Below are 72089 nucleotides of genomic sequence, written 5' to 3'. Positions count from 1 at the left end.
CCAGGATGAGCTGGGAAGTGTGGGGGTGACTGTAGATGATGAGGAATTGGTTAGCTTGGATCTCCTTGGTCTCTCGAAGAGTTGGCATTCCTATTAGGACTCTGCCAATGGTCGGGAGAAATTTCTAAGATGGGAGAGACTTTGGTCTGATCTTGTGCAAGAGGAGATCAGGCAGAATACCAGGGACGGATCTTCATCAAAGGCATCTGATGAAGAAAATTGTGCTTTAGCTGCCAAAGCAAAGAAGCGGAAGAACAAGAAAGCTTCTCATTCTGGTGAAAAAGGCATGAAGCAGGACATGTCCAAGGTGAAGTGCTTTCATTGTCACTAGCACGGACATTATGCCACAAATTGTCTGCAGAAGAAGAAAAATAAGCAAGCTACTGGATCTGCAGCGAGAGAGGCCTTAGCCTCGCAGTTTGAGCTAGATTTTTCGCTGATCGCATGCTTGGTATCAAGTGTGATGGGATTGGTATGGTTCTTGGATAGTGGTGCATCTTTTCACATGACAGGAGATCGAGATTTGCTTTCTGATATGGATGAGAAAGATCTTGGAGTGCACATCGAGATGGGAAATGATGGTAGATACAATGCGACTGGTATTGGTACCATTTCCTTTGAGAGGGAGTCTGGTAAACCCTTCGTATTGAAGGAAGTGATGCATGTTCTAGGATTGAAGAAGAATCTTATCTCTGTGGCGATGTTAGAAGACAAGGGATATGATGTTGTCTTCAGTGAGGGAAAGGCTTTCCTGCGCAGTAAGACAACTGGAGAAACCCGGAAGATAGGGGTTCGAGTCAAGAACCTTTATCAATTGCATGTAGATGGCTATGCAGCAATGGCATGCAAGGCAGAAGGATTGGTGAGCCGGGATGATGGCGAGCTGTGGCACCAGAGATTAGGCCACCTTCACCATGGAGCCTTGAAGATACTACAACAAATTTCTACTGGGCTTCCTAAAGGCACTCTTGCGCAGTCAGATCAGTGCAAGGGGTGTACTTTGGGAAAATTTGTGAAAGCCACCTTTCACGAGAAGGATAGTTGCGCCACGACGATCCTTGAGAGAATTCACACAGATGTGTGTGGACCTTTCTCAGTAGCTTCGACAGCAAAACACAATTAGTATGTGATCTTTGTTGATGATTTCTCTCAAAAGTGTTGGATCTTCTTCATGCAGAAGAAGAGCGAGACATAAAGTTCTGTGAGTTCAAAGCACTGGTCGAGAAGGAATCGGGTGAGTTCAAGGACTTCTGCAGCACAGAAGGGATTTGAAGAGAGCTCATAGCTCCCCATAACCCACAACAAAACGGGGTTGCTGAGCAGAAGAACAGAACGATCATGGGTGTTGCACGGGTGATATTGCATGATCAGGGCCTATCCCTTCACTTGTGGGCGGAGGCATGCAATACTGTAGTATATGTGCAGAATCGTTGTCCTCACAAGATACTTGGCATGAGTACACCCGAGGAGGCTTGTTCTAGTAAGAGGCCTGATATTTACCATTTGAGGATTTTTGGTTCTCCTGTTTACATGCATGTGACGAAGGATGCCAGGAAGGAGCTGGAGCCGACTGCAGAGGTTGGGATATTTTTGGGGTACACTGATACGACCCACAACTATCGTGTGTATTTTCCAGACAGTCACAAGACTGTTGTGCAACGGGATATCAAATTTCAGGAGGAGAAAGCCATGAAGTGTTCGCTTGAGAGGGAGCCACACTTGCATGCAGATGAGGAGCTATTAGTTCCTAAGAATGAGCTTCAGGACGTGGATCAGCCACAAGATGAAGTTCATGGAGTGGAAGAGACCACTCATGCAGCACCAACCATCAAAGGGCGAAAGCGCACTATAGAAGCTGAGCGACTGGCTCAAGATGCAGAGAAGGTTGTAGGACCACCTACAGCACAGTGTAGACAGAGATAATTACCTGATTGGTACACTGGATACATGGCTCTTGTGAGCAAATGTGTTGTGACTGAGCCATCCTCTTTCGAGGAAGTTGTGGAGGATCCCACATGGGTAGATGCCATGGTGGAAGAGTATGATTCGATTATCAGAAACAGTGCATGGGAGATTGTCCCAAGACCGGAGGGGAAATCAGTGGTGGGTTCGACATGGATCTACAAAGTGAAGCAGGTAGTTGACGGGAGTGTGGAGAAGTACAAGGCAAGATTTTTTGCCCGAGGCTTCTCACAGATAGAGGGGATTGATTATGAGGATACCTTTTCGCCTGTTGCAAGGTATTCTTCCATACAGACGATTCTTGCTCTCTCAGCGCAGATGGGGTGGCACATACATCAGATGGATGTGAAGATTGTGTTCCTCAATGGAGTCATTGAGGAGGAGGTGTACATAGAGAAGCCCGAAGGTTTCGAGATCTTCAGCAGCGAGTCGCATGTGTGCAGGCTCAAGAGAGCGCTGTATGGGTTGAAACAAGCACCTCGTGCTTGGTATACATGGATAAACAGTTATTTCATTGGACTTGGAATCTCTAAGAGTGAGGCGAATCCTAACCTATACCAGATTGTGGTGGAGGGTAAGTTGTTGATCATTGTACTTTATGTAGATGATTTGATTTTGACGGGAGATGAGCTGTTGATACTTTCATGCATGGAGGATCTTGCTAGAGAGTTTGAGATGAAGGACTTGGGCCTCCTTCATTATTTCCTGGGATTGGAAATTTGGCAGCGCAGTGATGGACTATTTGTTTCTCAGGGTAAGTATGCGCGGGAGATACTGGAGAAGTTCAACATGCATGGTTGCAATCATGTATTGCCTTATCTTAGAGGCACATCGGGATATGGATTGTGGTACAGACAGGAGGATGAGGTGAAGCTATGTGGCTTCATGGATGCAGATTGGGCAGGGATCCCAATGGAAGGAAAGAGAACATCTGGAGGGATCTTCAGTATCAGGTTTACAACAGTTTCTTGGTACAGCAGGAACCAGAGATCCGTGGCACTCAGTTCAACAGAGGTCGAGTATATGGAAGCAAGTTTGGCTACATGCGAGGCTATATGGATGAGGAAGATCCTGGTCGGGTTGTTTGGGTCACACTTGGAGCCTACTGTGATTTATTGTGATAACCAGAGTTGCATTAAACTCTCAGCTAATCCAGTATTTCATGATAGATCCAAGCACATCGACATCAGGTACCATCATATTAGAGATTGTGTGCAGCGGAGAATCATGTTACTTTCATACATTCCCACGGAGGATCAGGATGTTGATATCTTGATGAAGGCGCTCACCAGGAGCAAATTCGAATACCATAGAGGTAGGATAGGGGTTGCAGATAATCCATATCTTGTTGAGATGGAGTGTTGAAAATGCAACAAGATGATGGAGCTTAGTGAAAAGAAGTCGCCTTCACTAAGTGGGCCGCAGGCTATTTTTGGCGCAAAGTCTATTTTTAGACTATGTCTATTTTTAGACGTATGGATCATGGTATATGAGTTGTAGGATGTTATTTATGGATGATTGGTCATGTTGGTAAAAATAGATGGACCTATATTTTTATACATATTGGCGGAGTCTATTTTTAGACTGCCAGTCTAAAAATAGAACAGTCGAATATTATTAGCTCTTAATAATATTTGGACTATAAACATTATCTTATCCTCTTGCAGCACTTCAGTTCGAGCTACGGATATGGAACATGCAACTACCAAAAGGAAATACGCTTTTCTTATGGGTTAGTTGAGCTATTGCATGATGGACTTCAGTTAGAACTCAAGTGATTGAGTTTGGTGGAGTTGATTGAGGAGTTGATGGAGTTGTGTTCAATTTGACTTAGTTGAACTAGTTGTATTTAGTCTAACTACCAAATACACTAGTGATGAGTGATGTGAATTAATTATTAATTAATTCACTAATTATTAACTCATAAATCAACTAAAGAATACATCAGTTAACTCAGTGCATGGACAGTTCAGTGGAGACAAGTGTTAGAGGTGGGTGAAAGGGTGAGACTACTATCAGTTGTGACTATAGCTATGCATGAGATTTTCACAATCATTACAAGCCAAGGGAAAATGAGCTTGGATCAGATCTATTCTCAACTTGGATTGCACAGTAGAGGCAAGCAAACAGTGGAGAAGATTTGAACCTGTGACTTGATTCAGATCTGAGCTAGTTTGTGTGTAGCAGGTGGAGATAATACTGAGTACTTGTGAGGAGTATTGTACTATGTATTGTTACATGTTATCTATCATTATAATATACATATAGTTGGGTGTTTTCAGCTGTATGCTTTCCCAGTACATACTGTGTTGATATGTGTGATTGATGTTTCAATGTGCGCATGTGATTGTGTTTTAATTCCACAAAACTGATGATCAACATAGAGGAGGTTATGTATTATGCATGCATTCTGCAAATAGTGTATAATCAAGATAAACTCTATGAATAAGTGTTATATTATTCAAAATTTCTACAAAAACTAGAAAACCGCACACTTTGTTTAGTATCTAATTTTTTACTTTATTATCTCTCACCATAAATATGAAAATGATATTAATAAATATATCAAACTTAAAGAATAAAAATATTTTGCTCACTCATTTCAAACATAGTCATTGTCATTCCATGAGCTTTCCGTGGAAGTCTCCATCCATCAACAAGGAAGGTTCCAGTAAATATTCCCTCGATATTGAAACTGAAAATCGCAACATTGGAATGTTTTCATGAGAAAGTATGAAAACCTGCAAACAACCCAACGAAGCCATCAACCATTTTAATTAATTCATTAGCAACTTCAATCAATTCACCAAACATAAATAGATGCAATTGTTGCATCTTTATCATGACCAAGCAACAAAGATGAAGGGTACATGTTTGTACCCATTCAAAGCCTTCGCTATGTTTCTTTGGCAATGGACTAAAATGTTTCTTTGGCCATGGACTGAAAAAGATGAAGAACACATGTATGTTTCTTTGGCAATGGACTGAAATGTTTCTTTGGAAATGGACTAAAAAAGACAAAGGGCACATGTATGTACCCATACTAAGCCTTCACCTTATTTCTTTGAAAATGGACTCAAGAATCCCTTTCGTGGTTGTTTCTTGTTGTGTCCAGGTCGTAGGGTGAATTAGTTATTAGGTCCTCAGTTAAGCCATCTTTCTTCATGTTTCTACGATGAGATGTTACATAAATATTAATCTCCATTCACAATGGCGAGAGTCGAGAATGGGTTGTTTGAGCATGCGCTGTGGCCAGAGTCGACAATGGATTGTTTGAGCATGCCATAGATTAGAAGCCCTTAAAGTGGATTAAGTCATGCTAGCCTGGTGGCTGAGCAAACAATGGAACTTGGCACGCCTATTGTGGATCACTATCTCCAATAATTTCTCATTTTGGCACGCAGATTGTGAATCATTGTTTTGTTATTAAACCAAGTAGGCATGTATGGTACCAAGACTTGTTTTATATTAATGCTAAATCTTGTTTAATATTAATGCTAAATCCAGTCAATATATTAGGGCAATTTCCAGCTGGAGGGGGCATGTGGTTGTATGCATGATGCACTAAATTCCCTTTTCACGCACAACCAATCTCGAGCATCCTTCACCATATGTAAAATATATTTACCACTCAATAAATTTCAAAAGTATAATAAATAGATATCCCTGCTTCTGTTCTTGCACCTTGCGTATTATCCCTTCACAAATTACCATTCAACATTCCAATTTCCATGAATTACCTAGAGACATGGTGTAACATACCCCGGTAACCTCACATGTAAAAGCAAGGAGCATACCCCGGTAAACTCACATGTAAAAGTAGAGAGTTAGAATTTTTTTACACAAATTACCCACAAGTAATTATCCAAAATCACTACTCCACATTCCTCATTAACCGTTAGATATAATGTTCATAGTACATAAAATAAATTACAATAGAGGACAGTAAGTTGCATAACCATTGATAACCACTGTTGTAATATATTAACATAAATTGTCTCATGAACCTTGCATCCATTCCGTGATTCCCTTAACCATATTAATTAATCACATACTTTACATTATGATTATCACATCAAATAAGGAATCAACATCATCAAGGATTCAACACCATCAAACTGACACAATAAGTAATCACATCATTGAACACCGATATACCCTGGAAACCCTGTAGGGTGAAAACCAACAAACGTTTAATTTTATTATTAAATTCTCGTGAGGGTTTTCACCCCTCACTCAATGGCTTATAAGGGATTCCATCCCTTATCCATTGTTATAAAATATTACAATGAAATGTCATTAAAATGTCACATAACTAGCTAAAAGCTATTACATTTTCCATGAAACCCTTTACCTACATATCACCACTCTCTACATCCTTATGGCATGATTGTTCTATCAATGTACCCCTGGTTGAAGGGAAAGTACCCCTAGGGTCCTTTGGGCTAAGACTCTACTAGACTGAAAATTGCTTATTCAAAGAAACACACACACAACCATTATCTTTACTTTAAGCAAATTCTAATGTTAAGGGTACGTACCTAAGGTCCTACGTTCGAGAAGGCCTTTAGGGTCCAAACCCTTCTTGGAGTTCCCTTCTTCTTCCTTTGACCTGTAAAACAAACAAATCAAAGAACACAACAGTACATGGACCAATACTTATATATAAACCATCTTCATGCTATAAAGTTAGTTATAAAAATCTTTAAGTAACTACTTGCATAAGAATTCAAGACAAGAATCTCATAAGCATAAAGAAAGATTGTTTCGGGAACCAAGACGTGTTTCTTTTATATAAAGGCAAATAAAGTACATATAACGGAAAGATATCACCTGAAACACCTTCAACAGGCTCCAAGCAAAGCTTCCTCCCGGATTCGTTCCAGCCTCAAGCCTCCAACAAGAGCTCCTTCCAAGTCTTACTCAATGATGACATAAAGGATGAATGATCACCAATACACATGGAAACAAGGGTTTCCTATGCAAAATGGGGGAAGTGCAGAAAGCACCAAGGACTTCAGACCTGGTCTATGGGGAAAATCTCAGCATAATAATCTTGCTCTTCTTTTCTCTCTCCCTTAGGCCTTCCCTTTGATGTCTTTTTATACCACCTCCAAAGTAGTTTTTTAGTTAGGAGTTGGTTGGGAACAGTTGGGCCATGGGCACTAACAGGTGATCAGCAGGTAAAAGCCGCGATCTCCGCCCGAAAATGAGGAATTATTTATTTTCTTAAGTGTTTTAATACATACACGCAGGTTGGGTAGACACAGACCCGCGTGTACACGCGTTTAACTCAGGGCAATGTCGCGTATAGGGAATAAAACACTGTTTTTTAAATTTTAGGACCAGGTCTGGAAGGAGGGGTTGCCCTAGGCCATGAGTGCAGCATCACAAACCATAAGAGTGAGATTTGGAGCTATAACACGTACTCATGAACATGGACTGTTAGTTCTTTATCGACCACAATGTTAAACATCATTTTTCTTTGGCACAAACCGCCATCGTTTCCTATCATTGTTGTCGTCAAAAAGCTTTGGCAACAAGATTAGATACAATATTAATCAATCAATAATCAGTCTCTAAAAGTGATCTTTTAGCATCTACTCATGTGCATGAGTTGTAAATATAATATCAAAACATTCTTCTTCTAACGACGGTGTGCACAAATAATTATCAAGCATGTCATAATAATTAATTAGTACATTTATTCAAGTAAATACTTGTTTTACTTTCCACAATACTTATTCACACTAATACATATTTCTATTTAAAATATCTAACCCAATAGTTCTACAAATCCATGTTTCTCTTTAAAATATATAATACAACAGTTATATCTTCATACATGTAATAAACTATTGTTTCTATGCTTTTGCATATGTGTTCTTTTCACATAGTTATTTTTCAAGAACCCAACATAGTTTCTCTATCATTTATGTACAAAGTTATTATGCATTTGTTTCCATGAAAGTATCATAAAAAAGTTCTCGTGCATTTGTTTTCAAGAAAGTATCATATTCAACCTTTCTTTTGGGCATAAGAACTAAGATAACAATAATGGTAACCCTTTATGCATTAAACCATGCAATTAAATCAAACTATCCAATATGCAACACACAAATCCTTTACCTTTTTACTCACCAAAACATGTAACTTTTGCAAACTCTTGCAAAGGAATTAACACCATTAACTTATCTTTCATACATAAAAAGATATATTCTTTCCAAAGAAGGTTCCTATGACTTATATCTATGCATAGGTTATTATATTTTCTCATAACTAAGTATTGTTTTTCAAGAGAACTCTCTACCCATGAGAATATTTCACAAATTACCCTCTTTAATCTATATTCACTTCTAGGAAAATGACTACGAAATCCCTTTTTAAGAAAAGAGAATTCATCCTATCTTTTCTTACATAAAGACATATGCATGTTATATAAAGACAATAAATGTTACTTATTTTTAATGTTGCAAATATATATAATAACCATTTTTTCCTATATATAGTAATAACAATCTTTAGCTACATCTAGTAATATATTTTCTCTACCAAGAAAAATATATAATAACAATCTTTATCTACATGTTGTAATATATTTTCTTTATCAAGAAATATATATATAGTAATCAATATTTATCTACATGCAGTGATATATTTTCTTTACCAAGAGGAATATATAACCTTAATCTACATGTAGTAATATATTAAATTACCCATACTAAGGTTATTTAAGTAAAAACCCTCTTTAGGTTATTCAAGTAAAAACCCTATTTTCTTTACCAATAGGAATATATAATCTTTATCTACATGTAGTGATATATTAAATTACCCATACTAAGGTTATTTAAGTAAAAACCCTCCTTAGGTTATTCATGTAAAAATCCTATTTTCTTTACCAAGAGGAATATATAATCTTTATCTACATGTAGTGATATATTAAATTACCCATACTAAGGTTATTTAAGTAAAAACCCTCTTTAGGTTATTCAAGTAAAAATGCTTCTCTTCTCTGCATTCTACTCATCCATTAGAAGAGAAAACTAGAATTGGAAAGGGTAAAATACTCATTATTTAGTTTGCAACAGTTTAAACTAGTAAAAACTAAAAACATAAAAACTTACCTCCGTAGCATAAATTGTCATAACTTTACACCTAAAATTACAAGGCACCATTAAATCCAAGGCAAATCGCCATTGTTGTTGGCTTGTATGGGCCTGACCCAGGTTTGGAAGAGTTATTTAGCTAAACAAATCTCGCAGCTACCATCCCTTTCAGCAACAGTGCGTGGAGCATGGACTGAGGTCTCACCCGAGGTAGCAGGGGAGGGTGCTAGAACCAGGTTTCTGCACCTTAGAGGTGTCTTGGTGTGGTCTAGAGGTTTCGTGTACTGGTTTATAGCTCCACGCTGCTCAGTATTCGCACAGATCCAGATTGATTATAGCTTCCTTATTCGTGTGTTATTCTATTGGAGGATGTGGTTACAAATTAACAGGGTCTTTAAGCAAACATTTAACCAACACAACTGATTCGCACATTAAAATGAACCCAGATTTACATTCATTCATACAATAAGCAGATTAAATTAAACAGATATTATGAAAGTCAGATTCGCGACAACTTAGAAGGAACACAGAATTTCAGAAGAAACTTATCTTTATTTCCACTTATCCTCAATACATTCAGATCCATCCTGTGCACTCAGCTGCAGGGTCCGCGCACACAGCTGCGGACTTTCCAGGCCTCTGCGCACACAGCTATAGAGCCTCTACTTACTACCCCAACCCTCGACTCAGACTTACAGATGTTGTTCAGACTATCTTCTTTAAAAACCCATTACATTTCATCTTTTTCAAAAGAACTGCCTTTCCCTCATAGAGCCACGCTCTATTTATACCCTTCCTTGGCCCACGATCCCTGCGAGGGCCGACTCTATATATATATTTTTTACATTATTTTCAGGCAGACTACCATTTGACTCAACCTATTATAATTCGTGCTCTGCATACTTTGAAGTTTTTACAATAATTTAATCCCACTTTTTGGGCTTTCTGCCCTACAACCATTACGCGAGACCTTCGCTACCCAACAGTCCCCCAACATAATCATCGTGACTCATCCCGAGTCACTCGCCGGTGCGGCTAGACGCTCTGCCTTGGCTTCGCGGTTCACCTCCCTTTGAGTGACACTCATCATCCTACTGCTCCTTCATTGGCTCCTGCAACGCTTCACCCAGCTCCTGCTTCAGTGTTTCTACCATGTCTCGCAACCGATGATGCTCATTCTGCTCTGCTCGATTAACACAGAACACCCCCTCATAGGATTTTAACGTGAGCGGGGGAGCCACATACGAGATTTCCTGGTACCACCACAGCCACTTCCGACCTTTGTATCTTCTCTTCGCACCGTCTGCTGCAGTTTGTGTACCTTGGCTATTGTCTGCAAGATCCCAATTGTCGAGGGATATCAGAGACGACTTATTAACTGCATATCTACCTGTGGTCGCCATCTATCCATCCTTTTTTTGTTCTATCATAGTGCATCGGCCTTCCCCTGGGCGAGGTAACGACATCCAGACAAATTCTTCTTCATGTTCCCTCTTTTCTGGTACATCCACTACTAGTGATGTTGTAGCCTGCGGGACGCCTGTAGTGTTCAACACCATACTCCTTAGGGATTCTTGCTTCTCCATCGGCCAGATCACTACCTTCAGGCGCATGCCTTGTGCAGAGATAATGAACAACTTCATATGTGTTTCCGAAGTGCAGGCCGCCCAGTGGATTCCCCTCGGTGATTTATAAGCCATGCGAATTTCAAATTCACTGCTTACCGCCTATTCCAGCTCGTGTAAATTGCTCGTGTCGAATCTGTGGTAGCTCGTTTCGTATGTGGCTCATACTGTTTCTCTTAATTTCCTGTCGCCCACTCCCTCTTGTCATAATGCAGACATCTTGTCATGAATAGTGATAGCAACGGTCAGCATTTCTTTTATCAGAGCATCTGTGTGATCCTTTTCACGCAATCATAATCCTTGTGTTTGGTCAAATGTACGTGCACAAGGGTACTCACATATCTATCCCCCAGACTGCTTTATCATCCCATGCTCTCTTTCAACTAGGTGGAGTGGTGAGACTGTCTTCTTTTTAGCGAGTCAGGTGGTCAGCCCGCCTGTGTAGAGCTTTAGGTGACTGCCATTCACTCTTCCTAGAAAGGGATCTCCATTGAGTTTAGCCAATTGAACCACGGCCCCATTGGTAAGTTCTTTGACGACATAGGGTCCCAACCAGTGCATGCGGAGTTTACCTGGGAATTTTTCGAACTTACTGTCATAAAGCAATACTAGATAATTTCCTTGAAGGTGCGCACCTTGATATGGCGATCATGCCACACTTTACCTGCTGATGGAATCCATCCAGAAAGCATTCCTCCTCCAATTCTTCTAGCAGTGCGAGCCTTTCTTCCAATGCCCTGTGGTGTGCCATACCTGTGATCTGAGCGTAGCTTTTTATAAACTTCTGGTAGTAGCCCGTGTGTCCTAATGTAGCGCGTAGCTGCTTTACACTTCGCAGTGCTTGCAGATTTAATATGAAAACGATCTTTGTCAGATCCACCATCAGTCCTTGCTTACAAACCGCATGGCCCAGCAAGTTCCTGAAAGGGACAAGGAAAGTACACTTCTTTAGGTTGAGTGCAATCTGGTGTTGGCGGCAGGTATCCAGAATTAATCGTAAGCTCGTGACATGTTTCTTAACCAAGCCAAATACAGTCCAATCATCTAGGTAGACTTTTAAGAACTTGTGGATAAATTCCTTGAACGCGGCTACCACAATACGGGAAAATATCGCTGGTGCATTCTTCAGCCCAAAGGGAATTATCGTATACTGAAAACAACCCCATTTAGCAGCAAAAATTGTCTTGCTCTGATCCTCTAGCGTGATCTTGATCTGATGGTACCCAGAGAATCTATCTGTGAAGGAGTATGCTTCCTGCCTGCCCACATTTTCTAGTACCTCATCTGTAAAGGGTGTTGGAAATGGATTGTTAACACAAGCATCATTGAGCTTCTGCAAATCTACGTAGATGCAGATCTCACCCTTCTATTTCTTCTCCTGCATGACCATAAGACTTACCCAATCAGAGTCCTCGGCTGGTTCAATAATTCCTATTGCCAACATTTCGTCTAATTCTTTGTAGACCTTTGCTTTGTACTTTGGATTCAATCGGTAGGGTCGTTGTTTCACTGGCTTTGCATCTGGCTTCAAATTTATTTTGATCATTCCTAGGTCTCCTAGAATCCCTTTCAGCTCTATAATTTTTATAGGGAATAAATCTCGGTATTCTCGGAGCAACTCAATGACCTTTTCCACCATGGCATCATCCCAATAGTTCCCAAGCATAGCATACTTCAGCTCTTCCTCTGTTCTGATATTTACTTGCTTTGTTTTCAATGGAACCATGATGTTTGGATCTTCTATCTCAAGGCTACACACCTCATGACTCCCTTCGGATTCTGGTATATTGATGTTACACGGGTCATCCTCATCATCTTCTACTTGTACATTATAACATGCTAAGGCCTGGCTCAACTGTCGCGACCAGTCTGACAACACGACTTCTTCTAGTTCCGGCGGTGTTCTAAATATGGTGGTTTTTACTAGCTGTAATGTGTCGTCCACGATATCCATCCATTGGTCTTCAAAAAGAAATGTTGACAGAAACCCTTCATGCAGGATATCCCACTCTCCGGTGCCATGTCGGAGCTCTATTTCCGTATACCAGTTCCGTGGAATGACATCCAGGGTATGATAAAATAAGTGCACCCATTCTAGTTGAGGCTCCGCACCATAAGCTTTGGTCCATTTGGTCAGGTGCAGGCGCGGATCATCTTGTCCATCGTATTTCTTTGTTATTTGTAGCTCTGGCTTCCCAAATCGTATCTGCATCATGCGCTTGCAACTTCACCAATTTTCGAAGGTTCCTTCATGGGTGTCCCACCATCGTGTTGGTGTCACATTCAATGCCCATTTTAGCGCATCAAACCATTGGTACTCTGGTACCGTGCTTTCAAACTTAACCAGGAATTGATCCACTACTGTCAGCCCATCATACATTAGTAGCTCGCGGTTATGAGCTTTAACGCAATTCAAAATTTTCATCATCATATTACAGCATAATGTGGTTACCCCGTTCACCCTATTTCGCCATCGCTCATCCTCTTCATTTAATCGCTGGTGCAGGAGCCAGCGTAGCCCTGCAAGAGTCTCCGCTCCTCCTTCAGCCTATTTGCAGCAATTTTGTAGATACAATCCAATGCATCGTCCTTTTCTTCGTTGCGCACAGGTTCTGTGTAGCGTGGTCCGTCTGTTGGATCTAGCGAAATGACTACACGGAGCGACTTCTTCTCAAATATCATCTTCCTCTGTTTGAGGTCAATAACCCCATTCATGTCAGTGGCCCAGTCTATCCCTAGCAACGTAGGGTACAGGCTACTTTCGTCCATGATTTCAATAACTTCGAAATCCGTCTGGGTACTTGCGCCATCAATATCTACTGTAATTCCTTGCAGCCTTCCCATGGGCAAGATCTTCTATTGATTGGCCATCCGTAATTGGATAGGAGACCATTGTAGTGTAGGCTTACCCATGCACTCCCAAGTCTGTTTAGGCAATACGTTTGCATCCGAACCTAGGTCCAGAATGACCTGATCCATCTCGTAGTCGCCAATCTACACTGTTAACTGCATCTCCCGACCCGTCCGCGATGCATGTCTTCCTAACTTCCGGACTACGCGAGGTTCACCCCATCTTGTGCATCTATTAATCACTTCCTGTAACTCTTTAACAACCCTGTTGTCGCGAAGCAGTTTTATGCATGTCTCTAAGAAGGTAGTCAACATCGAGGGATCCCTAGCTAGGTCAGGTTGATCCCTACTACCTTGGGTAGAGACACCCGTGAAGATTTCCCTAGCTTCCATATTGTTCTCCATATTGGTCGTTCCTGTGGTGGTGCCGCTCTGCACTACCATGTTTACCGTGGGTTTGTCGTCGCATGGTTCAGATCTCATCATTTGCACATTTTGCGTTGTTGTAGGAGGCGCTGCCTTCTTGTCGCAAATCTATGCTATCAGCATGGGGAAATCTAGCAGCTCATGATCGAATTGCTCACAATAAGGACATGATATTTGGGTTGGATTGGTACAATCCCACGCGTAATGTCCTGGTCCTCCACAGTTGTAACAAATTAGCTGCCTGTGACCCCTTCCTAATCCCATTCCACCCTATCCTTCACCCCATCCCGGGAACCCACTGCGCGTCACTGCCACAGCTGGATCATAACCTCGTACCTCAGTCTGCATTATGTAGGCAAGTGCTTTGTCCATCAACATTCGATAGCTACGACAATCTCTTTCTTCGTGACCCACCGATCTACAAACTTGCAAAAGAGCTGCTGGGGGGTCTGGTTGTAGTTTGGAAATAGATGACATTTATCAATGTTGTGCTTTCCTCCTACCTAGTAGATTGCACACCAGAGCAAGGTGATCGCGCTCGGGCCTGCCTGTGTCTCTGGTTGAAAAGGTGTCAGTCCCCCCGTGACCACAAAATTCATTGAGACTAGACAGTGATCTTTATCGTGTCCCTGGCTCCTCCACTTTATACACCATAATTCCTCCCAGACTTCCGAACGCGGTGTTTGTTCTTGTTTTAACTTTTGTATTTCCAAACACAAAGTTTGGACCTGTGCTTAGATTTGCTGAACTCCCAACCCTGGGTCTTGTACCGGGGTTTTGTGTAGCCACATTACTACCTCCAGTACTTCCGCTTGGGTTGAGATCTTTTTTTGTGACAGAGCCGACTTCAGATATGGTGTTAATGATGCGACGAACCAAGCGCAGTGTTGTGCATCCGTCAGGGTCATATTGGCCTCGCGAATGGTGATTTTCAACCTCTGGTCCAAATCCCATGCGGTCTCACCAGGCATCATCGTGATCTCTTTGAATCCTACAATCGATTGCGCTTCTGACTTTGCCCAGCTAAACTCCTTTTTTAATTCAGTATGGATGTCCACTATCCCTGTCGTTGGGTTGATGCTTGAATACTTCATGTACCATGTTAGCGCTCAATCCTACAGTGCGCTGACTAAGATGACTTTCTTGATGTTATCATCCACGACTTGTTACGTGTTCCATACTAATGTTAGCACAAACCAAAATTGTTCCGGGTCTTCGCCTCCTGCTCCTTTGAACACTGGTAACTGAATTGTGTTTGTCATAGTTACCCTTACTCTACTACCATCCCTGATCCTTTTGATTTTTCAACGTTCCTTTCTATAGAGTCCCTGTGTTCCACACCAGACACTCCTTGTGCAGATCCCAGACCTGGAAACGGAACCATTTGTTGGCTTATATGGGCCTGACCCAAGTTCAGAAGAGTTATTTAACCAAACAAATCCTGCAGCTACTGGCCCTTTTGGCAACAACCCGTGGAGCGTAGACTGAGGTCTCACCCGAGGTAGTAGGGGAGGGTGCTAGAACTAGGTTTCCACACCCTAGGGGTGTCTTGGTGTGGTCTGGAGGTTTCGCGTACTGGTTTACAGCTCTGCGTTGCGCAGAATTTGCACAGATCCAGATTGATTATAGCTTCCTTATTAGTGCACTATTCTATTGGAGGATGCGGTTACAAATTAACAAGGTCTTTAAGCAAACATTTAACCAATACAACTGATTTGCACATTAAAATGAACCCAAATTTACATTCATTCATACAATAAGCAGATTAAATTAAACAGATATTATGAAATTCAGATTCGCGACAACTCAGAAGGAACACAGAATTTCAGAAGAAACTTATCTTTATTTCCACTTATCCTCAATACATTCAGATCCATCCAGCGCACTCAGCTACAGGGTCCGCGCACACAGCGGTGGACTTTCCAGGCCTCTACGCACATAGCTACAAAGCCTCTACCTACTACCCCAACCCTCGACTCGGACTTGCAGATGCTTTTCAGACTATCTTCTTTAAAAACCAATTACATTTCATCTTTTTCAAAAGAACTACCTTTCCCTCATAGAGCCGCGTTCTATTTATACCCTTCCATGGCCCACGATCCCTGCGTGGGCCGACTCGATATATATATATATATATATTTTACATTATTTTCAGGTGGACTACCCTTTGACTCAACCTATTATAATTCGTTCTCCGCATACTTCAGATTTTTTACAATAATTTAATCCTACTTTTTTGGCTTTCTTCCCTACAACTGTTACGCAGGACCTCCGCTACCCAACAATTATGAACAACCATTTCTCTGCACTGTTTGTTATCAGTCCCATGGTGTTTGTTTACAGTCCCCCACGCAAACAGTCCCATGGACACACCTGCCTGGTGTTTGTTTACTGTCCCCCACTCAAACAGTCCACACAATGCCTGGTGTTTGGTTTACTTTACTGTCCCCCACGCAAACAGTGCACACAAGTTTATTGTCCCCCTCACAAATAGTCCACACAACCCCTGGTGTTTGGTTCATTGTTCCACGCAAAACCTCTTCTCCTTTGATGTCGAGCGAATGATAGATATAAGCATCATTCTCCCACGTTTTTCCTCTTTTTTTCCCCCTCCCATAAGAGATCTCCTTGTGAAATAAAGAAAGTTAAGGGCAGTTATCAAGAAATGAAACCTAACTAAAATGGTTAAAGATAAAATTTATTAATAATATTCTATTCATATTGAAATTGCAAAATAAGAATATTTTATTTTACTTAAGTTTTTACATGAGTATTTACGATAGGGATATTACATACTCCCCCCCTTAACAAGAACACCATCTCTCGTTGGAACTTTAAATTTTACTCATGATATAACCATCTAAACCACACAAAAAGTGACCATTCCTCTTTAAAATCAAAGATTTCATTCCAAGAAATAACAATAAACAAAAATTGTAATGTTATAACATAAGAAAAAATCAATAGTCATAAGCATTTATAACTGCAAAAATATGCAAGTTCTAATTTCCATCACTTGGCCCTTATTCAAATTCATAATATACAAAAACAAATCTCTGTATCAACTTACCATTACTTACCAACTACTCTTGAAAATCATGAGCACTTTCACGTACGCATTTTAATAATGATTGGACAACCCATCAACCCTCCATGGTAAGTAACCTGTAATGTATGATTAACAAATTCAATCACATTAGTCACAATATTTTGAGTCAAATGAAATACTTTTAACTATCAATAAATTGTGCAATGTTAGATGATATTTAAATCACAAAGTTTTTACAAGTACTTAAAGAGCACTAACACTAATCATCAAAATGATAAATCACTGCACCACATGCACACTGTATTAACTCTCACTAAAGACATCCACAAAGTACTTCTAAAAGTACCAAAAGAACACCTAACTTTGTAATCATCAAAATAGTCAATCACTGCATCAAGTGAAAATTGTCTTAGCCCCTACTAAGACATTCACAAGATTGGTAATACAATAAAGGAACTAAAATTCCAATAACTCCTTACTAAGCACTAAAATCCTTTTGTGTTAAAATGTGCATGACATTTTTTTTTTACAATTATATATAAAATTCATTTTTTTGACACAACACATAACTAATTAATTAATTTGTTCTCCTACAAAAACCATAGTGGCAAAATAATTCTCCTTCCAACCCATGGGAACTGGTTTCCACAACCAGATCGAGTCATTTTCACATCCAGACAGTTATTTGACAAAGACAATACCAAGTCTAGTATGGAATTCCACTGGCCAACCAGCTCAAGAATTCTAATGACCACATAGGGTCCAATATAAGATTCCTCTTGGCAACATCCTGCCTATTCCTCTGACAGTGTCTCGTCTATGAGGAATTTTGGGCCTCCTCCAACAGGCTCCAAATCAATAAAGTTGCCTCAAGATTTTTACCCTCTTCACCATCTTGGAAAACTCTTTTCCCTTACTGAGATCATTTATCTCTAAGGAGAGGAAATCCGGGCAGGCAAGTACCATCAACCCCTCCGGGAAGGTAACTGCCATCAACCCAAGGCATTCTAGTCTTTCACATCTATCCACAACTGTCTGACATGTTAAATTTCTCTTTTATCACTCTTACCCACAATAATTTACATAGTGAAACATATGCACATTACTATTAACAAAAGAAACATTCATGTACACCATGATCAACATGGGTCCATAATATCTTGATTAATAGGAAACACAACTGACATACATGTTGTATGCATTTTAATTTTCCAAATAACACAATCATGCATATCATATAACATTACAATTTCTCATTTATGATTGCAATTCACATTGCAACATTTTATGTGACGAGTTTTCTTGTTGCCATTAAGCTACCACTACTTAATCCCATCAGCAATGTTAGTTATAAATATGCATCATTTAACAAGTATTCACTTTCCAAATCATTTTAGTTTCATGCATACAATATTGTCATGCATAAAAGTATATGCAAATATTCATTAATGTGTAAATGTCAATAATAGTTGAGTTAACAATCTAAACATTTCCAATTTCCCATAGTGTATTGTCATCAACAGACCGATACATGAAGTAACTACCATAATCACTTTTTTACAAATTGTAATAATCTTAAATCAAATTCAATTAATGCATATAAGTTCTATTAGTTAGTCATACAACACTAACCAATCACAACTACCAACCATCTTAATGCATCCATGACAAGACTTAATCAAAAATTAGTTATTACAGTCAAGTCTCATTACTTGACTCATTGTTTATTTTCAATATCTAAATGGGTTCTTACAATGTCTTTTTAAAACACTATATCGTCATATTCAAGGACATTCCCCATATTTTACATTCATGCATTGACTCATTAAAATTAGTTCATTGTAACTTCAATCATGTCCATTAAATGTATCATTACTATTGCCATATTTGCAAAGAAAAAGTTGGTCGCTGATTGTCACTTTCCTTAATGAGTGTTCTATATTGTTCATAAGTGTAATGAGTGTTCAATATTGTTCATAAATGTGACAAAATTTTTATTGTCTTTTATCCTCGTCAAGAATCCAATGTCATGAACATATTTTTGCAACAAACTTTATTACTTACTATTCAAAACAGTTATAAACATGAATCACACATATCATGTCAAAGTAATATACTACATAAATCAATATGTAGATTGTTAAACTCATACTTGAGTTAATGCCCACTAGTGGCATACCTCAATTTCTTTTCTGCTTACCAATTCCCAAAGGTGCCAGTGCTACAACCTTTAGCTCTGATACCACTTGTAACATACCCCGGTAACCTCACATGTAAAAGCAGGGAGCATACCCCGGTAACCTCACATGTAAAGGTAGGGAGTTAGAATTTTTTTACACAAATTACCCGCAAGTAATTATCCAAAATCACTACTCCACATTCTTCATTAACCATTAGATATAATGTTCATAGTACATAAAGTAAATTGCAATAGAGGACAGTAAATTGCATAACCATTGATAACCACTGTTGTAGTATATTAACATAAATTGTCTCATGAACCTTGCATTCATTTCATGATTCCTTTAACCATATTAATCAATCACATACTTGACATTATGATTATCACATCAAATAAGGAACCAACATCATCAAGGATTCAACACCATCAAACTGACACAATAAGAAATCACATCATTGAACATTGATATACCCTGGAAACCCCATAGGGTGAAAACCAGCAAATGTTTAATTTTATTATTAAACGCTCGTGAGGGCTTTCACCCCTCACTCAATGGCTTATAAGGTATTCCATTCCTTATCCATTGTTATAAAATATTACAATGAAATATCATTAAAATGTCACATAACTAGCTAAAAGCTATTTACATTTTCCATGAAACCCTTTACCTACATATCACCACTCTCTACATCCTTGTGGCATGATTGTTCTATCAATGTATGATCCTGCAACTTGTACTCATGAGCATGGACCATTAGTTTTTTACCTATCACAATGTTAAACATCATTTTTCTTTGGCACAAACCGTCATCATTTCCTGTCATTGTTGTCATCAACAAGCCTTGGCAACAAGATTAAATACAATATTAATCAATCAATAATCAGTCTCTAAAAGTGATCTTTTAACATCTACTCGTGCATGAGTTGTAAAAATAATATCACAACATGCTTCTTCTAACAACGTTGTGCACAAATAATTATCAAGCATGTCATAATAATTAACTAGTACATTTATTCAAGTAAATACTTGTTTTACTTTCCACAATACTTATTCACACTAATGCATATTTCTCTTTAAAAGATCTAACCCAATAGTTCTACAAATCCATGTTTCTCTTTAAAATATATAACACAATAGTTATATCTTCATACATGTAATAAACTATTGTTTCTATGCTTTTGCATGTGTTCTTTTCACATAGTTATTTTTCAAGAACCCAACATAGTTTCTCTATCATTTATGTACAAAGTTATTATGCATTTGTTTCCATGAAAGTATCATAAAAAAGTTCTCGTGCATTTGTTTTCAAGAAAGTATCATATTCAACCTTTCTTTTGGGCATAAGAACTAAGATAACAATAATGGTAACCCTTTATGCATTAAACCATGCAATTAGATCAAACTATCCAATATGCAACATAGAAATCCTTTACCTTTTTTACTCACCGAAACATGTAACTTTTGCAAACACTTGCAAAAGAATTAACACCATTAACTTATCTTTCATGTATAAAAAGATATATTCTTTCCAAAGAAGGTTCATATGACTTATCTCTGTGCATTTTATCTATGCATAGGTTATTATATTTTCTCATAACTAAGTATTGTTTTTCAAGAGAACTCTCTACCCATGAGAATATTTCACAAATTACCCTCTTTAATCTATATTCACTTCAAGGAAAATGATTATGAAATCCCATTTTAAGAAAAGAGAATTCATCTTATCTTTTCTTACATAAAGACATATGCATGTTATATAAAGATAATAAATGTTACTTATCTTTTAATGTTGCAAATATATATAATAGCCATCTTAGCTACATGTAGTAATATATTTTCTCTATCAAGAAAAATATATAATAACAATCTTTATCTACATGCATGCAGTAATATATTTTCTTTATCAAGAAATATATATATATAATAATCAATATTTATCTACATGTAGTAATATATTTTCTTTACCAAGAGGAATGTATAACTTTAGTCTACATGTAGTAATATATTAAATTACCCATACTAAGGTTATTTAAGTAAAAACCCTCTTTAAGTTATTCAAGTAAAAAGCCTATTTTCATTACCAAGAGGAATATATAATCTTTATCTAGTGATATATTAAATTACCCATACTAAGGTTATTCAAGTAAAAACTCTCCTTAGGTTATTCATGTAAAAACCCTATTTTTTTTACCAAGAGGAATATATAATCTTTATCTACATGTAGTGATATATTAAATTACCCATAGTTTAAGTAAAAACCCTCTTTAGGTTATTCAAGTAAAAACTCTTCTTTTCTCTGCATTCTACTCATCCATTAGAAGAGAAAACTAGAATTGGAAAGGGTAAAATACTCATTATTTAGTTTTCAATCTTTTAAACCATTAAAAACTAAAAACATAAAAACTTACCTCTGCAACATAAATTGTCATAACTCTGCACCTCAAATTACAAGGTACCATTGAATCCAAGACAAATCGACATTGTAAACAACCATTTCTCTGCGGTGTTTGTTATCAATCCCATGGTATTTGTTTATAGTCCCCCACGCAAACAGTCCCATGGACATACCTACTTGGTGTTTGTTTACTATCCCCACTCAAACAGTCCACACAACGCTTAGTGTTTGGTTTACTTTACTGTCCCCCACGCAAACAGTGCACACAGGTTTAATGTCCCCCTCGCAAAAAGTCCACACAATGCCTCGTGTTCATCGTTCCACGCAAAACCTCTTCTCCTCTGATGTCAAGCGAATGACAGACATAAGTATCATTCTCCCACAATTTTTCCTCTTTTGTTTTTCCCCCTCTCCCGTAAGAGATTTCCGGTGAAATAAAAAAAGTCAAAAGTGGTTATCCAAAATGAAACCTAACTAAAACGATTAAAAATAAACTTTATTAATAATATTCCTTTCATATTGAAATTACAAAATAAGAATATTTTATTTTACTTGAGTTTTTACCTCTACATTTTACATGAACATTTAAGATAGGAATATTACACATGGTGTTTCCTCCCATAGAACCGTTACACATGTGTTGGGTTCCATTCACAAATCATTCACGCCTTTCTATAATAACAATATATCCCAATTGTTATAAATAAATAAAAGACTTTTCTCTTCTTGGAAAATCTCAATTTGAGTTTTTTTCTATCTTCAACGCAAATCACGGGAACATTAAACTTCATGACATTCTAGTTTACTTTATACCACAACAATAAGAAAAGCATTATTTCTCCATGTTACCGCATGCTGACAAGATACTACAACAATCACCAACATTCAATAATTTTCCACAACTCATAGATTGACCATGCCTTGATAAATGATTCGTAGATTCGTACCTTGGGCGAATCATCTTTTAAATACAAGAACATCCACTAACAATTTATAATCGCTTCAATATATCCTACCAGATTTCTTTTATTTCTTTTGATCAATCGCTATTAATCCTCCGGTAGCTATCGAATTTCGGCCTTCATATATTCATTCCAAAACAAAGTGTAATTTCCAGATTCACAAATATTAACACCATCAGTTCATTCAATGCATCATATACAAAGAAAATCCATAATATAATAATCAATGGGAGTGATTTATATTATTTATTTGTTGAATCATGAAACAAGTAGTTCAAAAACCATGATGTATTAGGTTAAACGAACTAAAGTAATGTGTTTTTTACTATGACAATGACATGGTTCAAGTATTCCTTAATTAAATTGTTCTTACATATTCCTTTGATAATGCTGTCATTTTAGAGTTTACTCACATACATATTAAAATAAATACAAATAAATTTGTATGGTTTTCAGTAGTTTCTGCAATTACTGACTCTTTGCATCTCATGTCTTAGTCCTCTCCCAAATCCAATTCCTAGAAAAGTAAAAGTAATAAGTTGATAACCATTGTTGGAATCGCTGGAAGATATTTTTATTTCTTTGAAGAAAATGTTTTTGTTCATTTTGTACCATAGGGGAATGCTCAAATGTCTATGAATTATATATCAGTTGAAATATTTTCTGCACAACTGAAAGTGAATCTCTGAATTTTTATGAATTATATATCACTTGAAATATTTTTCTTCACAGTTAAAGATAAATATTTGAATGTCTATTAGCTATATATCACTTGAAATATTTTCTGACAAAAGCAATTGGCAGGGACTTGTTGCCTTTGCAGCCACTCTGATTTCTTCTTAATTTCTATTTCCATTAAAATAAGCTTGAGAAAAAGATACAACTTTCTTATTTTATTTTATAAAGATAATGGTGCTTGTATTTATATAAGGGCAGGTGCATTTTTAGACTAACCTTTTGTTCTCTCTTCATTTTAAGATGCATAGACTTGCTCTATTTTTATTTTGAAAGGTCAGGTTTGATTTACAATCACTTTAGATGTATTTTATTGTTAAAAAAAAGATTGATCTCCATATAGCATTTTTCAATGATGGAGGGAGATTTTTCTTTTCCTTTATAAATTTTATTTATTCTTTTTGTTATATCAAGGAAGAGTCAACATAGTCAAGGAAGAGTCAACATAGTCTTAGTACGAAGGCGGTTCTTCCTAATGGAGCATCATGTCAGAATGGGACTTGAACATTGGGAGGTTATCATTAAATCCTCCCAAACATCTCAAATACACTTAATTGGCTAATTAAAAAAAGATTTTTTTTAAGTATCCTTAAGGAATCTAGTAGCTAGCATGACAAAGGCCTACTAATATAGATCACAACTAGCAAATTTCAACCTTAGATCTCTCTTTGATCACATGAATCACATTACTAACAACTAGAAAATTTCAACCTTAAATCTCTAAGTTATCACATGAGTCACATTACTAAAATCATTAATACTTAAAAAAAGATTACAAGAACAATTTATATCCATTTCCTAAACTCTTAAACATTTTTTTAATAAAAAAATTAAATCATTTTTTTCTATTTAACCATAAATATTAAAATTATATTAAATACCATTTTTTTTCTAAATTATTTAAATAAATGCATAATCATATACACTTCATTTGTTAAATGAGAAAACGATTTAAATTTGAAAACTGTGTGACTGTCATAATTAACTCTTCTCTTCAGTTCCTCTATGTAACATTTGAACATAAAAACTGAGTGCATATAAATCAATCTAAATTACATTTCAAAAATTATAAACAAACAAACAAAGGTGCAGTTAATTTAAAACACATCACATTCTCACATTGGAAAACTTTGTGGGCAAAGGCTAACCAGCCTGCTATAAGACATTAAATGCCCAAATATATGCATGCTCTATAACAAAATAACATACAGCCTTTACTTTTAATTTATGTAGCCACCAAAAACTGTGTGTTATTTTATTATAGAACATACATATATCTAATCATTTAATACCATATGACAAACTGGTTAACCCTTGCCAACTTTGTGCTCTGTCCGTCTCCATTTTCAATGAAAGGACGTGATAATGATGCGAATAGACATGTGAAACCCGAATTCAAAGATTCTCATCATAAGTCTACCTCCTTCGCAGAAGCCGACAAAATCTCCAATTGGAAGCCTACGAACGTGGTAGAATTCCGAGTAGGGTTTTTGCATTTAGTCGTGTGTGCACTCCATAATATTTATGAAATCCAGATGTCAATCTTTTTCACTGAATAGTTGAGTGTGCCCATGACATTTGGTCGGCTAGTCCTATGTAGCTCAATCTTATCTCCAACTTAGTTTAAGTTTGTTAGGTTTTGTTTTTTAAATGTAGCTCAAACTTATCTCCAACTTAGTTTAAATTTGTTAGGTTTTGTTTTTTTATTGGTGTTTTTTATTTATTTATTTCTTACCTCCAAATTAGTTTAAATTTATTTGGTTTTTTATATTTATTTATTGTTTATATAATTTAAATATTATATAAATTTTTGAAAATACTAAATTTATTTATATGTTTAAAAATATATTTTTAAAATAAAAAATTATAATTTTATTTCCAAAAATACACATCCAAAATTTACACATTGCTTTTATCCATTCTACTATGCTGCCATGGGATTCTTAGGATTCAAACCAAACTTGAATCCAACAATATTTATATCACCCATAACATTAAATTGTGCATAGAGTGGATATTAGCCATGGATTTTGTGAACTTCCAAAGGGTGATAGACTATTATGTGCATTTAAGTGTATCGATGCCACATATCATATACAATTGACCAAATTTATATTTTTTAATTAATTTTGAATAAAAATTAGGTATAAATTCATAAAATTATAGTTTTAAATGGTTTAAATATCTAGATGGAATATTTTATTTTTTAAAATATTAAATTTCTTTTTCGTTTGAGGATTCGCTAAAATAAATGTTTTATTTTATGTTTAATGAGTAAATCAAACTTCAAAGCTTTCATGAAAGATTTGTCTGTGATGGTTCCCTTTATGTTGGAGAATTTGGATTTAGCTCTAGTTATTGAATATAACTTCTGTTGATAATCGTTTAACTGAACTAATTTATCTCCAATTCCCTTTAAACCTGGAAGCCCCTTCTAGTGCAGTATATTGAAAACTTTATGGAATTTTTGAATGATAGACTCCAAGTTATGACATTTATTTTCTAACTATAGCATTAGATTCCTTTTTTAAGAATTATTTTTAATTACATTTATGAGTTAATGGGTGAAAGCATAGAGCTAGGTTACATTTTTTGGAAAAAGAAGGCACATTTGGGTGGCTGCATCAACCCTTTTTAAGCGCTTAATCGAGTTTTTTTGGCATTAAAAGGTTAGCTTGATCGAAGGTTAAAAACTAACCCTTGATCAAGTTATAACACTCGATCGAGCCTATATATATATATATATATATATATATATATATATATATATATATATATATATATATATATATATATATATATATATCAGTCTGCGCGTGCCATTTGCATAAACCGCGGGTAAATTAGGAGCTCCACTGAGAGTCTGATAGTAGCTCGACTGAGAGTATTGGACAATGAAGCGTTCAAATCAATCTCGCCAATCACCGTGCCAACGTCCCAAAGGGCCAAACGAAGGTAGGTATTCTATCCTTTATCTCTCTTATTTGAGAGTAGCAAACGAAGGTAGGTATTCTATCCTTTATCTCTCTTATTCGAGAGTAGCATTCAAATCAAGCTCGCCAATCACCGTGTCAACGTCCCAAAGGGTCAAATGAATGTAGGTATTCTATCCTTTGTCTCTCTTATTTATTTATTTTTTGCAAAATTAAGCGAATTAATTAAAAAAACAACCATATACAAAAACTATGAAAATCAATTAATTAAAATAATAATAAAAACAACCATACAAAAACCACAAAAAAAATAATTAAAAAAACTTAGAAAAACACAAAAGCAACCACGAAAACCATAAGACAAAAACCTTCAAAAAAAATTAGAAAACCACAAAACCATCCTAGAAAATTATTCAAAAAAACCTAAAAAACACTTTTAAAGCACAAAAAAAACTATAATTTAAGTTTTAAGTTTGTTTCTTACTTACAATGTTTTGTTTATTAAATGCATATTTTCTGATTTTGTATGCTAAAAACATTTTTTTTAATTATTTTAGTTTTTAAAGTTTTTCTTTAATAATTTTGTGAAATTAATTTTCATTTTTTAATTATTTGAAACATATTTTAAATTTCTAGAAAATTTGACTAAAACTATACCCAAAAAAACTCCAAAACAGAAAATAACGGAATTATAATCAATAAATATTTAAATTAGAAGCTTGAGATTAACATAATGAATATAGTTTTTTTTTTGCTAAAGCAAAAGTCGGACCTTCTATTGACTTGTGAAAGATAATAAGTTACATAATTTACAATAGGCGATAAGATGACGTTGTGCCTCCAACAGAGGGAAGAATTAAATCAACCCTTAGTGCCCTTACAGAAAAAATGCCACGAACATACAAAAGGCGGACTCAAAGAAGGGAATAGAGAATAAAATCGATCAAAAACAAGTCTGAAGAGGTTAACTCGAATCCATTGACAAGCCCTATGAACCTGGTCTATGGATCTACCACTTCCTGAACCAACGATAGAAGACTGTATCTCTACCCGAAACAAAACTAGCCAAAAGAGAAATAAAACCAAAATCCAAAAGAACTTGGAACCTCTGACTTTCCTTTGCACCCACAAAACTGCTCAACTTTCAGAAGCCGTTGATCTTCTCCCCCTGATTGGACGGTCAAAATTCATATCGCGTGGAGTAGTAGCCCGAGGAATACCCGCCCAATGAGGGTGGTATTCTCTCTCCTCCCCTTGTCACGTGTATACAATCGAGTGGCATCGTGAGCGCCTGATAAGGGTGGTAAACCAGAAGCATATTTGACTCCCAGACCCACTATCCTGCTTGACAATCTGTAGTCGTCGATCTGCTCCTACCTGATCAAACGGTCAATATGCATATCGCGCAAAGCAAAAGCCCGAGGAATATCCGCGCAATGAGGTTGGTATTCTCTCTCCTCCCCAGCCTCATGTAGACAGCTGAGTGGCATCGCGATCATTCCATAAAAACCACTTTTTGGTTTGAGGGTGCCCGAAAAGGGTGGTTTAGCGAAAGCTGTTTTGACTCTCGCTGCCTGTTTCCCGGACCCACTAACTCGCTCGACTGCCTACAGCCATCGATCTGCTTCCTTATGATCGAACGACCCATGGCCATATCGCGCGGATTTGTGGGCACCCGATAAAGGTGGTAAACCAGGAGTTGTTTTGCCTCCCAATGTCTTCCTTCCGAATTCACAATCTAGCTCAATAGCCTATCGCCGCCGATCTTTTTCTTCATAAGCAAACTGCCAATGGCATGAGGACTTTCTCTAGCTAGGCTTCCAGTAGCTCCAGTGCCAATACAAACTATGTTGATCTCCTGCGAGACCCTTAAGTTCCCATACTTTGTGTATCCTTCTAATATACTCCTAATCTTCATTGACAAACGTTGATATTTTGTGGCCCTGTCTATTTTGGTATTGCTCCCTGTCTATGAGGGCCCGAGAAGAATAGCCTTCTCACATTTGGCTGTCTGCTACCTCCTCCCACCTACAACACATGTTAGTTCATGTGCATCTAACCCCTTCATTGGCTAGCCAGTCCGCAACTCTGTTGGCTTCCCTACGTACATGCACAAACCTGAGAGTTCTTAGAATTCTTAGGTGTGATTGAATTCTGTTATAGACCTGTAGAAGCCTCCAGTGGCTTGAGATTTTCTCTGGTGCTGATCCTGAGCCTATCCACTTAACCGAATTGATGACTAATTCTGAGTCAGCCTCGATGATAACATTATGCATGTCGTGCTCTATCAGTATTTCCAAGCATTGCTCCATAGCCATGAGTTCAGCCATATTGTTGGTAGCTTTTCCCAGATGACTGTGAAAGATTACTTTTATGTTGCCCTCCTCATCTCTCATGACTCCACCATAACCAACGTCTCCAGGATTACCTTTAGAGGCTCCATCTATGTTGAATTTTAAAAAGCCCTGTGAAGGGGGTTGCCAGAAATCCTTTCCCTCAAAAGTATGCTTTATGGTAAGATGTGGACTCTGAGGGATATGTGTCTGTAACTCCAATGTTTCTAGAATGCACGCCTCTCTATATCATGTATGCTTTCATGTGGAAAATCCCCCAAGGGTGTTGACAGTCTCCTTTAGTTATTTAAGGATTATCGCTATGATGCTATTCACTAGTCCATTTTTGTCTCTGAAAATCCTGTTGTTGTGCTCTTTCCATACATTCCAGATCAAGAAACCTGGAGTCAAAGTCGAAGCTATGTTTATTGTCTCATTTTCTGAGAAATCTCTTCTCCAATTTTTCAGTGTAAGAATGATATTATTTTCATTCCTGTTTGTTTGCTTGAAGACATTTTCAACCCATTTCCATAGTGTTGAGGTAAATGCGCAGAGATTAAGAAGATGATTTATGGTTTCTTCCTGCTCGCCGCATAGCTGACATCTTGAGGAGCCAGAAAAGCCTCTCTTTCTGAGATTCTCCCCTGTTAGAATCTTCTCTTGTTGAACCAACCACCTGAACAATTTAATCTTCATCCAATGTGGGTTATTCGAAAGGTCTTTCCATGACTTGTCCGTGTTTGGAAAGTTAATACCCGAAACTATTCTTTTTGTTTCTTTGAGGTTGAAGTCACCCTCGTTATTTCTTCCCCATCTTAATTGTTCATCTGAGGTTGAGGTCAAGATTTTCCTTTCTTCCAGAATAGCTTCCAGGACTTTAGCTTGAGCTTGCAACATTGTCAGCTCATTGTAATTTGGAAATTTCCAAATTCTCCATTTGCCATTATTCCTTGTTTGATCCCAATAGTCACTTACCCTCTTTAACCCTTTGTTAATGTTATCAATTTGGATGTTTTCTAAATTCTCGCTGTTGAGGTTACTTTCCTGATGCCAATTGTCCTCCCAGAACGAGGCCAGATTTCCACTTCTGATCTCCCAGAAACTATGATTTTGAACTAAGGCTCTATTCTCCTAGGCCCTGTTCCAAATTTCATAACCTTTTACCTATTTTGTCATTCTTATGAGGTTTGTTTCTTGCCATTTCATTACATACTTTTGTTTCCAAAGTTTCTTCCAGGGGTTTCGCATTTCCTTTAGCCATCTCCACCACACTTTTGCTCCCAAAACTTTGTTTAGAATGCCTCAGTCATGTAGACCCAAACCACCATGGGATTTGGGTTTGCATAACCTATCCCAAGCCACCAGAGCCCATTTATTTTTCTCTTCCCCTTTCCCCTAGAGAAAGTCTCTTTGAATGTTTCTGATTTGTTGAATGACTCTTGTTGGTGCCAAAAGGGCTGATAGCATGTAGATTGCGATGGTTTGAAGGACCGCCTTAGTGAGGACCAGCCTCCCAGCTAGGTTCATGGCTTTGTTTGTCCACTTGTTGATCTTTTCTTTCAATTTGTTTATTACAGACTCCCAGATGTCCTTGTTCAGCGGTTTGTCTATGAGGGGAACTTCGAGATACTTCGAGGGCAATGAATCTCTTTGAAAGCCTAAAATTCTAGAGAGGTTTCTCTGGATAGAAATATCAGTATTGAAAAAGAAGATCTTTGATTTTGACAGGCTTGCCTCAGTACCAGCTTCCATTGCAAACTCATACAGAATTTGCTTGAAAGCTTTGGCTTCCTTGACTGTGGGTATGCTCTACATCATAGTATCATCCACAAATTGCTGGTGTGTCACAGTGTCTCCATCTTGAGTGAGTTTCAGTCCTTGTATTCTTCCTTCCTCCCTGGTAGCCATGATCGCTCTGCCTAAACCTTCCATCATGAGGATGAAGAGGAATGGGGAAAGAAGATCACCTTGTCTGAGACCTCTTGTGGGCTTGAAGGTTCTGGAAGGAGAGCCATTGAGAAGAATTGAACAACTCGCAGTGGTGACGACAGCCATGACCCACTTGATTCAATTATGGTCAAAGCCATATGCTTTTAGAACATCTCTTATGTAAGCCCAGCTTGGTTTATCATAAGATTTTGTTATGTCCAGCTGAATTGTCATCCTTTCTTGCTTGTTGATTTTGAGGGAATATACCACTTCATGAGCTTGAATTATATTATTGAGAATTTGTCTCCCTTCCACATAACCAGTTTGCTCCTCTGACACTAGAGTTGGAAGGAGGGGCTTAAGTCTGTTGGCAATGACTTTGGAAATTATTTTGTACACCACATTACATAAAGTTATGGGTCTGAACCTGTTAGGATAGGTGGCTTTTTCCTATTTGGGGATTAAGGAAATGAAGGATTCATTGAATGCCCTCACAACTGATTTAGAGCTTCTCGAGTCCTCCACTACCTCCAGAATATCTTGTTTGACTATCTTCCAGCATATTTTGAAGAAGTCCACATTGAAACCATCTGGGCTTGGAGCTTTCCCATTATGCATCTCTTTGATAAATTCCTCGATCTCTTCCTCCGTTACTGGTCTGTTGAGATTATAATTGTCTTCCTTAGAAACCAGTTTAGGAATATACTAAGTAAATCTTCTCAAGAATTGGGATGTTTCTGCTATGGTTTCCTCAGAAATGCTCCGAAAATGTTGGACTAGTACATCCTCCATTTCCTCATGAGTATTTTTTTCTATTCCTTGAGGATTTGTGAGTTTCAAAATCCTATTGTTATTTCTGTGTGCTGTGGTGGATTTGTGAAATAATTTGGTGTTTCTCTCCCCTTCCTTAATCCATTGTACTCTAGTTTTATGTCTCCAGAAGATTTCCTCTTGTAGACATCTATTGTCCCATTCATGCTGAAGCGAGTTTGCTAGCTTTTTTCTTTCCTCTATAAAGCCTTCTGTGATGAGAATTTGGTTTATTTCCTGTAATTTCTTTCCCACTTCTCCTTTAGCTTTGAAGATGTTTCCAAACTCATTTTTATTCCATTCTTTGAGTCTTCCTTTGATGTGCTTGAGCCTGAGATGTAGAAGGAACATCTTCGTGCCTTGAAAGTGAAGCTCTTATTTCCACCATTTCTCAATGTTTGTGAGGAAATCAGAGTGAGTGAGCCAGACATTCTCAAACCTGAAGGGTCTATTTCTTGGTTTTCCAGTTAAGGAAGCTTCCCGTTGGATGGGCCAGTGGTCTAAACCTCCAAAAGGTAGGATGAACGTTGTCAGGCTGCGTCCAGTGAGCATAAGTTCTTCTGAGATTATGAATCTATCTAATCTTGAGGCTACTTGGGTAGAACCCCCTCTTTTATTATTCCAAGTGAAAATGCCATTTTTTCTGTCCATATCCACTAGTTTCATATTGGTGAGGAAGTTCTGGAAGGCAACTGAATCGCTACCAACTATTTTGGTTCCCCCTTTTTTTTCCGTTAGGGATTTGATCATATTAAAATCTCCCCCCAAAATCCAGGGTAATGCTGGATGTCTTTTTTTCATTTCCTCTAAAGAGGTGAGGAGCCTGAATTTATCTTCTAGCGATTGAGGGCCATAGACATTGGTGATCATATAACACTCCCTGTCACCCACAGGTTTCATAATCAAAGAAAGGTGGTGCCTGTATGCCTCTGCATTAAGAATACCAAATTTCTAAGGATTCCAGAGAGTGAGAATACCTCTAGCTGATTTAGTTGCTTTGACCTCAAGATACTCATATTTATCTAACCATTTGCTATGCTTTTCTCTGATCTTCTCTACAGAGCATTTTGTTTCCTGTATGAACACTATGTCTGGTTTTTCCTCTTTGATTCTATTACTTAGATTTATTTGTTTCCTTTTGCTCCCTAGTCCTCTAATGTTCTAGGTTGTGAGCTTCATTGAGGGGGGTTTGTGAAGGAGTAACAGGAGAGATCTTTCATCCTACCTGAGTCAATCATGAGTTTTCCACATTCTAGTAGCAATTCTTTCTGTCTCTTTCTTCCTCTTTTCTTGCCTGGGTTTTTAGCCGATTTTCCTATTGTTAATCCCATTGAGGTAACCCCTATGTTTTCCTGATTGTCTTGTCCTCTTTTGACTCCTAGGGCTTTATGATGTGACCTGTTAAGGAATAGTTGTTGCACTCTTTCAACTTCCTCCTATGGTAGAGAGTTAATTCCTTTGTTGCCTCCTTGTTCTAGAAACTTTTCTAGTTCAAGGTTCTCCCTCTCAAGGATCTCCTGTAAGTCTTGGTCCTCTGTACCACTTTCACTTTGGGTCATATCATGGTCCCTTTCTATTTCCATGGTGCTCAATGGGTCTATTGTGTGTTCATTCTATTCCTGAATGATCTCTATGCTAGTCTCTTTTCCTTTCCCCCTTTTTTCCTGGTCCTCTGGTTTCATTTGAGTTCCCTCCTCTTCTTCTGCTTCTTCTAAGATCTCAAAACTATTGTGACTTCTTGCCTTGCTTGCACTAGGGTTCTTTTGGGTCTTCTTTCCCCCTCCTTTCCCTTTTCCTCCTGCTTTAATAAAACCTATGAGGTATTTCCCTTTGTTGGTTTTCTGGTGTTCCTCCCTTTTATTAAGAGGGCAGTCTTTGAATAGGTGTCCATGTTCATGACATTTTCGACATCTGAATGGTATGTGTTCATAGTCAACTGCCTGAACCCATTCATCATCATAGACTTCTAGGATGACTTCATCTGGGAGTGCTCCTTATAAGTCCATCTCAACACATATGTGGGCAAAGGAGGAATAACTTCCTCGGAGAGTTGCCTTTGAAATCTTTAAAAGATGACCTAATTTGTTACCTATAGCTTTTAAAGATTCTAGCATCCAATAATCCAAAGGTAAGGAGTATAGTCTAATCCATACCAGGACTGATGTGAATGTTTCTTGCTCCGGAACAAAGTTCATCGTCCAAGGTCACATATAGATACCAACAGCCGCATAGAAGTATGGTCCTCCTTCAAAAATTTTGTCCCTGTCTTCCAAGTTCATGAATACCACAGTAAAAAAGCCTTTAGATCCAAGATGTATATTTAACTCTCCTTTTGGTTTCCAGGTGTATTTTATCCAAGTGTACAAAGCTTTTTCCGCTGGCGAGATTCCCATAAACTTGCATATTATCGCATAGTTTGTCATATGATCCGTGTGCTCTTGCAGAGCTGGATCATTTAGAATTACCCACGGTTTAATGTTGGACTTTGGTTTACAAGGCCCCATCTTAGCTCTATTCTTGGATCCCTGACCTCTATCTTCTCCTTTCTCCTCCCATCGGACTTTCTCGTGGGTCCCTTCCTCTTCATGGGGTTTGTTGCCTTCCGCCTTCTGAGTGTCAAAAAATTTTGTCTTGTTCTCCGAGGAGTTTTGAGGCTTGCTTCTATTCACTGCTTTGCCTTTGTTTGAAACCACATTACTGTAGGAGGGAGTGGAGCTCCCTCCTCCTTGCTCTTCCATGGTTACCCGCTTATTTCCTTCGCTTTTTGTGTTGAACCCTAGTTTTCATTCAAGATGATCATCACCTCCACAACGCAGATCCAACAGAATAAATCTAGTTGCTCATAGTAAACCTCTATTTATAAAATAAGAAATTTTATTTCATTTTATTATTTTAAATTTAAATGAGATTTTATTTTAAATATTTTTTTTAATAATAAATATAATATTACTCTATTTTTAAAAATAAATATTAATCTTTAAAGTTGAAAATATAAAAGAGAAAATTATGTATATATATATATATAGATATATAAACTATGAAACATCATTTCACTATATATAACAAAAAAAATTAACTTAATAATATATAATATCTAACTATATATAATTATAACATTTCACACACACACTCACATATAGATATCATGTTACAACATAACCATAACTATAATTCATAATACAACTATATAATTATATATATTTAACTAAATTATATATATATATATAACTCTAAGATAATTGTATACTATTTATCATAACATAAAGTTTTTTGACATAATATATATAGAGAGAGAAACATGGCATAGTTTATAGCATAACATAGTGTAACATGTATTGTGTATAACTATAACATTTGACACAACATAATTATTTAAAACATAACACACACACACACACACACGCATGTATATATAAGTTCATGTTTCAACAATCCATCATTGATAGATACATTAAATCCACCATGAAAAATGCATTTGTTCTAGTGAATAAAAGCATTTAGACTATTTTCTAATTTGTAACATATTGTTTCATTATGTAGTGTGTTGTACAAGAAACATTGTCTTCATGTGTTTGCACCTAGTACATGTCATGTGTCAAAGTCAAACATTAAGAACTTAAAGTATATTGTAGTATTTGGTTAGCATGAAATTTTATTACTTTTGTAAATAGCTTTATTTAAATTTGTTACATATATATTTACATATTTATGCACTATAAATAAAATGAATTATTTAGAAACGATAAAAAAATTGAAGGTAGATTTGATCACTTCTTTCAATTGTGTTTACATGGAACTCAATACTTTGGTTGATAAATTATCAAAAAATAGACTCTAAAGTTTATGACTTTAGGTTAGATTATTCTACTTGAGTTTAGAAATGGTTTTTTTTGTCAATACTTTCTTCTTGGATTAGTTTATATGTATTATATGTAATATGTTGTGGCATCCCATATACATGCCCCAATTGTAGGTCATCATAGTGCGAGTGATTTTGTTACATGGTCAGGTTCATGATATATCACGTATCCCACCAAGAGTTCATGCTCCCCTCATAGATCCTACCTCCGACACTAGTCAAATTGTTAGAGGCAATGTTTATGTCTCCATTGATGATCATGCTACATCCAATGGACATTCTTCACCTATTTCAGGTACACCTCCTGCATGTTTAAATCCTCTTTAAACTTTGTGTTTATGTCTTGAAATTGTCTTCAACTAATGTGTTTGAATTTAATGTATATGTTATTATACTTCCAGTTTGTTAATTATATATATGTGTGTGTGTGTGTGTGTGTGTGTGTGTGTGTGTGTGTGTGTGTGTGTTAAATTATGTTCCCCTCATAGATCCTACCTCCGACACCAGTCAAATTGTTAGAGGCAATGTTTCTGTCTCCATTGATGATCATGCTACATCCAGTGGATATTCTTCACCTATTTCAGGTACTCCTCCTGCATGTTTAAATCCTCTTTAAACTTTGTGTTTATGTCTTGAAATTTTCTTTAATTTTTAAATTGTCTTCAACTAATGTGTTTGAATTTAATGTATATGTTATTATGCTTCTAGTTTGTTAATTATGTGTGTGTGTGTGTGTGTGTTAAATTATGTTTATGATTTACAAGCCCTCAGCAAGCTGAAGTTGTGGATCTGAGTGCAACGTCAATCCTTTTGCGGGATGATGTTATAACTCATATCACATTTGAGAATGTTATGACCCATCATACATGGATCACAACAGAGATAGAGAAAATTCCTGCTAATTCATGACTTATCTTGCATTGTCTTTGATGCTGGATAACATCAATAGGTTGATCGAGACATACCAAAGGTCAGACCCACATAGCCACATTTTATAGTCCATGTAGAGGATCAAGAGGCATGAGCTTAGAGGCCCATATGCTTGGGAGGTGGTGAAAGAGGCCACTAAGTACATTGATGTTTTTGGGGTGTTGTTCAACATCCCTATGGATCTCCCTGCTAGACATAAAGGTCTGATTCCACTAAAATATTTTAGTAATGTTCATGCAACCCCTTTTGTCTATGATAGATTCATTGGAGTTTAGGGCCAGTTCCCCCACCATGACAAGGTCGTTATTTATTTTTAGGAAGCATTTATATGCAGAGTTTGTGTTACATATGAGGCTGGACTACACTGATACTATATCTCGTTATTATGGACTGAACTTTGGATGCACCTATGAGTGCAAGGGAACTCGTAGGGACCTTGGGCCTGTACCACCACCTCTGAGATTCTTGCCACTACCATCTCAGAGCTTGGTAATACCGAAAAAGCTAGATTTATCTCAACTTAGTGGTGAGATCGGGGAGACTATTAGGACAACATGCAAACATCATTGGCTAGTGCGTGTGTTGCATTGGATAGAGAGATTAGGAGACCAACACCATTGCCTCGTGACTCACCAGTGCTCTTATATGATTATGAATTTCTCGTGAGTTTACCCTTTGATCAACTTTTGACATATACATGTATGTATCGTGATGTCATTCATGAGACTTGGAGGGTGCATGACCTACATGACACATACCAGGTACATATATACAAAACTTTTGACTCTTGTTGTCAAATTATTCATAATTATTTATATTAGAAAATTTAGTTCGTATTAGATTTCATTTATATTAATAAGTTCATGATAACATGTTGACACATCCCAACTACATGGATGATATTATGAGGTCATCTGAGGGGGTATTTGATCATCTAGACCATCCTCAAACAAAACATGGTTGCATGGATTCTCCTCCACCTTCTATGTTCACTAATGTGGAGGAGAGTCACTATGTACAACCACATGGAGCAACAATTGAGGTAAAAATAATTATTCCTAAATTTCAACATTTTCTTTTTTTAAGTTACACATATATACTAATTAATTTGTAGACTTATTATAATTTTTCCTTGCCAATTTTTTATTCCTAAGATTCAACATTTTCTTCTTTTAAGTTACACATATATGCTAATTAATTTGTAGACTAATTATAATTTATACTTGCCATTGTGCACACAAGGCAATATGCAAAGTGTCGTTGATGCCATTGTTATGTGGAGACATGAGTGGGATGTCAGGTTTAGAGGCACTATTGATGCATTTCTATTGATGCAGGCACCAATCATCAAGCCACATGCAAGGGAGCACCAAAAACAGATTCATGATCAGAACCCCCATCTTATCTAACTTGCATTTGGACTCGACTAAGGTTAGTAGATTCATGTATATGTAATTAAAAATGTGGTTCAATCTCATTTATTTCCATATTGTTTATTTTGTACAAATAATGATCTAATTATTTTGAATTTGAATGTGTTATATTGTAGTACCAGCTTATGGACACTTATTTTGTGTGGAAAAAATCACATAGGAGTTATGGTAGTACTTAGAGCGTCATAGTTTGTATATTTTCAGGCTCATTTCATAGGGCACATTCACATGTGTGATACAAACTTTGTATATTTTCATACACGGAAAATTTATGGATGTACATCATGGAAATTATTTTATTTTATGGATTCTTATTATTTCAATTTATGGATGTACATCATGGACATTATTTTAATTTATGGATGCTTATTATTTCAATTTATGGATGTTCACGTGATATTTGTAATTTGTATATATTTTCATATGGATAGTTTATTGATACATGTATTCATGATTTCAGCGGGTGGATTTGTATCAATTTTAATTATGGATGCTCATTAATTTTTGAAGTTTATGGATCTGTTAAAATTATTTCGATAATTTAATCATTTTTCTATGTATTATAATGTTTATTAGTAATTTAATATATGTTCAATTTCTATTTCTAGTTTCATAGACTAAGAAAATAAGTACAATATTAAGTTATGATGCAAGTCACTTTGATACTTAAAATGAACTAAAATATATCATGTATCAATTTAATATTGAAAATGGAAATAATTCCAATCATGCTTCATATTGGCTTGTAGATGTCTTTTACTACAATCAACATGCATGTTATTACAATTCAATTTTAAAAATAAATTTTTTATATATATATATATACACCGTTGCATGGACAATGTTTTTAAGTATTTCAATCAATTTCTTATCTCAAAGTTCAATTAAAAAACACAAATAGGATTGAAATGAGTTTTATTCAATTTTAATATTAAAAGATGTCATGTAAACAACAAATAGGTTTTATTTAATATTATTTATTTTGAGATTTTCTATAAGAGCTTAGTCATAACATGATATAAGTCAATTGTATTGAAATTTAATATATAGGTCATAAAACAATATATGACAACATTTCTATAATTTTATATAATGTTATCAACTTTCCTAAATTTACTTGTTATCCAAGTATTTCAATCAATACCTTATGATGGAAATAAGTTTTATTCAATTTTTAAAAACTCAAATAATATTGAAATTAGTTATATATTCAATTTTAAAAGATGTGGAGATGTAAAAGTTACAAATACAAGTTTTATTCAATTATATTTTGTTCGAGGTTACCTACAAAAGCTTAGTCATAATGCACGCCATCAATAGTTTTTTTGTGCTTACACTAAAATCAATGCACAATGTTAAACTAGTTACCTTGAAATTAATGTACACCATATATCTAGTTACATCATTTACTAGAAATCAACATCTTCACTGAAATTAATGCATCTAATGCAAGCAAGCAAATATGATGAGAAATCAACATCTACACTAAAATCAATGTTTCTAATGCAAATAATCAAATAGTATTAGAAATCAACATCTACACTGAAATCAATGAAACCAAGTAGGAGTAGAAATAAATATCTACACTAAAATAAATCCATATAGTGCTAGCAATGAAATAGGATTAGGAATCAACATCTACACTAAAATCAATGCATCTAATGTAAGCTCAATCAAACAAGATTATAAATTAACATATTTAATGAAATGAATACATCTAATGCAAGCAATGAAATAGAATTAGAAATCAACATCTACACATAAATCAATGCATCTAATTTGCAAGAAATCAAATAGGATTAGAAATTAGAATTTGTACACTAAAATCAATCCATCTAATGCAATAAATTTACTTCCCTCTCTCCCCCCTCCATCTATATCGATACCTCCCTCCATCTCTCCTTCTTTTTCTCTGTATCTCACCCCCCCATAAACACATTCTCTCTCTCTCCATATCTATCAATCTCTCCCTCCCTCCCTCTATCTCTCTCTTCTTCCGTCTCTTCCACTTCCATCTATATCTCTATCTCCCTCTATCTCTCCTTCTTCATCTCTCTATATCACCTTGCAAACATACACATTATTTCTCCATGTATATGTATATCTTCCTCCATCTCCCTCTCCCTCTGCATATCTCTCTCTCCCTCTCTCTCCATCTCCCTTGTCACTCCCTCTCTCTCTCTCTCTCTCCCCCTTCTCTCCTTTTGTCTCCCCTATTATCTATCTTCCCACCTACTCTCATCTCTCCCTCTCTCTCTCTCTCTCTCCACCTTTCTCTCTCTATATGTCTTTATTATTACCTCCCTCTCTCTCCCCCCCCCTCTCAAGTCCTCTCACTCTTCCTTTCTCTCCCATTTGTTAGGAAAAATACCGGGGGCGTGAATTAGTACTTTTAATTCACTTTAAATTTCAATTTCTTATTCAGAATTATGTATGTTATTGTTCTTCATGCAACCAATGTATGCACATGACTTTAGTGAATGAAATCAGCGTATATCCAGATAACTTAATTTGTGAAAATTTCCTTCAATGAGTTAACTTAACCATTGCATTATTAATTCATTAACCATTCAGTATGCAGTAAAGAAAAAATAAATGGCATCACATAATCAACACACATAGAACACCAGGATTTTAGGTGTAAACCTAATGTGGGAGAAAACCACTGCTATTTTTGTATATGTATTCTTTCTTATTCTATAAAGAAAATATTCATTACATTTTTTACTAGTGCATATTCTTACTAGCGCCACACAGACACCCACATGTAGGAGGATACAACCTCCACTCATTCTCAAGCACCCACTAGAAGGGAGCTACAACCCCCTGAACTCGTTTACTGGCTCGTACTGGAAGGGAACTCCTACCCCATTTTTGAAGGTTGTAACCCTCAGATCCTTATGGACCACTTTTCAGAATGTTTCTATTATGTAACTAGATAACAAAAGAGATAAGAAAACAACTTCAAAATTAGCCTCTTCGAGGAGGGACCTCCTTTACATAAAAAAGATGAACAGTTCTTGAATGATACAAATGACAAGAACTCCTTTCTATATATAGGAGTTTAATAGGTCACAATATAATCAGATCCTACATAACAATAATAATATAAGGGCATAACAATAACAACAGTGGCTTCTATGGGGTACAACAATAACAATATGGGGGGTACATTAAAAATAACAATAAGGGGACTACACTATTATTATAGGTACTTAACATGGCCCGCTCCTTCAAAAAAGGTATTTCCTAAACTCTTGAGTAGTTTTGGATGCTTTTGTATAAAATTCTCATCCTCCCATGTGGAATCTATAGCGGGTAAGTTCTTCCACTTAATGAGATACTTTGAAAATGAATGATTTCGTAATTTTCAAGTTCTTGTTTCTGTGATCGCTTCAGGCTCTAATATGATTTTTCCTTCTTTGTTAAGCTTTGGTAATATTGTTTGAACTGGGAGCTTGCCACTAATAACCTTCTTTAAGTATGAAACATGGAAAATTGGGTGTACTTGAGAAGATGCAAGAAGCTCCAATTTGTATGCCATAGTACCAATCTTTTGCAACACCTTGTAAGGACCATAATACTTGGGTGATAATTTATTATCCTTCTTAGCTTGATTGAGGGAAATTTGTTTACAAGGTTGTAGCCATAAAAATACCCAGTCACTTGCATCAAAACTTATTTCTCCGCGATGTTGATCTTCCTGTTGTTTCATTTGATTCTACGCCAAAGTGAGGTTATCCTTTAAGAGTTGGAGAACTTGTTGTTGATGCTCGATGTGATCTTCCACTTCTTGAACCTTAAAATTTTCTTTTAAAGATGATGTGATGGACGGTGGGTGATATCCATAAGGTGCCATAAATGGGATCATTTTTTCTACAGTATGGAAGGAAGTATTATACCACCATTCAGCTAAAGGTAACCTCTTGACCCATTGTGTTTGTTTATCAAATACAAACAACAAAGATATCCTTCCAAACATTTATTAAATATCTCAGTTTTCCCTTCAGATTGAGGATGATAAGATTAACTATGAGTTAGTTAAGTACTAAGACAAGAAAACAATTTCATCCAAAAGTTTCCAGTGAAAAAGGCATCTCCGTCACTTACAATAATCTTTGGTTTTCCATGTAGGTTTTGAATTGTTTCCATAAATTCAGTAGCAACTGTACTGTCTTTAAAAGGATGAGATAATGTACAAAAGTGTGCATACTTAGTAAGTTTATCAACTACCAAAATGATGACACTCCTTCCTTTAGACTTAGGTAAACTTGTGACAAAACTCTTTGAGACCTCCTACCAACGCTAACTTGGAATGACTAAACATTGTAAAAGACCAGGGGTCTTAATTGTCTCAACTTTATATTGTTGTAAACCCAAAAATTCTTCCACAAACTTTGAATATCAAATTTAAGGCCCTCCCAAAAAAATCCTTCTTGATCATGTGATAAGTTTTTAAAAATCTCGAGTTCCCTCCTAAGGGGGAGGTGTGTAATTCCAAAAGAATATTTTGTTTGAGTTGGGAATTCTTACAAAGATATGAGTGATCTTTATACCATAATAAATCATTTTTCCATCTAAATGTATCAAATGGACTGGGGTCTTACTCCAACTTTTGAATGAGTGTCCACACCTCTTCATTATTCTTCCATTCATCCCTTGCTTCGATTATCCAATCAGGTTGGATACTATAAATGGAACAAAGAAATGTTTCCACATCCTCATCCTTTCTTGAGAGTGCATCTGCAACAACATTTTTCTTCCCTTTTTTGCAGATGATTTCAAACTCATAACCTAAGATCTTTGTGACCCATTTTTCCTGCTCTTCTGAAGATAATCTTTGTTCCAAAAATTATTTAAGACTATCATGATCATTTTTTAACTTGAATTGTCTTCCCATTAGGTAACATCATCATTTTTTTAGTGCATGTAGTATTTCTAATAGTTCCTTCTCATAAATAGGTCTTTGTAAATAATTTCCTTTGATTGGATGACTTACAAAAGCAACGGGTCTTCCTTCTTGCATTAAAACAACACCAATTCCATTTCCTGAGGCATCACATTCCACAATAAAGGTTTTTGTGAAGTCTAGCATAGTTAAGACCAGTGCTCGACACATTGCCTATTTAATTGTTCAAATGCCTTAGTTTCTTCTGGAGTCCAATAAAATGCATCTTTCTTCAATAATGTTTTTATAGAATCTGCTTTTCTCCCAACTTTCAATAATATCCTGTTAACCCAATAAATACTCGAAGATGCTTTATGGTTGTGGGGATTTTGTATTCCTTAATGGCTTTAATTTTGTTAGGGTCTACCTTAAAACCCTCATGATATACAATATGACCTAAATATTCCACCTCCTGTACTCCAAAGAAACATTTGGAGGTTTTTGCATATTATTGTTTCTCCTCCAATAGTTTGAGCACCATATCAACATGTTGAACATAATCCTTCCAAGGCTTTTTGTAGATTATTATATCATCAAAAATATACTAACACAGATTTTCTAAGGGTGGGTTTAAAAATGGAATAACTCAAACCTTGAAATATGGAAGGTTCATTAGTAAGGCCAAAAGGCATGACCAAAAACTCATAATGACCCTCATAAGTTCTAAATGTTGTTTTTAGAATTTCTTCAGTCTTCATTCTAATTTGATGATATCCTGAATGAAGATCTAGCTTGGTGAAGTAATTTTCTCCATATGATTCATACAACAATTCGTCAATGACAAGAATGGGAGATTTATATTTAATAGTGATTTTGATGAGTTCCCCATAATCCTGACACATACACCATGATCCATCATTTTACTACTGGAGCAGAGAAAGAACTTTCACTAGGTTGAATTATACCGCCCTCTAGCATGTTTGCAACTATACATTCAATTTCACTCTTTGGAGGATCACTTCCTGGAATCAAATTAATAGCATTATCATGATCAAAAATAGGTGGGAGGCTTTTACGAGTCTCAAATACCTTCGAATGATTATCCAAGTCTTTTTGGAGATCTGGAGAAATAGATGATTTCGATGCTTGAATCTCTAGTGAGCATAATTGTGCAATTAAGCCTCGTTGTTCTTTATTTAGAAGCTTCTTCATGCCATTAGAGATGATTATCTTTCCTAGTTTCCTTACGATATCCCTTGATTTAACTTCCTTTCCTTCCTAAAAAAAATCAAGAAAAGTTCTTGAAAATTAAAATTTATTGTCCCCAAGGATTCTAACCATTGGACTCCTAGTAAAACATCAACACCACCCACTGGAATGGAAATCATTGGACTATTCAATATATATTCCCCCATGGTTAGCTTGATATTATGGCACTTTCCAAAGAAATTTATAGTTCCTCCATTTGCAACCATCACTTGACACTCTAGTGCTAGATATAGGAAGCAACTCAATTTCTTGTCTATCTTACAATGAATAAAATTATGGGTACTACATGGATCAATCAACACTATTACCTTTTCCTTCTAACTTGAGAGTTTGAGGAGTGGTAATTCCTGCCAAGGCATTACAAGATATGGATGGATTCATTTCTTCTTTCTCTGGGGTTAGTTCCTGGTGTATATCCTCCTCTTTTTATGTTTCATGATCCTTTTCTTCCTTCTCTTCACAGTCTATGTAAAATAATTTATTCTCAATATACTTATGACCTTTAGTGTATTTTCTATCACAGCTATAACGAAGCCCTTTTTCTCTTTTTTCTTGCAATTATTGTGGTGTCAACCTTGTACATTATGGAACACTAGGAGCAACAACACTTCCATCTTTACACTTCCATATTTATAGTTGTGAGCGGTAGAATTCCTTGCTGTCATAATTTTTCTTTCAACATTTCTTGCCACCCTGAATGCCTGCGCCAATGAATCAGGTTCCCAAAGGTGAACCTCATGTTGGATGTTATCCTTTAAAGTCCCTATTGTTAGGTGAAATTTCTTGGAAGGTGTACCAAAAACACTCCACTTAAGTTAGTCACTAGGTTGCAAGTGACCCTAACAACAATTTATGGCTGCTTACACTTTAGATCTAAAATAAAAGTGGAAAAACCTGCAGCAAAAAAAATAACATATACAATCCAAAGAAGTAAACAATAATATAGATATCCAATGCAATAACCCAAATGGAAAGACTTTAAGATGAATAAATTATTTTATTGATGACACCTGGTGAAGGAGATCTACAAAAGGGTCTGCAAATCCCCCTCCGTGGGGTGGGTCATTTGATGTCCTTGATGATTTAGTAATTGATCTTCTCTCTCAACTTGTGAAAAACCCAGAACAATGTGAATAAATCAAATGGGAGCTCAAAAGAAAATAGACGATATTGGTGACGATGATAACCATCATGGTGAAGAATTAATGGAAAACCCTCCTATTTATAATAAAGTATTGATTTAATATCGAAAATGGAGAATAATAAAATAATATTGACCAAATCAAGATCTAACCATCACGAATATTTTATTATATCTTTTGGAGAGCGAAAAGATATTCAAAATGGTCAAATATCTCTATTTAGAAATACTTAACAAATAAAATGATTTATTAATTATTTCGTAAGGATTAAGAATGGTGTGAAATTTAAATAATTATTAAATAGTGATTTAATAATTATTCCAATAATGGAAATAAGGAATAATAAATAAATAGTGATTTCTTTAATTATTCCTATGGGATTTAGTCAAATGTTACAAGGAATAATTTTTTCTATTTTATTTTAACCAGAATATAATTTAATAAAAATTGTTTACTAAATTGTTTCCCATGGTGAAAGGGATTTTACTATGGTAAAATTAATCCGACATGGTGTATTTCGATCCACCTACTTAGAAATGGCCAAGGTAAATTTTAAGAACCCCCCTAAATTTATATGTGTAATAAATGGGAGAATCCCTATGATACATGGAAAAATGAAAGACAATTTTATCAATAATATAATATGTGTATATAATATTTTTGGTGAATCTCTCACTGGATTATATTATATTGTAAAATCATCGTGAATCTCTTACTAGATTATATTATCTTGTAAAATCATGGCAAATCTTTCACTGAATAATAAAAACTTTGCAAAGGGCTAACAAAGTTCATAATGAGTATTTCTTGTAATGGCTTCAAGACTTGCTAATTTATACATCAATAACATAAACAAGTATATTCCTTATATGGAATATACAGATATCTCTCACAGAAAGTGTTATGAAACCAGCTCACAAAAAGATAGAAAAGATAGATCAATGCCTTAGAATTCAGCCTCTTCGAGGGGGCAACCTCCTTTACATTACACAAATGAATGATTCTTTGATGATTCAAATGACAAAACCTCATTTCTATATATAGGAGTCTAAGGAGTCACAATATAACCCAGCCGACTGTTATAGACATTTTTGTGCCTTGCAGCACCAAGCATGAAATGTCCATAAACCTAGGGCTCCTAAGTCCCTAAAAGTGTTTTTCTAACACCTAAAGGAACAAGGTCAACAAATTACAGCTTCTCCCAGAAGTTCTCCACCAGAAACTGCTCAGAATAAGTCAAAACAGGATCATTTCAGCTGCTCCACTGGCTAGCTGTGTTGCATAGCACCTAAATACACTAGCTGGGTGCGTTGCAATGCACCTAAATGCACTATCAGGGTGCGTTGAGCGGGAAATGACAAATGGCAGTGTCATTCCGCGAGGTGGAGAGACAATGGAAGTTTCCAGAATCTTCTCCTATGACACTTGCCTCACTGAATTCGACCAAGGATGAGTAAGAGGCCTTCAGTCTCCAAGTGGAAGCAAGAAATGACAGAGAGAAGCCACTAATCAAATCACAAGCTGACTCATCCTCCTTGCATACATCTATATATGGATCCCTCATTCCAGAGATCCAGAGGCTGGAATTTTGTACATTGTAAGGAATTGTTGTTGGTTTTGAGATAGAGATCAGAGTATTGGGTGAACTATGCTTTGTTGGAGGTGAAGAGGGGCTTCTTTGCTGGGAGGTTGATGCTGGGTCAGGAATCATCGGTTGTAACTCCTCCTGGATCTTCTTGTTATATCAATAAAAACTATTTGAGTTTCTCCTACATGCTTGTGTATCATTGATGCTTGTTACATTTGTATGTTTAGCTTAAATCTGATCCTAAGCTGTTTATGAATATAGATCCATGTCTTTGTATAGTTTTCTTCTTTTGTGATCTTACAGGAACTTGGTGAAGCTGGGCAAGTAAGGGAGCAGGTAGCTGGAAGCTATCAAAGAAGAGAGGGATTGGATCAAAGGATTAGCGCAAGACACAGGTCGGTTCTTTCTATCCCCCTCTATCTTTAATTCATAAAGGAAATACAAAAGTAGTTTTCTCTGTTTGTTTCTAAGGCAGCTGTCACACCTTAGTGGGATAGAGCAGTTCTAAATAGACACTTTTCCCGGTAACAAAATGGCGACTCCACTAGGGAGGATTGTCTAATTAGTTTGTTTGTGTATCTTTTTGTTGTTTGTTTCATAAACTTATAAGTAGCATTCGAACTGCATTTGCCATAACAAATGCAAAGTAGACAACTGCTACTTCAATCCATTCACTGGATCTGTTTATGATTTGAACAGTTGATTCACAAATGATCTGATTTCCCTTTGTGATAGCTCTTAGACCCTCCTTAGATCGACCCCCTGATTGTGCATTACTGATTGCTTTTACTCGGCCAAAAATCAAAGACTAAACTGCAAACTGTGACCCAGAACCCGGATAGAATTCTCGTTTCTACCCCAGTGTAGGTACCGTGAAGAGATCCTGCATTTCAACGCACTTCCCGAAAGGGAAACCTGCGCTGCAATCCATTTTCTTTTTGTTACAGGTGTGTTGATCAGACTAGCCCTATGCAGCTGAGGTTCTTGTGCTTCATTCTTTCCAGTTTTGTCTCTAATTTTTGCAGCCTGTGATCAGTGTATGTGTCTATTTAAAAACCCCTTTTCCTTGTTGTTATTCCGCCTCCTTTGTAAAAAATAACTGTAGATGTTTTTGTGTGTTTGTTGAGTCATTTACAGTTTTCCATTGCAAAAGTAGAATAGTCGTACTGTCGTCCTTTGATTTAGATCTGTCGCAAGTGTCGATTTCGATCATAGGAGAAATTTTGATTGTTGTTGATGGTCGACTATACTTTTACTTTTACCTTTGGTCTGAGTTTGTGTTTTTCTAGTGTCAAAAATGAGTGTTCATTTCAAAACCTTAAAGTGTCGTAATCGTCCTTATCTTTTGATTTCGAAAAGAAGCTTGTTTGTGTTTGTCGCTTGAAAGCAAATTCATATTTGTACATCAACTTTCTTTTCAGCATCAATATTAAGAAATTCGAAAACAAATACATGCACATGTGCATTTGCATATTGACAATCTGTTTGGCTCGATTTAGGAAAGTGCATTTACAGTGTGCTCCTTGCTCTTTGTGAAAAGATTGTGTCTTTCTTTTCCCCTAGTAGCTAGGATTTTCATTGCAGAAAAGAGATAAAAAGTTTGTTTATCATCTTTAGATTGCATTTTAGGAATTACATCTACATCTCATGGTGAACCCAAAAGGCAAACTTCATAAGAAATATCAACTTAAAATAAATTCAATGAATCTAACAACGCTTTGGAACTTAACGCACAACATTTAGAGGTCTAGGCTAGAGACGTATTCCGGCGTCGTAAAGCCTGGTAACTGTTGTCCTCACTGATGGTTGGGTGATTCCTCCACTTTGAGACGATAAGTGCCAGTACGGACTTGTGCTCCCACGTACCGTCGAGTATATTTTGGGAGACCCCTATAGGCTTAAATCCTTTATCCATAGGAAGCCGTGTCTGCCGCCATATCGATCGCAATGCACTGAACACGGCATTCGGGAAGATTGACTGCCGTACCGTAAAAAGTATTCTGCAGTTTTGTGATTGGTTTGGTACTCCCTCTACCTAGATCTCGAGAGCAGTCCCTTTCGTTCCTTTTCAGACTCCTTAACGGAAAAGGTCCATCTGAGCACTTGTCACTTCAGGCTCATTAAAAATCAAAGGAGACTAGAGTCATCTTTTGTTTTTTCTCGACTCTTAAAAACTGAAAAAACAAGTTGTGTCAAAGCGTCTAAAAAATTATTTTAAACGGAATATTCACTACCCCTTTCCTACATTGATCTTGGGTTGAGAACATGGAGTCTACCAACCAAGGAATTCCCCTTGGAGGAAATCCTAGTCCCTTCTCCTCTTGGGGAGATGTTGGTGCACCCCATATGGCCACATTGTCGCTTCCAGGACTGACAATTGGTTTTCCTGTATGGCTATTCTCAACCTCTGTCATTCAGAACACCACTATTCCTGAAAAATCGAATCAGCAACTAAACGAGTCCAGAGTTGCCCACCAACCTTCTACTTCCTCTAATTCTTCCTATCCTCCTTCATCTTCGCTTGATGGGGCTGGTAAAGCCAAAAATCAAGTTCCTAAGGAGAAAAAGGAAAAGAAGAAGAAAGAGAAGAAGAAGAAGGAGCCAAAGGCGAATGGGGGAAAACGAGTGTTGTCTAACGAAAATCCACACACTGCACCGACCAGGCCTAAATCGCCATGTGTCATTTGCAAAGGAGACCACTTTCACAGAGATTGTCCTTGCATCCCTCGGATATTAAGGGACTGGTCTCCTAGATTGCACAACCTGGTGTCGTCAACCTCTGATGATCATGTTGAAAACACACCATCAACTAGTGAAAGTGAAGTCCCAGGACAAAAAGGAAAATATAGATTTCCTTGTAAACTGTGTGAAGGCGATCATGTCGTTCACCGTTGTCCCTTCTTAGACGAAGCCAAAAGAGTTTTGGATGATCGTCCGGTTTCACCATTACGACTTCCTCCTGGATATAAAAAACTCTTGCCGAGTCCGTCACTAGTTGAAAATTTGGCTAGCCCGCTCAGGTGGTCGGCTGAAGCACCTATCATTGAAGATAAACCATCTGGATCCATACCAGACGAAAGTCAAAAGGTCGAGGTGGCAGTTGACTCGGTCTTGCCTTCAGAGGTTTCATCTTCAGATGATACACTCACTGAGGAGAACAAGGATGACAACGTCCAAATTCTCTTCATAAGCACAGACTCCAACGAACATGGGGGCAATTCACCCGTTCCTTTACCGCAGGAAGGAAGTTCATCAGAGTCATACCCGGCCGTCTATTCGGTCCCACCTCCAAGCAACCTAGTTGTCTCCTTCGACTGGAATCAACTAGGCAGACCCCGTTTACCGGCAAGCATACCATTCTGAATTATCGTTCAAATATATAGAATGGTTATGGCTGGTACCATCATAGATGAGGGGGCTTCTGTGAGTATCCTTTCCTCAACTGCTTGGAAAGCGCTTGGTTCGCCATCGCTTTTGCCTGAGATGAGAAATCTGACACGCTTTGATAAAGGAGCCAGTCGACCTTTAGGGATCCTTCCCGATGTGCCCATAACATTGAGAGGGAAAACCGTTCGCCTGAACGTAATGGTAGTTCAAGGACCCCTAGATTACAATCTACTCCTTGGACGAGACTATATTTATTGCATGGGAGCGATTGTCTCCTCACTCTTTAGATTAATGTGTTTTCCACACGAAGGAAGAGTGGTCAAGCTCGTGGACCAGCTTTCATTCCCCGGATCATACAGAGCAAATAGTCATATACCATCCCTGAATGGTCTTTTCACGCAAGAAATGTCTCAATCTCCAGTCCATCCTCCCGATGAGCGCGAGTAATTCGGAGGGATATGACTGAAACCCAGGGGGCATGCATCCTGGTCTGCTTCGGCAAGAAAACTTCGGGTATAGAGTAGGTTTCCGCGGGAGAATATGCCTAGTTTGTACCCCCGTCCATGAGTGGAAGAGGGGGTTATTCTAGTACAGGATTCTCTTGTCAAAGTTATGAGAGTTGGCGAGCACCGCCACTCACCTTTGTTTATCTCGGTAGACATCGCCGAAGAAGTGTTTTGTTTGCGCCGTGAATAGAGCAATCTTTGGGTAACCTGTAAGAGGTAGGCCTCTCTCGATAAAACAAATGTTTTAACGGACTAAAGAAGGGGTAACCTTGAAACTCTGTTTTATACCTGGGGGCATGCAAACCTTTTGGAGTGCAAGCAAAGAGCGGCTATTTATTTTTTAAATTTTTAGGACCTCTAACCCTTTAAACTCGTAGGATTGGTCGTCTCTTAACTTGCATAAAGAAAGGATGTGGGGCAAAACTCTAAAAATTGTCGTTTTTATATGAGACATTCTTATCATATGACTGGATTAATCGAGCAGTGTTTACCGCGAGGTTCAAGCTCGTTAAAAAATAAACCCGAACCGAGCAAATGTTTCCACCCGCGTTTAAGCTCGTTAAAAAATGAACTATTCCCCAGTAAATAACCACCGTGAATGTAGTACTTCAACCATTAAAGCCTTGGTCGTGTTTGCACCGTCACCTCCACTTTTACATTGGCCGATCATTCACCTCCATTTGATTGTTTACCCATTTTGAGGAACAGCTACGAAGATTGATTTCACTAGCCATCCTTGTGACACTGCCGTGATTGGAAAATTCCAAACCTTACCTGGAATCAGCTGCTACCCTTTTTATCACTCATTCCTCAAAAGACGAGTCTCCTTTAAGCTCGTTTCAACTGACTCGTAAAATATGAAAAGATTGCCGAGCCATTGGCCTCTCCAGCTCGTTAAAGGGACAGGAAGTGTTATCCCTCCTCTAGATTTTAATCTTTTTGGACCGGAGGGATTATTACACAAAAAGATCGAGCGCTTGTTTTGTTCGACTCGTTAAAACTATCGAAAATTCATCCCTTCTGTATTGTTTTATACTTTTTCAGACTTAAGGGATTAGATGAAAAAAAAGGAATTTTGGAGTTACCTTTACGTACCTTTTCAGACTCTCTAAAAATGAAAAGGACCGAGTTATCTTTGTCATTAAACTCATTAAAAAGATTAATAGCGACAAACTTGTCTTTAGACGAGAACGAGTTTCAATATCGCTAGGCTCGTTAAAACATAGCGATGGGTTTGCCCGAAGGGAAAATTATAGAACAAGCATATGTTATCCTCCTCAAGCTTGAAAAAAATAAAGAGGTACTGGTCAGCAATGACTGGGGAAAAATTGGGAAGAAAACTCAAAGAATCTTTGTTGGTAGCAAGTCGCTCTTGAACATGACACTTCCACTCCATGTCCGAGTCGGGTTGGGTTGTTTCATTCACCGGTAACATCACCATGGTCACGCCATACCATCCACATTTGGGGTTAATGCTACCAATCCATCACATAAGTGTCGCCGACATGTTCAAGAGAAGTCATCTAGAGAAGTCACCTGTGTCCCACCCACTACCATACATTATACTCCATTCTTTCATGACCGCCATCCTGAACCGTATATCATCATACTGTTTTCATCTCCATCAAAATCATTTGCTCCATTCCTTGTCATTGATGTAGGATTCATTAAGGCCCTACTTTGACGGATCACTTCTTGTCGACATCAGCTCATTATCCAAGAAGTTGGTCTAGGAACACCCCATTCAGTACTTTGAAGCTTGCATTCCTCAATGGAAAGTTTCTCACTTCCGGCAATAGGTTTACATCAATGGCCTTCGACCGAAAGATTTTGCGTGGTGTTCGACGCCAAGTCATTTATTCACACCACGTGAATTGTATTGTAGTACCTTGAGGGTCATTATCATTATCGGTGATTCCTCTCGCGCTTGTTAACAGTTTACATCATTGACTGGTAATCAAGCGATGTCTTTCCATGTTCGACTTCAGAACATTTCTCACATGGATCAACTTGTACTTCGAGTGAAGATCGGACGAGATTGAAGACCCCGGATCTAGTTTCATCCATTCGGGCTGCGATATATATTCAGGAAAATAAAGACATTAAATGTACAACATTGCAGCACAGATAATCATCCTACCAAAAGTATGATGGCTCTATCAGAATCATCAGTCTACACTCAGATGATTGTCTGTCCTATGTACATGAAAATGAATTTATAAAGTTGAGCATGGGAATGCCCGCCTCAGCTAGATCATGAAAAACAGTATGAAGATAATGTATTGTATTGTATCTTATTACAGGTCTCCTCCCAGCATTGAAAGAACTTCGGATCCTCATAATAAATCATTTCACCCGATTAACGGCCTCATACTTTAGGGGGCAACTGTTATAGACATTTTTGTGCCTTACAACACCAAGCATGAAATGTCCATAAACGAAGGGCTCCTAAGTCCCTAAAAGTGTTGTTCTAACACCTAAAGGAACAAGGTCAACAAATTATAGCTTCTCCCAGAAGTTCTCCACCAGAAACTGCTCAGAATAAGTCAAAACAGGATCATTTCAGCTGCTCCACTGGCTAGCTGCGTTGCATAGCACCTAAATACACTAGCTGGGTGCGTTGCAACGCACCTAAATGCACTATCAGGGTGCGTTGAGCGGGAAATGACAAATGGCAGTGTCATTCTGCGAGGTGGAGAGACAATGGAAGCTTCCAGAATCTTCTCCTATGACACTTGCCTCACTGAATTCGACCAAGGATGAGTAAGAGGCCTTCAGTCTCCAAGTGGAAGCAAGAACTGACAGAGAGAAGCCACTAATCAAATCACAAGCTGACTCATCCTTCTTGCATACATCTATATATGGATCCCTCATCCCAGAGATCCAGAGGCTGGAATTTTGTACATTGTAAGGAATTGCTGTTGGTTTTGAGATAGAGATCAGAGTATTGGGTGATCTATGCTTTGTTGGAGGTGAAGAGGGGCTTCTTTGCTGGGAGGTTGATGCTGGGTCAGGAATCATCGGTTGTAACTCCTCCTGGATCTTCTTGTTATATCAATAAAAACTATTTGAGTTTCTCCTAGATGCTTGTGTATCATTGATGCTTTTTACATTTGTATGTTTAGCTTAAATCTGATCCTAAGTTGTTTATGAATATAGATCCATGTCTTTGTATAGTTTTCTTCTTCTGTGATCTTACAGGAACTTGGTGAAGCTGGGCAAGTAAGGGAGCAGGTAGCTGGAAGCTGTCAAATAAGAGAAGGATTGGATCAAAGGATTAGCGCAAGACACAGGTCGGTTCTTTCTATCCCCCTCTATCTTTAATTCATAAAGGAAACACAAAAGTAGTTTTCTCTGTTTGTTTCTAAGGCAGCTGTCACACCTTAGTGGGATAGAGCAGTTCTAAATAGACACTTTTCCCGGTAACACCGACCTAACAATAATAATATAAAGGCACAGAAATAACAATAGAGGGATTCTATGAGGCACAGTAATAACAATATGGGGACAATAGGGGCGCAACAATATTAATAAGAGATACAACTACAATAGTAATGGGGTAATCACTAGTATTATAGGGACCTATCATGCCCCTCTCATTCAAAAAAGTGTTGTCATCAATGCTTGAGTAGTTCTGGATGCTTCTGTATAAAATTCTCATCCTCCCATGTGGAATCATTAGTGGATAAGTTCTTCCACTTGATGAGATACTCCGAAATTGATCGATTTTGTAGCCGTCAAGTTCTTGTTTCTGTGACTGCTTCCGGTTCCAATATAATTTTTCCTTCCTCTTCAAGTTATGGGAATATTGTTTGAACTGGGAACTTGTCACCTATAACCTTCTTTAAACATGAAACATGGAAAACTGGGTGCACTCGAGAAGTTGCAGGAAGCTCCAATTTGTATGCCATAGTACCAATCTTTTGCAACACCTTGTACAGACCATAATACTTTGGTGATAATTTATTATCCTTCTTAGCTTGCTTGAGGGAAATTTGTTTGTATGGTTGTAGCTGTAGGAATACCCAATCACCTACATCAAAACTTTTTTCACTGCAATGTTGATCTGCATGTTGTTTCATTCTATTCTGCGCCAACATAAGGTTATCCTTTAATAGTTGGAGGACTTGTTGTTGATGCTCGATGTGATGTTCCACTGCTTGAACCTTAGAATTTTATCTTAAATATGGTGTGATGGATGGTGGCTGATATCCATAAAGTGACATAAATGGGGTCATTTTTGTTGTTGTATGGAAGGAAGTGTTATACCACCATTCAGCCAGAGGCAACCATTTGACCCATTGTGTCTGTTTATCAGATACAAAGCAATGAAGATATCCTTCCAAACATTTGTTTACTATCTTAGTTTTCCCATCAAATTGAGGATGATAAGGTGAGCTATGAGCTAACTGAGTACCGAGACAAGAAAATAATTCTGTCCAAAAATTTCCAGTGAAAATGGGATCTTTGTCACTTACAATAATCTTTGGGTTCCCATGTAGCTTTTGAATTGTTTCCATAAATGCAGTAGAAACTGTACTGGCTTTAAATGGATGTGATAATGAACAAAAGTGTGCATACTAGGTAATTCTGTCAACTACCACCATGATGACACTCTTTCCCTCAGACTTGGGTAAACCTGTGATAAAATCCATTGAAACCTCCTCCCAACGTTGGCTTGGAATGGATAAAGGTTGTAATAGACCCGGGGTCTTAATTGTTTCCACCTTATTTTGTTGGAAAACCAAACATTCCACCACAAACTTTTGAATATCCGATTTAAGGTCATCCCAAAAGAATTCCTTCTTAACCCTGTGGTAAGTTTTTAAAAATCCTGAGTGCCCTCCTAAGGGAGAAGTGTGCAATTCATAAGAATATTTTGTTTGAGTTGGGAATTCTTACAGAGGTATAAGCGATCTTTGTACCATAACAAATCATTTTGCCAGCTAAATGTATCAGATGTACTGGAATCTTGTTGTAACTTTCAAATAAGTGCCCACACTTCTTCATCATTCTTCCATTCCTCCCTTGCTTCATTTATCCAATCTGGTTGGATAATAGAAATGTTGCACAACAGTGCTTCCACATCCTCATCCTTTCTTGAGAGTGCATCTGCCACCACATTTTGCTTCCCTTTTTTGTAGATGATTTCAAAGTCATAACCCAACATCTTTGTGACCCACTTTTGTTGCTCTTCAGTGGATAATCTTTGTTCTAAAAAGTATTTAAGACTATCATGATCCGTTTTTACCTTGAAGTGTCTTCCCATTAGGTAGGGTTGCCATTTCTTAAGTGCATGTAGTATTGCCAACATTTCCTTCTCATAAATAGCTTTGTGTAAAAACTTTCCCTTGATTGGACGAATTTCAAAAGTAATGGGTCTTTCATCTTGCATTAAAACAACACCAATTCCATTTCCTGAAACATCACATTCCACAATAAAGGTTTTTGTGAAGTCTAATGTAGCTAAGACCAGTGCTTGGCACGTTGCCTCTTTAAGATGTTTGAAGGCCTTTGTTGCTTCTAGAGTCCATGAAAATGCATCTTTCTTCAATAATGTTGTTAGAGATGCTGCTATTCTCCCATAATTCTTAACAAACTTGCGATAATATCCTATCAACTCGAGAAATCCTCGCAAATGCTTTATGGATGTGGGGATTTTCCATTCCTTAATGGCTTTAATTTTGCTAGGGTCTACCTTAACTCCTTCATGAGATACAATATGACCCAGATATTCCACCTCTTGTACTCTAAAGAAACATTTGGATCTTTTTGCATATAACTATTTCTCCTCCAATAGTTGTAGCACCCTGTCAACATGTTCAACATGATCCTTCCAAGACTTGCTGTAGATTAGTATATCATCAAAAAACACTAACAAAAATTTTCTAAGGAAGGGTTTGAAAATGGAATTCATCAAACCTTTAAATGTAGAAGGTGCATTGGTAAGGCCAAAAGGCATGACCAAAAATTCATAATGACCCTCATGAGTTCTAAATACTGTTTTTGGAATGTCTTCATTCTTCATTATGATTTGATGATATCCTGAACAAATATCCAACTTGGTGAAGTAAATTGATCCATGCAATTCATCCAGTAATTCATCAATGACAAGAATGGGAAACTTATCTTTAATAGTGAGCTTGTTGAGCTCCCTATAATCCGGCCACATGCGCCATGATCGATCCTTCTTGTGCACCAATACTGCTGGAGCAGAGAAAGAACTTTGACTAGGTTGAATTATACCAGCCTCTAGCATTTCTGCAACCAATTATTCAATTTCACTCTTTTGGGCATAGGGATATCTGTACGGCCTGATGTTTGGAGGAACACTTCCTGGAATCAGATGAATAGCATGATCATGATCACGAATAGGTGGGAGACATTTGGGAGTCTCAAATACCTTGGAATGATTGTCCAAGACTTTTTGGAAATCTGGAGAAATAGATGATTTTGATGTGGAAACATCTAGCGAACATAATTGTGCAATTACACCTCTTTGTTCCTTTTTTAGAAGCTTTGTCATACTGTTAGAGCTGATTATCTTTCCTGGTTTCCCTGCAATACCCCTTGATTCAACTTCCTTTCCTTCTGTAGAAAATTTCATGAAAAGTTCTTGAAAATTAAAAGCTATTGTACCCAAGGATTGTAGCCATTGGACTCCTAGTACAACATCAGCACCTCCCATTGGAATGGAAAGCATTGGGCTAGTCAATACATATTCTCCCATGGATAGCTTGATATTATGGCACTTTCCAGAGCAATTTATCGTTCCTCCTTTTGCAACCATCACTTGACACTCTGGTGCTGGATATAGGAAGCAATTCAATTCTTTTGCTATCTTACAATGAATAAAATTGTGGGTACTTCCTGAATCAATCAACACTATTACCTTTTTCTTCTTGATTTGTCCTTCTATATTGATGGTTTGAGGATTGGTAATTCCAGCCAATGCATTACAAGATATGGTCGGATTCATTTATTCTTTATATAGGCTTTGTTCCTGGAGTATATCCTCTTCTTTTGACCTTTCTTGCTCCTTTTCTTCTTCCTCTTCACAATCTATGTAGAATAATTTCTTCTCAGCACACTTATGACCTTTAGTGTATTTGCTATCACAACTGTAAAAAAGCCCTTTTGCTCTTTTTTCTTCCAATTATTGTGGTGTCAACCTTATAGATCGTGGAAGACTAGGGGTAACAACACTTCCATCTTTATAGTTGTGAGTGGTATGCTTCCTGGTTGCCATAATTTTGCTTTCCATTTTTCTTGTTAACCTGAATGCCTTCTCTAATGAATCAGGTTCCCAAAGGTGAACATCATGTTGGATATTATCCTTTAAATTCCCTATGAACACATCAATCCTATGCTCCTTTGGAATATTTTTTACCCTTATGTTCAATTTTTGGAACTCCTCAATGTGCTCCATTATTGAACCCTTTTGTTTGAGACTTATCAATTGGCTAAAAAAAGTGTTGCTTTTTGTATCCTCATAATGTGCTGTCAATTCTTCCGTAAAAATCGCCCAAGTGATAATTTGTTTACGAGAGCAAAGCCATTGATACCATACAAACTAATTTGGTTCCAAATATAAAGTTGCATATATGTATCTTTTGTGTGTTTTGCACATTATTGAGATCGAAAAATTGCTCCATCTGTAATATCCATCTCGCGGGATCCTTGCCATCAAACTTCCTCATATCGATTTTTGGAATATGGTGGGCCTTCGATCCAATATTAGAGTCTATGAAATCATGATTAACATTTATTTTGTTCGCATCATGAGTTTCCTTTACTACCCTTTCACCATTAGCAAGTATTTCTTGAAGAAAATTTATCAAATCTGTCTTCAAATATGCCATGCCTGTCTTCAAATCTGTCATCAAATCTATCTTCATATCGTTCATCTTAGCTTCCACACCATTCATCTTAGCTTCCATGCCATTTATCTTAGATTCCACGCCATTTATCTTAGCTTCTGTTAGCTTTTGTGAGAGTGACATTTGTTGCACTTGGTCTTGTAACTTTGATATATCATGTAGCATTTCTTCCTCTTCTTCATGAGTCATGCTAGAGCTTTCAGGTTGCTTACTAGGTATTTTCATTTCCTTTCCTCGGGGCACCAGTTAGTGATAACAAATCTCTACTATGCCTTTTGAATTCCTTCAAAATAATTTTTCAAACCAAGCTTAAGCAAAAATTTAAAAAAATATACACACCTTTTTTCACTTTGTAGGAGCTTGATATTGCCTCTGATGTATCTCTGTAATTTCGGATCATCCAGTTCTGAAATTGTGACCTGCAGTAGCCTTTTGTGTCCTCTTTCCAATGCCACCAGTCTGATGCAAATTGGATTCTCCAAGGAAGAGTTATGTCAAATCTCCCAGAGTGACCTAATTATAGACTAGTTCAGTAGAGTGAAATTGTACGATGTGCCACGTGTTCCTGTTTCAACCTTTGGCTCTAAAAAAATATCTACAAGAAACTACAGTCCGTCCTATTTCTGTACCTTTTTACGAAATTTCAATCCGATGCTCAGAGAGAAAGCTATAACGATTTTCCCCAGGTCACCTGTTTGAAATGTAATTCAGGAGTCTACAAAAATACCAACTTCCTCAGATCATATCTCTGCAAATATAGCGCGAAAAGCTCTGAAATTTAGACTCGAGGTTTAGTGCGATTTCATCTCAAATGGGTTTTTTTTTTCTTCTGAAACATCGTAGAAAAAAGTTATAGCGAAAATGCCACGATGACCTATTTGGAGCAGCGAAACCCTAGAATCCAAAGCTCTGATACCAAATGTTATGAAACCAGCTCACAAAAAGATAGAAAAGATAGATCAACGCCTTAGAATTCAGCCTCTTCGAGGGGGCAACCTCCTTTACATTACACAAATGAATGATTCTTTGATGATTCAAATGACAAAACCTCCTTTCTATATATAGGAGTCTAAGGAGTCACAATATAACCCAGCCGACCTAACAATAATAATATAAAGGCACAAAAATAACAATATAAGGATTCTATGGGGCACAGTAATAACAATATGGGGACAATAGGGGCACAACAATATTAATAAGGGATACAACTACAATAGTAATGGGGTAATCACTAGTATTATAGGGACCTAGCAGAAAGTCAACTAGGTTTAGCGCAGGTGGTAGGGAGAAATCCTACATGTGACAACGTGTTGAACTCATAATGAGTATTTATTGTAATGGAACAAGTACTTGGGCAAATTGGACTCCCAAAGGTGAACGTCATCATTTTGGTTTTAAAACTTGTCTTTACTCCAACAGTGGAGTTTTAGTAGATAGGCAGGGGAAGAAGTGTCATTAATTTGGAAGTCTATGTCTGCTAATGCAAGGTGGTCAATATCCAAGTGAGGGGTTTGCAGAGGTCTTACGTCTAGAGAGGTTTGGGAAGCCATAATTGGGTTTACTGAATTGAATTATTCTTTTAGTGGTTTTTAGGAGTGAGGCTTAGAAGCTCTGGAACAGTGGGAGGGTAATTATATTCTATGAAACAGGGTTTGGGATGTACAGTACATTTCTTTTCAGTTCAGGAAGGTTTCTTAATTAATTTAATTAATTAACCATTCAATTATAATTGTGCATTTTAAAATTTAAGGGTCATTCTAGTTTTTCCAAGAATACTTGGAAATTGGCAATTTGGCGTGCAGACTGGGTTCTATGGTAGCTGTAGAGGGTACTGAGGCTTGAACTGGTTATATGCTGCTTGAATTTGGTGTTCGTAGCATCTTCGGGTGGTAAAAGTAGATGAATTGGTCGTTCAGAGGTTCAGGGTGTCACAAATGACTTAGCAAAGGTTTACAGTCAAAATGAACAAAAAGAGAGAATTAGGGTTTTTTCGGCCTTTTAACCAATAGCGGTCACATTTTGGTGCAAAAATTATTAAATGAGTAGTGGGCAGTTTTCAATTTAGGCGGGACGTGGTTTTGTGCACCATCGCATCGCTTTTGGATGATGAGCAGTACTTTTCACGAGCACGCGATTTAACCCGATGTTGCCACGTAGCAGAACAGTGCCCGGCCAAAACCACGACTCTCGCGTGCTCTCGGGCTGTTAACGATCAGACGATGAATCCACGCGATATGGTTGTACACCATTGGATTTGGGGGTAGGAGATCGGAGGGATATCACACAGTTGAATTGCATGGATGAAGTCAAGAAAGTGGTCAGCGAGGCCCGGGGTTTAATTGCAAAGAAATGTAATTAATTAATGAATAATGTCAAGTTTTTTAATATAAGCAGCGGGTAATAAGGTGGGACCATGGGTTATGTGGCGGGGATTTTTTTAACTGCACCAGCGTTGGTGGGTTAAAAAGGGTATCAGGGAAATATAAAGTGGGAGACGTTAATTACATAATGCGTGGGCATAGGAAAAACTTATGATAAAGGGTTTTTGTGAGTTTTTAAGGGGGGGAAAGGGAAATTAGCTAGGGGGGAAAGTAATATTTGTAATGGGGAATGGGTTTCACACTAGGGAAAAGGGTTTTGGGAAGGGGAATGACTTTTTGGAAGTGTAATATATAGGGAAATGTGTGAAACCAAGGGGTAAAGGTCAAAATGAGAGGGAAAGGTATTTATATGAAATGAAAGGATAATGGGGAAATTAGCAAATAAGCATGTGGGGGTGTAGTGAAATGAGGGGAAGTTAGTAAACAAGCTTGGTGAATATCCTTTATTTTTCTCAACTCCTCCTGCACATGAAACATAGGATTAAGCATGATAAATGTGCTTTTGATTTAGCAACCTTAACATTTTCTCTTCATTTATTGGGTGAATTTGAGCTTACTGACCCTTTATTTCTTTTTATTTTGATAAGAAAACTATCTAATTGTAACCTTATAACTTCCAATGGCTCAAATTAAACTGATGAGCTCATTTTTATTCTCTACCTAACTACTGATCTTCCAAGATTAAACAATTTGGCTAGATCTTTATTCTCTATCTATCAACCTGAAATTTAAAGCATGAATGAGTCAAGATTAAACTATTTGACCATCATGGATTCTGGCATTTTTTACAAGTTGCACACAACCTTATTTTGCATAGTAAAGTAAAAAGTAGTGGCATTTGAATTTGCACACTTTCATGATCTATTTTTATCTCTTTTTGGGGGTTCATGTTTTTTACTTTTTTGATATTTTTTCTTTCTTTTTATCCTTTGATTATTCTTTTAGGACATACCCTCTTTACATTTTTTAATTTTTAATATGGAAAACATTTTGCTGAAAGCAAAAGTATGTATAATATTGCAAGGCTAACCATATCCAGTTCAAAATTATGAACCCTATTATTATAGGACCCTAACACTACCTTTGTGAACATGTTTAATCTAATACAAGTAGGACCTACAAGAAATTTGAGGGAGGCTGCAAACAAAGCTACACTTGAAGCAATTATGGCAACTAACCCTCAACCGTTGGGAGTTGTCGTAGATATAAAATGATATATTTTCATTCTCCAAAGTAATTCTTTATCCGATTTGGAACTCGAGGAAAAATAATGATTCTAAATGCCCCAATTTAGAATGTGATGATAACAAATTTGAACCAAAGATGCTAGTTGAGAGCCTGCCATGTAATAATAAACTCTTGGAAGGTATTGAATCTTAGTATACTGAAAATGATATAGAAAATTTATGTGTCGATGAATCGCCAGCTCTTGAAAAGGCCTCAAAAAAGATAAATGTGGAGAACTCATGGTAGTTCAACAATATTCAACAAATCTAAGGGTGAAGTATGCACATGAAGCTGAAAATGGTATGTCAAAGATAAAGTATGCATATTCGAGACCTATTGAATAACTTCATTACTAGCCTCAAGATGATCCTTTCCTGGCACAACAAGGGAAATTAAAAAAGAAGACAAAATATCCCTATAACAAATATTGAAATCGATCAAAGGACACTTAAGCAAAGCAGAAAAGCAATCAGAATATTGATTTTACAAAAGTATTATCAAGATGAGTGGAATTGAATCTAAAAATGATGAAAAAAGGTCTTTAAGAAACAAAAAGCACAAAATGAAGGAATGATGGAATAACTTGAAACACCATTTGGTTTTACATCGCAAGTTTGTCATTAGTTGTTTCAGTACATCAACACTATACTAGCATGATTTTCTTGTACTTGAAAAAAATTCATTGTATAGAAAGATCCTTGTAAGAATTCCAAGTGTAAAAATTAGAGAAAATGTTTGTGTGAGAACCTATTCAATTACAAATCACATGCATGCAACATGTCAACAATCTCTCCCTTTTCCATGGATATCTGAAGATATCATTTGAGGTATTTTATAACAAGTTAGTTGCAAGAATTACAAGTGAAAAAATATTGGGAGAGAATAATGCCTAGTTCTCACATATAAGATTTATCTGAAGTAACCATCAGAAAATTGGGAAAGGAAAGGAAGGATAAACCAACCAAGAAGCATAAGTCAATTCTTAGGAGACAAAGATCAGTTCATGGGAGAATTGATGTATCTTCTTTGAAATGGAGACAACACGATTCCCACTTGGTATATTGAAATAAGAATAATAAAAGAAAATGAGAAAACTATAATTGCTTAGTGAGTTTTGTCAACGGAAAATGATTATGAACATGGTTGTATATACCTTAGCTACAACACTATTCAGGCTATCAATATAGCCCACAAAATATTGCAAATATTGTACATTTTATATGCAAGTGATGTGGTAACGTGGAAGACCCTTAGACTAATAAGATGATTCCATGAAGATTCACTACATGCACATTAGCCTCTAAACATGCCAATGATGTTGTAAATGATGAGAAGACTGGTAATTATGGACAATTGATTAATAACCTTGTCAAAACCGAGGTCAACCTAATGTATGGCTAAGACATTAAACAATTATTTCCAAAGTGTAGTATCTTCCTTACATGATGCATCATGAAACTCCTTTATATTTATTTTTTCATATGTAAATTGTTATCTTGCTATGTGTTGAAGCCTCAAAATTCGCTGCGAAAACATGGTGGATAACCACCTGATCCGGACCTTAAAAGCATCTCCTTTTCCGTTTGGTATAGTGGCTCTGACTGGGGATAATGGGACCAGTTTCCCAAAGAGGATTGATTTGATAATGTTGTTGGGGTGACATAAGATGTAATGGGGAATGATTCAACTAAGTATAATCTAATCTAAATAATAAACACATGAATATATCTTAATCTAACATTATCTAACTATAAATATACCCGAGAATTAAATAAGATATGCAATCTACAGAGATGTCTCAAAGAAATTGATAATAAATATCATTCAACTGCCAAAAGAAATGAAACTGTTTAATGATAATTGTTTTGGATAAATAGTTAGACAAAACAATTGAGAAAACTATATCGCATAGAGTAATTGTTCATGTATTCAATAAGAAATTAGAGTTGCAACATCATATAAAAGTGCAATAACGCAGAACTATAACTCATAATTTCATATATAAAACAATCAAAATAAATAATATTGCTAATGCATAAATAAAACACAATAATACGATAAAAGTACCATATATGAAAGGTTCTGCTCATGGGCTCAACAATATTGATCCACTTTCATCCAATCAAATACACTCTAAGAGTACAGAAGTGCAATTTTAGTAGAGAATAATCAATATTCAAAGAAAAATAGATCATGTTCCATTAATTTCATTACAACCTTCCCAAAAATATAGAAGTATAATGTCTTGAAAAGTGTTTTTGATAAAATTCTAGACCCCTCTCTAAATGCATGAGAGGGGTTTAAATACTAAAATACATGCCTCAAAAATAGATTATTACAAAAATAGCTGAGGAGGTTTCAAACAACCTTCCTCAGAGTAAGCAAAAATAAAACTAAAAATAGAATTAAACTAATGACAAGCTTCTTTCAACTTGAACTATCTTAGTTAGCTAACTTGATCTTTGAGATTGCAAATGTCAATCATTGGTTTGAGCTGAGGCGGCTGGCTGATTATGGATTTTAACTGTCCAACAAATATGGCATTTGACAAAGCTGGCACCATATTTTGTGCAGAGGTAGTTAAACACCACAGAGTCATCCACTGGCTATGTGGTTTTACTAGATACTTCCAGTATAACTCCCAATATAGTTTGGTTAGCTGTTTAATTCCTTCTTCCTTGGTCTGTGTTGTCTGTTTCCATTGTTGTTCCAATTGTTTGATATTTGGTAGAAACCCTGTTATGCACTCTTTCACAAGGTTGGCACTATGGAGGTTTTCATTAACGACTTCAATTATACTTTTTGTTGTACCTACTACTGTTGTTGTCACCCTTTCTTCCTACTTTAATTTTATATCGCAATCTATAAATAGAATGTCTTTGTGAGATTCTTCTATTTTTGGTAGATCATCCTTTCTCCCCTCATCAAAATCCTACCAAGTGATATATTCATAAATATTTTTACAGATTTTTTCATATTCAAACCTCATATCAATCACTTGGTTTCTCAATTTATCACTTGTCTCACAGTAAGGATTAATATGCAATATTTTCTGGTAAAACATTTCTTGTTGCTGTATTAATAGGGAATTGAGCTTAATTTCTTCTTTGATGAATTCGTCAGTTTGATGGTTATCTTTAAATCTATCCACCATGTCTTGCATTTGACGAATCTGTGAGTCCTTTTTTGATAAGTTGGCCTGGTGTTGTAACCTCATCTGCTCAAATTCCCTCTAAAGCTGAGCTACCTGTTGTTCTACTTGCTTATTAGTTTTTTCTTGTTCTAATTGTTGTTGAAGTAGAAGAATTCTCTATTCTTTTTCTTTTAGCAGCAGTCAAAATTCTGTTTCTTTATCAATTGTCGTTGTGGCATAAGCTCCTGCAAACTGTGACAGCTTGTAATATTTTTTAATGGGTCAATAGGAGTATCTTTCCACACAATATCCATGGATTCATTCTCTAGAGTTGCAACAACCGTGGTGTCTAGTTTGCTCTTCTTATGTTGTCTTTTAACTACGACCTTATGAGTAGGACTGTATAATATATCTAATGGAGGTATCGCTTCAATTCTCAAGACGATTTCGGAAGTAGGAAAAGCAGGAATAACTGTAATATCTAGAGTATATGTAGCCCCTTCCTCTGTTGTCTCTTGATTTTATTTCTGTCGATTCTGTTTGGGGGTCTGAAATTCAGATGTTTCTTCAGGATTTGTGCCTCGTTGGAGCTTCTTATCAAATTTCTCCCATTCCTTGTCTAGGTCAATGACTGAAATCTTCCTTGATAGAGCTGAAGTGGAAACGACCTCTGTCTACTTATTAGCCAAGGCCCATTCGGACATTTCCTCGGTATTTCCTCCTGTATCTTTCTCAGAATATTTAGTAGGGATCCCTTCTCCATTCTGAGATTGTTGTTCTGACTATTCCGACTCGTGAGTTGAGTTCTCTTTCATTTACTCATCATAATTTTCCTTTGAACTTCCCTCCAAGATTACGCTAGGAGTTGGTTCTCTTATTGGTTCAATATGTAATAGGTCCAATGGAACCTTTAGCAATCTTTTATTCCCATACACATGAAAATCATTAATATCATCGAGGCTTAACTATAATGATGTTGAATGTAGGATCTATGCAAATGTTTCAGCTCCTTGTAAGCGGTCATCAAAGGCATCCTCGTCATGAGTAAACTGTTTGACTTTAACCATAGTGGTAAAGTATTTAGCAACTTGATTTGGGTCATATTGTCTCCCTGGAAATGTGGCCAATTTTAGAGACATAATAATCTTTACTTCTTTTACTGCATGCCCATAGTCATGTAGTGCAAAAGTTCCACATTGTAATGGGAAGGTTGGCCAAATGGCTTTCTTTTGTTCCCTCTGGGATTTAGTTAAATCACCCTCCCCTTTTATCTGATAAGCTATTTCTCTAGCCAATAGCTTATCTGGAACGTAATATGGGAGAACTTGTGGAGCAAAAATGCTCCCAAAAATTCTGACATAAGTGAATGTTTCTTCGCTGAACCATCTTGTGACTGGAAAGATGTCTACCTTGGCTTCTTTGGAAAACTTGAGGGTCGTTCTACCAAAAATGGTTTTATAAATATGCAGTATAATACCCTGGCAAATTTTGTAAAAATGGGGATTAAATTGGGATTCCCACAAGATCTTATGGTATATATGGATGGGGAGAGGGTTCTGTACAGTCACTTCCGACCCATGTTTGGAAATTGAGAAAAAAAACAGATGGTGTCCATAACATACGCAGTCATAAAGTAAGGATGAAAAATTGTTGAGGAAACACTTCTCTTTTGTCTATATTCCCTAATAGTCATTGCTCAATTGTCTGATAAAATCTGACTCCAGTTCATAATTGTTGTGTTAACTGCTGCATCAATTAATGGAAGCCACTCTATAGAAAATTTGGTACTATCAACTTTACCAAATAATCTACACATCATCGCAACTGCAAAATTATGTGGGGCAGAGAGGGATGCAATCGGGTACATACCGGATTTCTCCCATTTGAATTTGCCTCTGCCTAACCTCCAAGTCTGTGTAACGTCCAATGGGTCCTCGTTCTCTTTGGCGAAATGCTCAAGGAAATATTTGTTATAGAAATTTTGAGTCTCTGGAAGCTGATACATTTGGCGCAAATTGTCTAGTATGAAAGATCCCATGACCTCATGTCCTTTATTCCTAAAATTTTTGTCTGAGACATCTACATCATCAATCACACATTTTACCATATCTGTGTATGGTAATATCTTAGGTATTGCTGCTATTCTGTGTAAAAATGAACATGTTGCCTCAAAGTAGGAAGCATCAGATGATTCTTAAGCATCGGTTGTTGCCTTTGTTTCCAGTGGCCTGGGTTTCTCTTCTTCTAGTAGGTTATACATAGCTTCCAATGATGTGGTTCCTCCGTCTTTGTTGCAAGTGTATCCAAGAAAAGTGGTATCATGTCTGATTTCTTAGATGCAATAGATTTTCCCTTCTTCGCCATCTTTTCCAACATTGTTTTCTTCGAAGATTCCCTAAAATGGAGTAATAGATACTATTGGAAAAACACAGAGTGAAAATGACAAAGAAAATTCAATGATACATTTAATTTTGAAAGGTGACAAGGAAGAAGCTTTTATTTAAAAACACAGATGAAACATATCAAATCACACAGAGCCGTTTTAAACATAAATGCCATTAAAACTTATTAAATGGGCACTAAGATCTTTTAGTGTGGCCTTTATTAATCATTTAAGTCATCGCTTCATAAACGTGTGAGGAAAAACTTTAAGGTGGTGAGTTTAAAGTGCAAAATTCTGATTATGCGATTGCGATAAAGATTATCGCAATATCGCAAATCGCATTATCACATTTTTGCTTATGCATTATTTCAAAAAAAATTAGAATTTTGAGAGATGCAATGTGAGCGGCATACCTTTTATCGTTTAAAGCACATTTTTCTTGAATGAATATTTATTACATAAAGTGACCTTTTACTATGTGTTGGACTTAATTAAAGCTATAATATTTATCACATACTTCCATTGGGTCTGGGTCATATCGCATTTCACAAACTTTCTTAGTTCACAAGATTGGCCTTTGTGTAAGCACTGCGATGTGATGAGTGTTCAGTTTGTTATGTTGCAATATCGCAATTCACATCTTCTAAAGGTTTGTTTGTTGTGCTTTTCGTGAATGTCGATATGCGATTGCGATAGGAACTTTATTTTGCAAGAAATACTCTAAGCCCTAGTTTTAAATAGAAAGTTTTAATGATACCATAAGTTTATTACAGTGGTCCCTCTTATCGCAATTCGCAGATCCCGATTGTTAATTAACCTTTGACACACATGATCCGGTAATATGTGATAAAGCGAGAATAGATTGTTATAAAGGGACTTGGCTTGATACCTTATATTATTTAGAAATTTATTTCTAACAATTTCAAAAAGGAAGCACTTAAGTGCTAAGTCTTTAGAGAATTTTTTGTAAAGGGTCCCCATTTATCAATAGAATATTAACTATTAAATCAATAAATGGCGGGGTTCTTGAACAGTACAACACTATGTAAATAGAGAAATACCAAAGTCATCTAAGAGTCACTTGGAATACGTGAAAGGCTCATAGAATTTGAATAGGTCATAGGGAATTTGAAGAGTCGTGAGGAATGAAGACTCACTTGCCTCAATTGTATAAATTTCTCCTCGTGCCTCTTAAGTCGTGTTGAAAAGTGCAACAAGAAAGTCTCAATTTGACTTTGCCTTGGTCAAACTAAGAAAATTTGAATTTCCATGTCAGTAGACAACTTGGAGGTAGTTAGCTGAGGTGACATGGCTCTTTTCACTCAGTTAGCTCAGTAAATTTGAGTTAGAGGGATTGGAGTTCAGTTAAGCATATATGACTGCTAATTTGTAGCAATCAAGGTCAGTTATTTCAAGTTTTTTTTTCTTCAGTTAGAATACTTCTAACTGTTGATATAACAAGTGGAAGATCAGTTGTGCAGTCAGTGAATAGTCTACCTCAGTGATTATCCAATTAACTAATCAATCAACCCAAAATAGCTAGTGCATGTAGAGAATTCGAGTTCCCCATCTGTGGTGGAGATTCCAAGGAAATGTAACATCAGTTGTAGACTAGCCTTGAGTGTACAGGTGTTGCATGTAGTTAGATGATCAACCTTGGGAATTGCACAATCAATTGGAGGAAAATTCCTAAATAATAGGGGTCTAATTCCTCAATAATCACGCAAGGAAATAGGGGCTCAATCTAAGGCATAAATAGACTAATGTTGGGTCAGAGCTTGTCATTGACCAAAGAGATAGTTTATTCACTTGTAGGTTGAGCTCAAAGCAAGCTAGCAATTGTAATGCATTCTCTATTCATCTAATTAATGCAATCAAGCTTAAGGGATTTTTTAGCAGTTGTTTTCCTCTAGAAAATAATGTGCATGTGTGTTATTTCTTATTGAATGTCTGAGATTGTTGCTCGAAACTGTGAATTAATTTCCACTAAACAGTAGAGTAGAATTGTGTCTCTTGATTTGGATTAAAATTTATTAAGTAGCTGCAATTTTATCACCACATTTTTAGATGGTATCAAAGAAGGGCTCACATTAGAACAAAAATTTCGAAGTTGTTTCTCAGGAGGTTCGAATTTGCAGCTTTAGTGTAGCGGGATCTCTTTAGAGTTGGGAAAATTACCTTCAACGAGCTGAGATTAGAGTATGCCTTGGAAGGAAGCTCGAATTTCATTGCATGGAGGTGGTGCTTGATGATAACGGATTGTTAAAATATGTCAAGACATGCATTGCAAAACTAGGATGAATTGATGCTCATAACCTAGCTCAATGGAAGAAAGATGTAGCCAAGGCGAGGAGCATAATCTTGGAGGGAGTGTGAGACCACATTGTCTCAAAATTCCATGGGAAAGAAAATCCTTTCGCAATGTGGAAGGCACTGACAGAGTTGTCCTAGAAGAGAAGTGACCATAGGAAACTGTCCCTCAAAGAAAAAATTTGAAATATCAAGATGAAAAAGAATGACACTATTCCGCAATATCTCAGTAGATTTACACAAGTTTGTGATGAGATTGGAGGGGTTGGTGTGAATATTGCATAAGATGAAATGGTGAGCCTAACTCTTCTTGGCCTTCCCAAAAGTCAGCATAGCTATAAGGACTCGATGAACATGAGCGAGAAATTACTAAATTGGGAATGGTTATAATCAAATTTGGTACAAGAAGAGATCAGGTGAAATACCAGATATGGAACTTCATCCAAGGGCGAGGATGAAGAAAAATTTGCATTGGTTGGAAAGGGAAAAAAGGGTCAATGGAATAAATATCAAACCAAACCAAATATAGCCAAGGGGGTAAGAAGAAAGACTTGTCCAAAATAAAATGCTTCAATTGTCATGAATGTGGGCACTATGGTACGAAGTGTCTACACAAAAAGTCTAGCAAGAAGAACTTAGGGGGATCAATAGGTGAAGCTTTGGATTCACAGTTCAAATTTGACTTCACCCTTATCGCATGCATGGTCAACACTATGATGTGGAGTTTGTGGTACTTGGACTCAGGTGCCTCATTCCACATGATACAGTGTAGAGAGTATTTCAGTGACTTGGAGGAGAAAGATCTCCAAATGCATATTGAGTTGGGGGATTATGGAAGGTACAATGCTATCGGGATTGGTACAGTAACCTTTTAGAGGGAGTCGAGAGCTCATCTTTGCCTCAAAGATGTCATGTTTGTTCCATGCCTAAAGAAGAATCTCACCTATGTAGTAGTTTTGGAAGACCATAGCTATGATGTGATCTTCAACAAAGGGAAAGCATTCTTGAGACACATAGCTACTAGAGAGGTGAAGCAAATCTAGTTTCGTGTGAAGAACCTGTATAAACTTAATGTGGAAGATTGTGTTGCATTAAGTAGTAAACAAGAGAAAGTGCAGAGCCGCGATGTCAGTGAACTTTGGCACATGAGATTGGGCCATTTTCATCATGGAACCTTAAATATTATTCAAATAACCATGGACCTCCCTAATGGATCACTTGAGCATCAAGATGTATGCATAGGTAATACCTTGGTGAAGTATGTAAAATCCACATTCGACGATCGAGACAACAAAGCACATGCAGTCTTGGAAAGAGACCACTCTGATGTTTGTGGACCTTTCTCAACTCCCTCCACCACCAGACATAAATATTTTGTTATTTTTATTCATGATTTCTCAAGGAAGTGTTGGACCTTCTTCATGTAGAAGAAGGATGAGACCTTCTCCAAGTTTCTATAATTCAAGGCACTAGTTGAGAAAGAGACAGACAAGAATGTGAAGGCTCTCAAGAGTGACAATGGAGGTGAGTATGTTTCGAATGATATCAAGAATTTATGTTCGAAAGAAATTCAAAGAGAGCTGACAACACCTCACAACCCACAAAAGAATGGGGTATCTAAGAGAAAGAACCAAAGCATTTTTGGAGTTGTGGGAGCTATGCCACATGACCAAGGCCTGCCACTGAATTTGTGGGTAGAGGCATGTAAGACAACAGTCTATTTGTAGAACTGGAGTCCTCATCGTATTCTTTGGTATGATTACATCGGAGGAGGCCTCCTCAGGGATAAATACAGATGTGTCTCACTTCAGGATTTTTGGATCCTCTGTTTACTTCCATTTCTCCAAGTATTCGAGAAAGAAGTTTGAGCTGAAAAAAAAGGGGAGTTTTTGTGGGCTACACCGAAACTCCACACAATTACTATGTGCACTTACCTTCCCTCAGAATGACAGTTATGCAAAGGGATGTAAAGTTTTATGAGGAGAAAGTGACATGATGCTATCTTGAGAGGGAGCTTCTGATCCCACCAAAAGAGGATATTTTAGGTCCAAATTAGGAACCTCAGGAGGAGCCTCGGGAAGTTGTGGAGCAACTACAAACTAAGCAGCAGAGAGGAGGCAAAGTGGATACATCCACTCAATAAGAACCATCCAGAGAAGGCAGAAAAAGAACCAATGGAGTTGATAGATTAATGCAGGATGCAAGGGAGAATGTGGGAGCTCCTTCAAATTTGCACAAGAAAAGGAGGTCACTTGAGAGGTACACTAGACATGGCTCTAATGATTGAGCTTGTAGAGACTGAGCCATCGTATTTTGAGAATCAATTGAGAAACCTATTTGGGTTGATGCAATGGGGGAAGAATATGAATCCATTGTAAAGAATAGTGTTTGGGAAGTGGTCCTAAGACTGACAGATAAATCAATTGTGGGTTTGAGATGGATCTTCAAGGTAAAGTATGCAGCAGATGAAATCAT

This window comes from Pinus tabuliformis, chromosome 1_1 (genome assembly GCF_031772625.1).
Source record: "Pinus tabuliformis cultivar Carrire ecotype Pingquan chromosome 1_1, CPIR1, whole genome shotgun sequence".
Lineage (NCBI taxonomy): Eukaryota > Viridiplantae > Streptophyta > Pinopsida > Pinales > Pinaceae > Pinus > Pinus tabuliformis.
This window is presented reverse-complemented; position numbering follows the sequence as displayed.